Here is a 71217-nt window from a genome sequence, read left to right on the forward strand (position 1 = left end):
AATTGGCCTCAACACAGATTTTTTAAATATAGATACATAGCTCTACACATACAGATTTTATACAAATGTCTCCTTTGGTCAGAGCACAACGATGCCAGGTCCTACTCTTTGAATGTAGAAAACGGGCTTCAGATAACTCCATTTCCTGTGGAGGGCTTAAAAAATAAAAGAACCAAAAGATGCATAATGACTGTAAATGGCACAGGTCCTCCTGCTCCCCTGCAGGAAACGCTTCTTCCCGGAGAGGAGTTTCTTCAAGTTGTTGTCTGATAAAACCGGACCTGGTGGGTGGAGCCGGTCCCGCCACCACGGCGCGAGTGCGCTGCGACCATGGGCACGGGCCTCTCCAGGGACGCTGCGGTCAGCCTGGGGTTGGAAGCCTCGCTGGCCAAGCAGAGTGGCGAAGGGCTTCGGCCTCTGGCAGGACTGGGGTTCAAGGCTTTGAGCTGGGAGTTTTTCAGTGAGATAAACGCAAGTCCACTAGCTGGGCTTGGAGTTGTTCTCTTGTGATCTCGGTATTTGGGAGGCCGAGACAGGAGGATCCTGAGTTCAAGGATTGTGAGCCTCAGCAAGTAGCGGGACTCTCAGCCATCTTGGGAGGCCTGTTTCAAAGTAAAAAAAAAGGGGGGGCGCTGGGGTGTAGCTTGGAGGTAGAACAGACCTGGGCTCAGTCTGCAGTAATCCCCCAATACACACACACACACACACACACACACACACACACACACACACATCAACTTCACACGCAAAGCATGTGGCCAAATTTTGTTACTAAGCTTTATGAAAAAATTTAGGCGGTGAAGCCAAAAAGATGCTAATCAAACTGAATCATAACAGAAACCAGGGTCCATGAGGGTCCCGTGACCTAGGAAGGCCAAAACAGTGTGAAGAGATGCAGAGTCCAGTCCTGCTGAGAGCCTGAGCTAACACGTATCTGTTGTTCTAAGCCCTCAGTTGGTGGTGGTTTGTTACAGCTTCCATGGGAAACCAAGACTACAATGGCTCTGCTTCTCCAGTCAAAACTGAGTGACACTTGTCATTCTCTTGAGCCCCTCAGCATCTCTGTGTGGCGCTTCCCCACTTCACACAACTTGGAGGAAGCAGAGACTATCCTGTTATACAGGCTGGAATTGCCAGAGACCAGCCTTCCTTGAAGCTGGGCACCGGACCTCGGATAAGGCTCCGCCAAATAGAGGCATGTGCTTAATCAACAACACAAAGATCCTGGGCAGTGCAGACACCAGGCTGGGTGGCCGGCAGCAGAGGCACCACATGTCGTTTCTGGAGGCTTCCAGCGCTGGGCAGCAGCGGAGCCCAGTCCTTCCGCTAGTGGGTTGGCAGTGCACCCGAGGGTAGAAGCGTCCACCGGAGGTCCCAGGTCATCTGCCCCGGTCCTGCAAGAGGTTCTGAGCATCACAGAGCTGCAGAGTCTCCAATCCTAGTTGTCAACCCCATGCAGAGATCCTCTGAGCTGCCTGACAGCCCTTAGTACATTTCTGTTTCACTTTAATGAGTAGAATTGGCTTCAGCTGCTTGCAGCAGAGTTCCCTGATGGGCATGCAGTCTAGTGCACACGGCACTTCCCACCTTTGTTGCGGCCCCTCCAGCCTAGGATCCCGAAGGAAGGCTTCGAAGGGGGCCAGGAGCTGAGCTCCGCGCGACATCCCACACTCGAGGCTGGCTCCCCCTTCCTGAACTGCGAGACAACAAAATAAAAAGAGAGTAGTTTTGAGCATCGCTTTGGTCCCACCTGGGTTAGGATCCAGGCACCTCCGTGGCTGTGTGTGCTTGGGTGAGATCTTTAGCCTCTCTGAACCTTTATCTGTAAAATGAGTATGATATTTGTATGTATTTGTAATAGATATCTAGATTGCTTTTCTTCCCAGAAACCCTTTCTCCTTCTCCTGGTGACAGACTGTCTTTCTTGGGGTAAGTTCACTCGTGTCACTGAGGGGTGAGCACGGGTCTCCAGGGACTCATCAAACTTTACCCAGGATTTTCCTGGCTAAAACGGAGCATTTGTTGGAGGATTGCTGTGAAGTTTGAGGTGCCCCCGTTGCAGGCAGCCATCTTGGCCAGGATGTAGACAGCGGGTCTTGTAACGATAAAGAGAAGGACAGAAGACCTGGGACCCAGTCTCTAAGTGCAGCTGGGGAGGTGGGATTCTGAAGATGCTTCAGCTCCTGGGCAGCTGGGCTCGAGGCTCAGCTACTGCTGGACTCTTCAGTCCCATGAGCTAGTGGGTTTTCTGTTCAGGTTAACTGGTTGAAACTGGTGTGTGTGTGTGTGTGTGTGTGTGTGTGTGTGTGTGTGTGTTCATCTCCATTCAGTCTCTGAGTAGGATTAAATGAGAAACCACAGGGGCACGCTGAGCAGGCTCCCAGGACAGCCAGCAGGTTCTCTTTCCAGGACACTCGAGGACACGGGTAGACTCCAGGTGGCTGGCCCCAGCGACCCGCCTGCCGTCCCTGTCACTATTAGACAAAGTTTGGGTTCCATCTGGGACCTGGCCACACATACTTTTGTATTCCACTTAACATTTTGTTCTGAACATTTTCCCGTGGCATCAATGTTCTTTGAAAGCCTGATTTATAATGTGTAGTAATCCAAGATGAGGATTTTCCATAAAAGTGTCTTGCCATCCTCCCATTGTTTGACATTCAAGTTGGTTTCCATTTTCCACTTTGTAAGTTGTGCTGTAAAAGTATGTTTATGCCCCAAACTCCAACTGCATGATAGATCATTCTACTGGGAGGATTTCTGGTCACAGATATTTTAGAGTTCTCCAAACCTGTTGAGATGCTCAGTTTGGTAACACTATCTGTACCCATTTTTTTTTTATTTTTTATTTTGGTGGTACTGGAGTTCCTGGAAACCCTTCTACCTCCGGGCTACACTCCCAGACCCATTTTTTATATTTTTATTTGGAAACAGGGTCTCTTAAGCCAGCGAGGCTGGCTTTGAACCTGCGTGATCCTCCTGTCTCCGCCTCCCAAGCGCAGGGATTACAAGCGTGCGCCACCACGCCCGGCTTGTACCCTCTTTTAATACCCATTCCTCTGTTAACAAATCTCCACAGTATGAGGATATAATTGAATCTTTTCTATCAAAGGAATAGCTTGACTTGGGCTCCATTTTGTAAAACATGTGTGCTTATATTTTTGTAAATATAGCATTTCCTGGAAATTATGAATGCCAACCCCTCCTCTGGCATCCCCCTCAGCCAATGGCTACAGATTATGAGGCTAAATTCCCACCAATAGGAGCACAGCACAGAAGCCCTGCACTGAAAATAAAATGCCCAGCAGTTCTCTACCGTGGTGTTTGTGCATGCCTGACTTACTGGTAGCAGAACCCCTTTTGGCAAAAAGTAAAATTCACTTTGCCGAGCTGCTTTCAAATATGTGTCTTTTCTTACAGCACCATAGATGTTTACTTCTGACAGCAGCCACCATCAGTCTTGTGTTGTGAGCTAAGAGCTGTGGTAAGCATTCCACATGTCCTTTCTTATCAATAACATAGATAGGGTTACTTGGATCATAAACATACTTGTACAGCATAACTTAGGAAGTGGAAAATGGAAAACACCCAATCACACAGATATGGTTATCACCCAGCTTTAGAGATGAAAAAACAAACTAAGGCTCAAAGAAGATTTGCAACTTGCCAAGACAAGACAGCTAGAAAAGGTGGAGGCGAGATATTTTTCTGAGTTAGTGCAACTAAATCCTATGCTGTTTGTTCTTCTGCCATGAAGCCCTTGGTGAGAGGCAGAAGAACAATCACTTCCTACTAGGAATCCTACCTGAAAATAATTCCCCAACTAGCTCAAACACTTCCTGTGTAACATCATGAGACATCCTACTGGAAGCACATTCTAAGTTATTTTGGGTCCTAGGCCATACAGGTTATACTTTTTGCATTGGTCCTGTACGGAGAAAAAAGCAGCTCGTGAGTGGAGCATCTTCTAGTCTGGGGTCTCTGAGATGCAAATTACAACCTTGGTCAAGTTCATCATTGGGTTACTGTTCCCTCCAATGGTACCGACAGGTCAGAGTGACAGGAAAGAGCAGGCACTAAGTAGGCAGGGCTCACCAAGCTCCCCCTAAAGACTGAGGGAGAGGAAAAAGGACCTATGGGGTTTGGGCATCTAAGAGGTGACAGGCAGATGCAGAAACCTCAGACCATACCCGGGCGTGGTAGTGCATGCTTATAATCCCAGCATTTGGGAGGCAGAGACAGGAGGATCACGGTTCGCTGACAGCCTCGGCTACTTAGGCCCTCTGCAACTCAGTGAGACCCTGTTTCAAAAAAATAAAGAATAAAGGATAGGGCTGAGGGTGTAGCTTGGAGGTAGATTGCCCCTGGGTTCCATCCCCAGTACTGAAGAAAGAAAGAAAGAAAGAAAGAAAGAAAGAAAGAAAGAAAGAAAGAAAGAAAGAAAGAAAGAAAACCTCAGACCAGCATAGGGTTCTGGGGATTTAGTTTGGGAATTGGCCTTGTCCTGTGTTTCCAGGGTAGAATCTCTGTGACCTCCCCACACCTCACCTGCATCATCCCTGGCAAGGCCTCGAGGCACCTTGTAGCTGTATCTTTGGCCCAGCCCATAGACAGGTGACCCTGTATTCACTTTGGTCTACCCCTCAACTGTGTACCACCAGTGCTACACCCAGCGGGAGCCAGAAAAAACCTAGAGCCAGGTGTGCCTGGAGTCCCTGCTAGCTGATTCCAGGGGGCTCCAAGAACTGGTGTTCTAGAACAGACGCTTGCTGGAGACACACACGGACAGAATGGCCCAGTACCATGGCCCGGTGATCTTTAGCACATGAACAGATGCCATCCTTGTTCCACAGGCTTCCCACCCCTCAGCCGACCGGCCCCTGCAGGTGGTGACACTGACCCAAGGCCAGTTTCCCTCCTGGTCTCCAAACTGAGTGTCTATAGAGGCGGTTAGCTGGCCTCCTGGGCTCACCTCTAACTTCTTCCGCAGGCACCATTAATAAAGACATCACATTATCACATCCTCTCTCTCCAAATTACAGCGTTGGAGCCTGAGTGAGGTAAGGATGAGGTAAAGGACGGGGTGGGAGGGTGCCATTTCCCTGCAGTCATCGTTGCTTGTTCTGGACAGGAGAAGGACTTGCTGTTGAAGAACCACCCATCTGCCTTCTGCACATGGCTGGAGAAGTCATGCTGCATCTTAAGTCTCCATCCCACGGCTCGTTAAAGTCTTCTCCAGAAGTGGTGGCGCACGCTTGTAATCCCAGAATTTGGGAGGCTGAGACAGGAGGATCACAGTTCGCGGACAGTCTCAGTTACTTAGTGAGGTCCTTTGCAACTCAGTGAGACTCTGTTTCAAAAAAAAATAAAGAATAAAAAATAGGGCTGAGGGTATAGCTCAGAGGTAGAATGCCCCTGGGCTCCATCCCCAGTAACACACACACACACACACACACACACACCTTCCCCAGAGTGTCTGCTAGAGGCAAAGTCCCTTGGGGTCTCAAGGCCTGGAATATACCCTTTCTGCTCCTCTCCCCTTATCCCTTGACCTCTGGATGCTAGGTTTGTGACTTGGGTATAAAGAAACTTTTATTTTAATTCCACTTCAAAGCCCGGTGTGGTGGTAGTACCTGCCTGTATCCCAGTACTTGGGACTGAGACAAGAGGATCACAGGCTTGAGGACAGGGAAACAACCTAGCAAGACCCTGTTTCAAAATTTAAAAAAAATAAAATAAAAGGACTGGGGGTGTAGCTCAGAGGAAGAATGCCACTGGGTTCCCAGTACCCCGAACCCCCAACAAAACCACTTTAAGAGCTGGTGAGTGCCCCAGCCCCCCTCCTGGGCACAGCTTCTGAGAGAGGGAGGTGGTATCTTATCTAGCCCCACCCACCGGGTGGCTCACCAAGGTCCTGCCTGGGTTTTCTTATGCATGTAAACATCCTGGAACAGCCTTGAAGATCTCAGTCCTGGCCTCTATTTGGGATCATGCGGTGGGGCCCAGGGCAGGGGAGGGAGTTCCCCACAGGTGGCTCTCTTCTCTCTTCCCCTTGGGTATCAGGCTTGGCGCAGGGGACCCCTGGCTACTGGCACTGAGTCAAGTCCCAGGGCTCTTTCGGGGACACTTCAGTCTCTGAGGCGACCCATCCTGGGTCCTTTTATCTTTTTTTCCTTCTTTTTTTTTTTTTTTTTTTTTTTTTTTTTGGTGGTACTGGGGATAGAACCCCAGGAGCATTCTACCTCTGGGCTCCACCCCCAGCCCTATTTTGTATTCTTTCTTTTGAAACAGGGTCTCACTGAGTTGCAAAGGGCCCCACTAAGTAGCTGAGGCTGGCCACGAACCACGATCCTCCTGTCTCAGCTTCCTGAATGCTGGGGTGACAAGCGTGCGCAGCCACGCCCAGCTCCTTTTATTTCTGGTCACATCTCTCAGTTTTCTTCCAGCCCGGTGCCCACCCTCTTCTCTTTCCTTCCTCCTGAATCAGCGTGTATTCATGGCAACTGGCTGCAGGTGCAGCAGTAGCCCTGGGAGTGAAATTTAAGGAGATGGAGAAGGGGGGTGGAGAAAAAAGATGGGAGGGGCTCCCACCAGACTGAAATCGAGGTATGGCAGGGCCAGACTCCCTGGAAGCCCTGGGGAGGATCAGCCAGTCCCCGCTCACGGTGGCTGCCGCGTCCCTGGGCTGTGGCTGCACGGTCCAGCCCTCTGCATCTCTGTGTGTCAGGCCTCTCTCTACCTCTCTTTCAGGGACACTTGCATTGGTTTGCATTTAGGGCCCAGACAGATAATCCAGGATCATCTTCCCGGCTCAAGAGCCTTAACCCCACCTACAATACTCTTTTCCTGGGCAAAGTGGCATTGACGGGTTCCAGGGACGAGAACCTACCTGGCATCATTTGGAAACCATTATTCAGCCTGATAGCTAGATGTATACACGGGTATATGTATATGTGTATGTAAGAGTGTATGTGTGTGAGTGATCGTGTGTATATGCGTAGTGTGTGTATGTATGTGTACGTGTGATTTAGTACGGGGACTTGGTGTCCCCTAATTGTGGAAGTTACTTAAGGGGTCCATGGAGCTATTCCTTCTCAGGGCCTGAGGTCCACAGTTGAGAAGATGGCCAGGAAGTGAGAGGTTAGAGAAACCAGGATGAGCGGAGCCTGCAGAGGCTCACAGGACCTACCCTGCCCTCTCGGGCCCCCAGCCTCCAGCTGCAACGGCGGGCGCCCTGCACTGCGGCCCAGGGGCCGGGAGCTGAAGGAGGAGGCCGGCAGGAGCTGGGTGGGCGAGGCCACGTCCACAGGCCGCCACCGAGCACCGCGCCTGGCACCAGCCTCCCAGGCCACGGGAACGTGGCTCCACCCCGATTCCGCCTCAGACTCTCATGAAGACATCTCACTGCAGAGTCCTGCAGAGTTCCAGGAGGAATTGTGATAAGGGGGTGGGGTGGGGACTGACAGCCCGGAAGGAATTATGCCAACACGACATCAAGAACTCTCGCAGAGAGGTGGGATTATGGGTGATTTCTCTGCCTTCCTGTGTATTCTTCTATGTTATTATGTGTTTCGCAATGAGCATAATTACTTTTGTGACTGGCAGGGGGAGCTTTCTTTACTTTTCCTGTGTGTGTGTGTGTGTGTGTGTGTGTGTGTGTGTGTGTGTGTGTGTGTGTGTGGTACTGGGGGTAGAACCCAGGGACCTTCTTCCTCCGGGCTATACCCCCAGCCCTATTATATTTTTTATTTGGACACAAGGTCTTGCCTCACTAAATTGCTGATGCTAACTTCAAACCTATGATCCTCCTGTCCCAGCCCACCAAGTACTGGGATGACAGGCATGCGCCACCACACCAAGCTTAAAAAAAAACATTTTGGATAGAGCCTGTTTCCACTCTTTCATCCGCCTTGTTCTCTGAGGGCAGGTCACTGAGCGGGCAAGGCAGCGGGGCAAGCCTCAGCTGAGCAGAACCCTCGGGCGCTGCTTGTAGGGAATGTTCCAGAGACAAGCCTCTCTTGGCCGTTCTGCTATCAAGGGCAAATCTGGGCCGTGAAACTTCCAAAAGGTTTAGTCATCAGTCTCCAATCTCCCCGAGCTTTGCTGATTGTCAGCAAAGATGTCAGGGCCGGGAGTTGGCCATGGCCATCCTTTATCTTGGCAAAAATTGCCTTTCAGCATCAGAACTAGCCAGTGCTGTGTGCACAGTCCCCACCCCAGCCTTTCCTGGAGTGCAGGCTTTTAGAGGAAGGAGGCTGATGGGGAGCACTTACTGCGAGCCCAGGCCTGCCCACGGGGCCAGCAGAGTCCGCAGGAGCACCCAGGGCTCGATCCAGCTGCCCTCCAGGGCCACAGGCCTCTGGCCCTGCTCAGCCACCTCACTCCAGCTGTGCAGAGTGGCCGGAAGACAGCCAGTGCCTCCAGGGCCTCAGTTCTGGGGACCCGACCATTTCCTGCAGCCGTAAGGGCCAGAGAAACAGCAGGTACCCAAGAAAGCTATTAATTCAGTACCTTCCAGCTGATACTGGTGATCTCGCTGTTCAAACTATTTGTCAACTTCAGCAAAGGAACCAATACCTCCCCCCTGTGTGCAAAGTTAACCATTTATTACACATGATTTGCCAACCCAGTCTGGGGACATGCGCAAAGGCTGGTCATCGCTCCCTGCTCCGTGATGGGGGCTTTGGCAGGGGCGGAGCCAGCTGACACTTTGCCTATTAGGTTTGTTTTCCCTGAATACTGTGCCTGGTGGCTGCCTCCCACCTGGTCCAGCTGCTCCTGAGCCAGGAGAAGAGCCCCCAGCCCACGCCACGCCTCAGGGCCTTTCTTTGGCCGGTTGCACTCCTGCCCAGACTGTGAGGCCCCATGGAACAGGCGCCTTCTGCACTCCTGCGTCGCCCTTGGCTCTTCTTTCTCCTGCTCCTCCTTCAACCCCACTTGAATGAGTCTTTCTATCTCTGTATCCATCATGACCTTGAGCTGTCTCTGGCTTTTCTCAGCCCTCTGGCCCCTGGCACGGTTTTGGCACCGTAAGCACCTTCCAAACTGGTTGAATTTTAAATTGTTCATCAATTTAAAATTTCCGAAATTAATCCGCCACGAGCTTTCTTGGCAGTTGTCTGTAAATTGATTCAAGATGCCCAGCTGGGCAGGGGGCCGACGTGCAGAGGGAATCAAGGAGGCGCCCTCGCGGCTCGCCGCTCGCCGGGAGGACCCTCCACACTCGCCCTCTGCTTTCCCTGCACGCGTGTTTGTTGGGGGAACACGTCTCTGCGTCTGGGTAAATATGCAGCTCCTTGTGAACATCAATGTTGGAAGTGCAATAAATCACCGCAAACAAGAGGCGCCCCTCACAGTGGAGAGCGAGCCCGGCTTTTGCCGGCACTATTGGAAGCAGGCAGTGACATCAATAACACTGTCCGTCAGAGCTGAGGAAGGAAATCAAAGCGCTTCCTGCAGAGGATACTGTTTAATTGATGTGCCGCATTCGTGGGATTATAGACTGATCGATGCAGACTGGGGAGGACCCAGAGACGGCCGAGGCGAGGGTGTGAGGGTTAGATGGAGATCCAGGCCACACGGCCAGCAGTGTAAGAACCAGGCAGGCACTAAAGATAGAGCACAAGCCTGTCTGGGCTATTACATCAATGGGAGCCTCTTAGCAGAGTGTATCAGTCCATTTTCTGTTGCTATAACAAAATACCAGATGCTACAAACTTTATTAAAAAAGGTTTTTTAGTTCACAGTTTTTTAAACTGAGAGTTTAATATCAAGGGTCTCTATCTGTTTGGCCTCTGGCAAGGGTCTTATGGCAGAAGGTATCACAACAGAGGGGGCACATGGAGCAGAGATTCCACGGGGAGAAAACCCAGAGGGATTCAGGGGCCTGACTCGCTCATTTTATAACAATACACTGTGCTGTCTCAGGAACCAATCATGATCCCAAAAGAACTATATTAATTCCTGCCTAGAGCAACACCTCTCAATTACCCAACTACCTCCCTCTAGGCCCCACCTCTTAAAGGTGACACCACCTCACCACCACCACCCTGAGGACCAAGCTTCCAGGACGTGAACCTTTGGGAACAAACTACATCCAAACCACAGCATAGAGCAATAGCATATGTAAGGCTAAAGCAGACCTCCTGGTCTTGGGGGTGCTCTCCAGTGTCTAGCCCAGCACCCCCAGCCTTGCACACAGTAGGTCCTCCATAAAGTCTGCTGACTTGTGGACTCTGAGCTCCCACCACGGCCAGTGGGCAGCATCGAACACATGACCACCACTGTGTGGTCTGACTCATCCCAGGGAAATGAACTGGTCAGTAACTGCCCCTAAAGGAAATCACTCATTACGCAAGGTAGTGGCACTTCTGCTACGAGTGCACTGATCAAACCTGCCTGGTTCAATCGTTGAAACTATGCTCCCAGGGTTTACAGCCTTCACTGCACAACAGAAGCAGCTGGGAAGTGTGTTCACGGAGGCTCCGCCCCAGAGGAGCACGTAGCTGATGTAAAAGTGTCCACAGAGCCGGGCGTGGTGGCCCACGCTCGTAATCCCAGTGCTTGGGAGGCTGAGACAGGAGGGTCGCACAGGTTCGAAGCCAGCCTCAGCTACTTAGTGAGGCTCTCAGCAACTTAATGAGACCCTGTTTCCAAATAAAGTATAAAATAGGTCTGGGAGTATAGCCTGGAGGTAGAAAAGCCCCTGGGTTCCGTCCCCAGTACCACACACAAGTAAAAAGTGCCCACAGGATCCCAGGAGAAAGCAGCTCAGTCTGGCAAAGCCCAAAGACCTTGAGCTGCATCTGCCCCTTACCAGGGTTATGAGGACTCAGAGCAACAGGCCAGGCTGGCCAGAGGGGGCTTGCCGTATGTGTGCTGGGGGCTCGCCTAGGATCGTGGCATGCAGCTAGCCCTGCTGTGCATGGAACGTTCCCAAATCAGGATGGTGTGCCCAGTCAGATCAGCCCTGGTGTTGGCAGTCTGGATGGCCAGGCCAGATCCATCCTGTTTCCCCTCCCCCAAACCTCATCTCCCACCTAGACATCTCTGGGTGTCTAGCCTGGATAGAACCCTGCCTGGCAGTACAGCATTTCCTCCCAGCACCCAATCTTGGTGTGTGTGTGTGTGTGTGTGTGTGTGTGTGTGTGTGTGTGTGTGTGTGTGTTTTAATGCCCTACTCACCAGGGTGTTGTAGACACCCAGAACTAGTACTTCTGGGGTCTCCCTTTTCCTGCAAAGGCTCTGCTGTACATGAAACCAAGGGTCAGCCCGAAGGTCCGCTGTGAGCCACTCACTCCCTTGAGCGCAATCATGAAGCCTCTAACTGCTGCTCCTGGTGTCTCAGTCACAGGAACCCCCCACCCACCCGCTGACATCTGCACAAGCCCCCTCCCACCCAGGGGTTCAGTCTCTGCTGAAGGAAACCCAGCCCCAGCCCCTTTCTCTCCAAGCTCCAGGGCCTCCTCCCTCCCTTGAGCCCACAATCCCTCCCTCTGGAGACTCAAACAGAGACCTTGTCCCTAGGGTAGCCCCAGAAGCCCAGAGGAACCATTACTCCACCCAGGGACAAGGAGGCCAACGCAGGGCTCAGGGTAGGGCCTGGGCTGGCTCCAAGAGGAAGGGCCAAAAGACAGGAAATCGCCTTTCCATTATTTTCAGTCTCCTATATCAGCAAGATCAGGTCTAACTTCACATCTTGGCAACGCCACCAGCTGTATTTGCATCCATACGGACCCAAGAACGCAGATCTGAGCTGAGGGTTGGTCTTTGGCACAGTCTAAACACAGGCAGGAGGTGCAGGTAGTGTGACTTAAGTGGCTGCTTCTGATCACTCAAACGGCTTACACTCTTCTCTCTCTCTCCCTTTCTTCCTCTTCTTCCTCCTCCTCCTCCTCCCCTTCTACTACTACTACTAATAATTATTATTATTATTATTATTACTACTCCTCCTCCTTTTTCTTCTTTCTAGGAAACTGCATACTAGAAGACATGGTGTCCTCTAGGATGACCCCCCAAGGAGCCACCCTGGTATACACCATCCCCTAGGTACAGGTGGAGCCAGCTGTCATGTCCCACTGGTGGATAAATGCATGGGCCGGTCACTCGCATGGCGCCCCTGACAGTGTTACATGATAAGACTCCATCTTAGCAGTCTGAGGCCCTCCATCCCCAGCCTGGAGTGGCCTTCCATATGCCAGTTAACCTACAGGGTCTCAGTTTCCTCTCCTGTGCAATGGGGGTAAAAACAGAGCCTTCCTAGGTGACCTCAAAGATTCTAGTGCTGTACAACTTTCCCATGACAGGGCAAAGAGAGGATGTAAACACACCTGCCAGCAAACAGAGGAAAGGGACCAGGCTGCAGGCAGAGCCGCTGGGTCCCATCGCAGGCTCTCAGGCAGCGGTGGGAAGCCCCGATCCCCACACAGTGCCAGCCCCAGGTGCCCTGTGCCAGCCCCTCCCCCTGTGCCAGCTCCACTCCCAACCAGGCTCCAGGTAGGGCTGACACATCGGCAGTGTTGAAGGGGCCGGTCAGCTGGTCAGACACAGCAGGCTCGCCCAGCGGGCTCACAAGCTAATCCAGCTCTCCTTCCTCCTCTGCAGCCCGTACACCACTAGGGTGCTCCCTGCCTCCTTAGCAGGCCAGTCCCGTCCTGGGAGAACTGAATGGGCCCTTCTGCTCCGAGGACACCCCTCACAGTGCTCCTTTGTAGCCGCAGCCCAGGCAGGCCAGACGGGGGATCAGCTGTTTACTCTCCCTGCAATTTTGACTTCGCCCCTGGCTCCCACCTTCGGAGCCCAGGCAGGCCGGGGTGGGGTCCCAGGGGTGGTGTTTGCCTCTGCAATGGTGGCTGCCCCTGGGCAGGCAGCTATGCCTGCTTTGGCCCCCACAGGCAGGCCTCTGGCTGGCTGGCTGCAGGGCGCATCACCCAAACAAACACGTTCTGGGGATGGATGCACAAACAGCCAGGACCCTTGGGGAGGGGAGCCAGACTACTCCCCAAGGAGCCAGAGCCTCCTCCACCACAAAGGTGGAGCAGCTGGACAAGGAGCTGCTCTCTCCCCAATGCCCACCAAAGCAGACATTCCCCCAGACAGAGAAGCGAGTCCCCTCCTCACCCAGGAGGGACTGACCAAACTCACACAGGAGCCTCTCCAGAGAGCTGCGGGCTGCAGCAGGAGGGAGGGAGTCGCTCCAGCTGGGGCTGGAAGAGGGTGTGGGGGAGCTGGAGTAGGAGCCAACCTTCCCTCCAGCCCCTCCTCTAACATGAGCGCCAGCCTGGCCGCACTTACCAAGCCCGCAGGGGCCGCTCGGCTGGAGGTGTGGTGTCTGTGTCTTGAGCTGAACTCCACAGCACAGATGGGGCATCTGGGTACCAGCCCCATGACAGTGGAGCCCTGCTCCCCACCTTCAAATGCTGGGACAGGCTGGGTGTTCTCCCCGGCCTGGCTGCCCTGAACTATCATTCAGGGCTGCTTGGGACATCACATGAGCTGAGCCTCCATAAAGGAAGCACAGTTGCCACTATTTACTGCTCAAGATGGAGACCCATGGGGAGAGAACCAAGCTCTGCACATGGGACGCAGGATCAGAACCCAAGCCTCCGCCAGGTGAGGCTGGGATGAGGACCCATGCCTCCCTCCGCCAGGTGAGGCTGGGATGAGGACCCAAGCCTCCGCCAGGTGAGGCTGGGATGAGGACCCAAGCCACAAATGTCCTGGGACCAAGCACAGAGCTTTCATAAATGGAACATCAACTCAACCTTCTGCCCAGAGTTCCCTCCAAACCACTACAAGCCCTTATTCTCAACACAGCGCGGCAGAACTGATGGGCCCAACGCCCCACTCCCTGGGACCTGCTTACCCAGTGCTGGGCGCTGGTGGGGTCCAGGGCCAGACCCTGGGAAGTTTCCTGCAAGTGGGACTCCAGATGCCACCCAGAGCCCATGAAGCTGCGTGTGGGAGCAGGGCCGGGACACGTGTGTCTCAAGCCCCAGGTGGCCCTGCAGGGTTCTCTGTTGAACATCTTCAGGGGCAGAGGGAGCCACAGGACAGGGCCCAGGACCCAGTGTCACCCTCTGCCCAGCCTGCCGCTCCATCTCTAAATGAGACATTGAGACCCCAGAGGATGCCTGGCCTGCCAAGGCCACAGAGCTGGTAATAGCCTCCCTGCTGGGAAGCAAGCGTCTAGTCTACCTGTGGTAGGGAGCCGCAGCCGCCCAGCCAAGAAGTCCTGGCTAAGTCTGGGTCTGGCTGAAGGCCCTGGCCCTGCCCTTGCTGGGGATGGGTTTCAGAATGTGTACTTGTGCCCTGAAGCAGCCACGAGCGCTCAAGGCAGGGATGCCCTCCCTGTACCCACAGGAAAGAAGAGTTCTTGTCTTGGAAGGCAGAGGAACCCAGAAGCTCCCAGGCCTTATAAAACTTGCAGTAAATAAGTGTGTGTGCTTTTCTCTTGGGGTGTGTGTGTGTGTGTGTGTGTGTGTGTGTGTGTGTGTGTTTCACTAGAGATGAAACCCAGGGGCATTCTACCTCCCAGCTACACCCCCAGCCCTATTTTATTTTTACTTTTGAAACAGGGTCTCACTAGGTTAAGGAGACACACCTCCCCAGCTCCACCCCGCTTCCCCAGCCCCGCAGCAGCACACCCTCCATCAGCAGGTCCCCAAGCAGCTCTGGCGGGTTCCAGGAGCCCTTCCCAGGGGTATCGCGGAGCAGTTCTCCCTGCCCAGAGGCGCGGGGAAGCCGGCCCTCTGCCTGGAGAGCCAAGAGGGCGCAGCGGTCAGCCCGGCTGGGTGGGTGGGCACCACCCACATCCCCTAGCCAGAAGCCTGTCCTCCAGAGCGAGGCAGGGGGTTATTTCTGCATATTCAAATAGTCTACAAGGATCACACTTCTTCATCACAAGAAGAATCAGCTTTGACAAAAGCGCACTGCTCTGCGCAGCAGGCCGGACAGAGCACGCAGGTGTGGGGCTAAAGGGAGCCCGGGTTCAGGTCCCGTCACCCCGCCCAGGCCCGCGCACGCGCGCCGGCGGCTGCGGCCGAGCCTAGAGCAAAGCTGTGCCCGCAGCGCCCCCTGCCGCCGCCTCGCCGAAACCGCAACCCTGCGCTTGGAGGTGTGAGCGGCCTTGGCTTGGAGTCCTTAAAAGTGAAGGCTGCTCGCCACAGCCCTGCTGTCTCCTAAGAACCCGAAGCTTTTCTCCACAGAAGTGGAACCTCTTTCTCCCGGGAAACTGGCTTTGGGGGAAACTAAGTCACAAGGATATCTTCAGATCCGAAGTGGGGAGTGAATGGAAATGTCATAGAAGGTGGCGGGTGGGCGCTTTCTGGCTGTTTTCATGTGAAACCCGCCGCCGGGGTCTGACTGGCTCTTGTGTGGGTTCACAAGGCCTGTTCAGAGACGGCCTGAGCTGGGAGCCGGCTAACTGGGGGGTTCAGGCTCACGGGGCAGAGACCATGCCTTAAGAAACACTGGCCTAGGACGGGGTGGCCCAGTGGTAGAGCGCCAGCTCAGCCCGCTCGGCTCCTGCCAGGCCCTGGGTTCCATCCACAGCACCAAGAAGAAATCCGTCTACCCAGCCGGGCGTGGTGGCACACGCTTGTAATCCCAGCATTTGGGAGGTTGAGACAGAAGGATCGCCGCCTGCCTCAGCTACTTAGTGAGGCCCTTTGCAACTCAGTGAGACCCTGTTTCTAAATAAAGAATACAAAATAAGGCTGGGGGTGGAGCTCAGAGGTTGAATGCCCCTGGGTTCTATCCTCAGTACCGCAAAAAGAAAAAGAAAAAAAATAAAGATAATCCTGCTCTGTGTTTTCATAGAAAGGAACAGAGAGGCATGGACCTGGCCTGAGGTCACCCAGCTCCTGAGGGACAAGAGTAAAACTCAAGCCGCTCTCCCACCTCCATACTCTTCACCCAGGCCCCTGGCCCACTGCACCCCTTCCCGAGGCTCCCCTGCGTACTCCCCCATGAAACCAGGCAGCGCGCCCCAATGAGGCCAGGGTTCCGCCCAGGCCACCCCAGTGAGCCCCGCAGCCCCCTGTGTAGTTTGCATACAGACCGTGAAACTGTTCCCAGAGGTAATTACTACCAGTGTGGTAACAAGTGAAAGGCCTGGCCCTCGGGAGCCACACTCAGTGACTGGTGGCACCCGCCTGTAATCCCAGTACTTGGGAGGCTGAGCCAGGAGGATCGCCAAGCTCGAGGCCAGCCTCCGCAACTTAGCAAGGCTGTTTCAAATAAAATAGCGCTGAGGGTGTCGCTCAAAGGTAGAATGCTCCTGGGTTCAAGCCCCAGAAGAAGGAGGAGGAGGAGGAGGGGAGGAGGAGGAGGAGGGGAGGAGGAGGAGGAGGGGGTTCTAGCACTGTTCGCTTCCTATCTCCAGGAGGAACAGCCCCCCACTGGCATGGGAGAAAGCCACCAAGATCAGCGGGCCCCAGGCCTTGCAGGGCGCATTCATTTGGCAGCCTCAGCTGCCACACTGAACCCCGGCTACAAGTAAGGTTCTGCTCTTGGGCTCAGAGAACAATTCCCTGAAAAGACGGTGTTTGGAGCATACTCAGCAGTGACCTAAAGGAAAGCGTGTATTACCTGGGTGGATTTCCCTTACCTGCGTCAGGAGCAGACTGCAAGGCTTCCATCCCCCGCCGCCCAAACTCAGTCCCTAGCTCAGAGAAGATGGAGGATGAGCCACACCTGCTCACCCTCCTGGCTCCTTCGGCTTCCAAAGAAAATCTTTATTCCAACTGATTTCTGCCTGAGGGACCATTCCTTCCCCAATAAGCACCCCAAACCTCTCAGAAATGGTGTACGTTTCCCATTCTCCCACTCCATGTGGTCATCTGGACGTGGGGAGGAGGGGGCCACTCTCGTGATCCCCCCGGACCGCGACTTGCCCTTTTCCCATATCATTCCAGCTTCATGTTTTTGTCAGTTTATCCCAAGGGACCCTCAGCGGGTGGGGGGCCCTCCCTCTGCCCCTACAAGGCCCTCCACCCAGGGTCTTTAGTATCATCTGCTCGGTGCTTAAGTCTTGTGATGCAAATTACAAAATTTATATTAGCTCAGATATTTTGCGAACAATTTGAAGGACTGAGCCCATGCAAAGGAGAAAAATCTCATTTGCGAGTTAATCAAAACAGAGGCTAGAGAGTCAATAAACCCTTTGGCAGTTACACAGGCAGAACATGGAGGAGGTCCTGAGATATTGTAAAGAGTTCTTCCTAAATGGACTACGCTGCTTTTGCGTATTTATTATTCATTCCAATGGCTCCCGGTGGTACTCCCCCACGTTAGAAACAAATTGAAATGCTTTTCCACACACGGGGTATGTCTCAGCCATACTCCTGAGACAGAAAAAGAACTGTCTCCCGATCTCCAGTCCTTAAACACCGGAGGCCACCTCCTGGGCCCCTCAGAAGCCTTGTCCTACCCACCCATGGTTCTCAGGCACCACCTACTATTTCTCTTTTGCTGTTATCCTGGGGGTTGAACCCAAGGGGATTCTACCTCTGAGCTACACTCCCAGCCCTATTTTATTTTTTATTTTGAAACAGGATCTCACTGAGTTGCAGAGGGCCTGAGTAGCTGAGGCTATCCGCAAACCGTGATCCTCAGGTCTCTGCCTCCCAAATGCTGGGATTACAAGTTTGCGCCACCACGCCTGGCGGGGGAAAGGCTATTTTAAATATGTTATTTTGACCAGGCATAGTGGTGCACGCTTGTAATCCCAGCACTTGGGAGGCTGAGACAGGAGGGTTGCTCAGGTTTGAAGCCAGCCTCAGCTACTTAGTGAGGCTGTCAGCAAGTTAGTGAGACCCTGTTTCCAAATAAAGTATAAAATAGGTCTGGAAGTATCGCCCGGAGGTAGAAAGTCCCTGGGTTCCACCCTCAGTATCACCAAAAAATAAAAAATAATAAAATAATAAAAATGTTATTTTGGCCAGGTGTGGTGGCGCATGGTTGTAATCCTAGTTATTTGGGAGGCTGACAGGATGATCGCGGTTCACAGACAGCCTCACCTACTTCATGAGGCCCTTTGCAACTCAGTGAGACCTTGATCCAAAATAAGGAATTAAAAATAGGGCTGGAGGATGTAGCTCAGAGGTTGAATGCCCCTGGGTTCCATCCCCAGTACTGAAAAAAAAAAGTTATTTCTTTGAACCACCGCCTATGCTCCGGGCCAGCCAAGTGGTCCTCGTAAACACGTTTTCCCAATAAACGTGCCTACTAAACAGCCCCATGGGATGAGGGGCCGCGTGGCTCATTGAGCAGGGCTCAGTGCCGCCTGTGCCTTGTTTACGCTCAACTCTCGCTCAGTACACAGACGGCACGTTGCAGAGCCCTGAGGAGCCGCCCGTTTCCGGGAGCCGCAGCCCCACTTCCGGAGATCCTGTTGTAATCATTTTGACACTGATGTTTTGCAGGCAAGCAAGCCAGGTGACTCTGCTGTGCAGCCGAGAAGTGCACGTCTAAACCTACAAGTGTCCCCACGGGGAGCGCCACCCCGCAGGGCCCCACCCTCCGTTCCACGTGTATCAATCTGGGTACATCAGTGTTCTGCCCCACCTCCCTTTCAGGTGTGCAATGATTAAATGAGGTGTCCTGGAAAGTCAGAATTAAAAGAACAGGTCATCAATGGATGGGGGGTAGCGAGGTGGTAAAAGTGCGTCTTCCCCTTCCCAGGACACACCGGCCCTGTGTATCTGGGCACCCCGCTCTGTAGATCCTCTCTACTCTGGACCACTCCTCCTTCACGGTACCTCCAGGCCTATCAGCTCTACCCTGTCTCTACCTTATCTAGAAGTCGCCCTCATTAAGAGATTCCTTGCTTGGAAGTCTCCTCAGCCTTCCCAGTTCCAGTTGTGTGTTGGGAAGAAGGTAGCAACTTATTTATAATCTATAGCTCTGTGCCAGGTAGTCTGCCAAGGGCTTTCCCTACATCTCTTTCAGTCGTCCTAATGCTCCAGGAACGTAGGCAGCAAGTACACCACCTCCACCTCGGCCCAGAGGAGGCACTCAACAGCTTAAAGATGTTAAGAACCTGGTAAGACTGTAGCAACAGCACAAGAGGCACTTTAAATAAAAGCTTTATTTTAAATTTAAAGAAATACTGAATATAAAACTTTTTTGCAAATTATAATCTATCACTTAAAACAGAATTTAGGAATGAATTCGTAATCAGAAACAATGACATCTGTAGAATACATTCTGATGTTGGCCAGTAGGAAGTTTACTCGAATCCAGCATTTCACGTGTGCTTACCATCAATCATCCCAACACCCAATGATCGCACTGATTTAACTCGATAAGGTCAAGCAAGTCTTCTGTGGAATATCTCAGAGATAACTTCTTCAAATACAAAAATTTATACCAGTAAGGAAATTATAAAAACGTATACAAATTAGACCAAAAGACTTGATTAGAAGGCTGTCTATATAGATAGACGCCTTCACCTTAGAAAGTACAGACATGGCCAAAAAAAACACTTAGCCAAACAGACGCCACTCATTCTCTGAGTCACAGCTACACAGCCAACTGCAGGTTCAGAAAGGTCCTGCTATTATGTATCAACCAAAAACATATACAGTAAAAAAAAAAAGTCTGTGAAGACACACGGGAGTGGAATGTGCTGGCATTAGGGCAGCTTTCAGAGCTGCGCCAGCCGCCACCAGGGCCACGAGCAGCCCACCTCAGAAGGACAGGATGGTCTTGTTGATGATCTCCACCGACTCCTGGATCTCGTCCTCCTTGATCACCAGCGGGGGCGCGAACCTGATGATGTCGCCATGGGTGGGCTTGGCCAGAAGCCCATTGTCCCGGAGCCGCAGGCACACCTTCCAAGCGTCGTAATCTAGAAGAGGCCACACAGAGGCTCACCAAGGACTCGGGTTCAAACACCTCCTCACCATATCATGGCAAGCGCAGCCTGACCCAGTCCCCACGACCTGCTCCAGAAAGGAAGCTCTGAGACACTGCTACACTGGCTGTGTGTGCTGGGATGGAGCCCAGGGCCTTGCACACGCTGGGAAAGCGCGCTCACACGCGTTAAATGCCAGCCCTGCTCTCAAGTCTTAAAAAGGAAACTACTCTTGACTTCTTGGCAAGCGTCTAACTAGGTTTGAATGACAAGTTTAGACATGTGTCCTGGTTTTTGCTGATGGCTCATGAATGAAAGACCAAGCAAAAACACATGTATGAAGGCTGCTGTGTTATCTGCATATACAAATGTTTATGTATATGTACCTACGAATGAGATGTCTTGAGATGGGCTTCATGGGTAAACATTAAATTCACTTTCCTACCTACCCCTCCCCGCCATAGCCTTAAGGGGATTTGATGCACTATTTTAGTGCACCTGCATTTGACTTGACCTGTCACACAAGATCAAGTGTGAAATTTCCCACCTCTAGCATCATGCTGGTGCCCCAAACTTCCAGATTTTGGAGCATTTTGCATTTTAGGTTAGAAATGCTTATTCAGCCTATAACTATATAACAAACAAGTGCAAAAGAACCTGGGTGTGACAAATTAACTGACACAGAATGAGCAACACCCGAAACCCAGCAAACAGCACACACTCCTGAAGCGGATGTGCTCCCTGGACTTACGGACAAGACCACAACATCTCCCAGGTCATCCCAGCAGCGCGTCCCCTGGCTGCACAGGGGGATCATGGGAGAGTGTGCCCTGCCGTGCCCGCCCCCCGCCCTGCAATCAGAGCCCCGTGAGCCAGGCTCCGATTCCTTCGAAAGCTCCCAGGTGACTCTAAAGTGCAGCCAAGGCAGAAATCACAGCCTCGCAAGGAAGTGGTTTCACAAGAAAATCCAGCAAAAAGCCCCTGAGGGTTACAGCCGATGCACTGACACATCAAGTCCTCCGTCAAGCGATGCCAGCATTATTTTATTATCGACATTATCACTGCCAATACTATTATTCCTACTGCTCCCACAACCTCTGCTGCTGTGCAGAGGATTCAGGGAAGGGAGGAAGACAGCAACAAGGAAGCTCTTGAGGACAGTTCTGTTCCGACCCACAGAAAATAACCACCAAGTGCTGCAGAAAAACTAATGTCTCAGAGGAACAAAACATGTCTCATTAGTTAAACAGGAGTGTGTGCTGTGAGTTAAACAGGAGTGTGTGCTGTGAGTTAAACAGGAGTGTGTGCTGTGAGTTAAACACGAGTGTGTGCTGTGAGTTAAACACGAGTGTGTGCTGTTTGCTGGGTTTGGGGTGTTGCTCCAAAAGACTTAAGTCAGCCGGGCATGGTGGCGCATGCTTGTAATCCCCGCGCTTTGGAGGCTGAGACAGGAGGATCGCACAGGTTCGAAGCCAGCCTCAGCTACTTAGTGAGGCTCTCAGCAACTCAGTGAGACCCTGTTTCCAAATATAATATAAAATAGGACTGGGGGTGTAGCCTGGAGGTAGAAAAGCCCCTGGGTTCCATCCTCAGTACCATAAAAAATAAATAAGTAAATAAATAAAAGATTTAGTCAAAGGCCAGTCAACAATTCAGAGAGGACCCTCCCAACACACCCAAATCAAGTATCAAAGGAACTAGTTCTTCCTTTAAAAGAAGAGCCTCAGGTAAAATGTGCCGTCTCCATACCTTTGGTTTCTCTGATTACAATAGCGTTTAATAGCCCTTTTCCTCTTACAGCAGTTACAATATCAGAAGGCAGCTTCATGAGTTCACTTCTCAAGATCGCGCCCATTTTGTCTGCATTTGCAGCAAGGTTTTCTTCTTCCAAAACCTGTGTGTAAAGAAAAAGTGCATCATGTTAAGAAGGCTCTTCGGGTGGCTCCTTGGAGGCCCATGAGCTGCGAGCAAAGGACACATGCGGCCCAATCAAGGCCAGAGGAACAGGGCTCTCACTTGATTCTCAGGGTCTCTGTTACTTGAATCTCTTTTAATTAAACAGACACCACCTCGGAGACTTGCTTCAGTCATAAATCTATTGTCAATCTGGTTTCATGGCAAAATTAGGATTTGTTTAATAAAACTTTTTGTGTGAGGGGAGCGGTTTCTGGTGATGGAACTCAAAGACATTCTACCTCCGAGCTACACCACCCACCCTATTTTATTCTTACTTTGAAACAAGGTCTAAGTTGATAAGAGCCTCACTACTTGCTGAGGCTGTCCTCAAACCTATGCTCCTCGGTCTCAGCCTCCCAAGTACTAGGATTACAAGCATGCACCACCATGCCCACTCTTAATGCAACTTATGATATGCTGTCATTACATGAACACATTTAAACTGCAATCATTTACTTTTCTTCTCTAAAAAGTTCCTCCTCAGAAATTATATAGTTTTGTCTTATATTTAAAGCACTCAAATTCATATGTGTGTATTTATGTGTGTGTGCGTGTTTTGCTGGGAATTGAATCCATAATCTTAGGGTGTTAAGCACGAATTCTACCACTAAATTAGACCTCTAGCCCTCAAAATCCACATTAAAAAAAAAAAAAAAAAAAAAAAAGCCATGCTTGCTAAGCCAAAGGCCTGAGGGCGAGCCACATGAGCATCCTGCCAGGGACAGTCAGGGCCGGGAGCCCTGAGCCCCAGGTGAGTGTGAGCTCAGGAGTCACGGAGAAACCAGGTCAGGAGGCAAGGGACAGAATATACATAACCTTTTTTTTTTTTTGGTTCTGGGGATTGAAACCTAGAGGCATTCTACCTCCAAGCTATATCCTGTCCTTTTTTTTGGTGGTGGTGGTACTGGGGTTCCTGGAAGCCCTTCTACCTCCAGGCTTCACTCCCAGACCTATTTTTTTATACTTTTTCATTTGGACACAAGGTCTCTTACGCCAGCGCGGCTGGCTTTGAACCTGCGCGATCCTCCTGTCTCCACCTCCCTAGCATGGGGATTACAAGCGTGCACCACCACGCCCAGCCCATCCTGTCCTTTTTTAATGTCTGTTTTAAAACAGAGTCCCAGTAGGTTGCTGAAAGTCTTGCTAATTGCTACGTCTGGTCTTGAACCTGTGATCCTCCTGTCTCCGCCTCCCACTTACTAGGATTACAGTCGGGCACCACCATGCCCAGCTAGGTTAGGTAACTTTTCATGAATGCCTTCCTGTTAAAAATCTTTCCTCTGTATTTCATTTTCTCTAGTACTTGGCAATCTTATTAAATGTCTTAGTACGCCATGGCCCAAATTAATAGCCACTCCACGGTCCCGAGAGCAGCAGCTCCTGTCGGGCTGCACCGTCGTCACCTCGAGGGCTGCGATGGCTACTCGGCAGCCGAGCGGGTTGCCGCCGTAGGTCGACCCGTGCTCCCCCGGCTTGATGGTCAGCATTATCTCGTCGTCACACAGCACCGCGGACACCTGCAGACGGCAGAGCCTCACGTCATTTTTCAGGGACATTCTCACTCTTAGCACACCAGGAAGAGAAATACGTGAATCTGGTTTAAAATTTATATAAACCTTCAAAAGACAAGAGTTTATAGCTGCCATTCTGACCACCAGTAATAACAAAAATAATGCACTGACACGTCACACACACACAGTAGGCACACTTCAGTGGGCAGAACCATACAATTTTGGAGCTAAAAGAGAAGTTGTTTCTGCAATGATATAAATTATAATAGTTTCCAATTTCAAGGCAAAATGCTTTGTCTGGCTGATTAGAAAACAAAGTTGAGGATTCTCTTCAGCAAGACGGCTTAGTCTACTTAGCAGAAACACCTACCCTCCAAGCCCTTTAATCCAGGACTATCATGGGCTCTGGTTAGCCCACCCAAAGAACTACAGCAAACAGTAATATTTCCAATCTCTCTGTCATCAGTTGTGGTTTTAAACAATTGGTAATGTCTTGTTTTTTAACACCAGATAACAGGATAGGCACCTGCAGCAGCGTCCTTGAGGTAAAATGCTTCCACCCAATGGAGGATGTCTACGACATCCTCCATTCTCCAGTCTAAACTAACTAAACAGGTCAAGGACCAGAATCCAAAAACACAATAAAACTGCAGAAATTCCCGATGGCCTCTAACGTGCTTGCTTGAAAAACCAACCCTGAAAGGCATCGCTGTCACAACCAGTCATGTCCAAGTGTTTCAGAGGTGTTTTAGGAGAGCAGACAATGGAAAGAAAGAGGCGACATCCAACTGACCGGGTATAAGCCACCAGAAAGGGCCTTCCCGAGGAGCACCAGGTCAGGCCTGACGTTCTCATGGTCGACAGCCAGCCACCTGCCAGTCCTGGCCAATCCTGTCTGTATTTCATCAGCAATAAACAGGACCTATTGGGAGCCAAAACAATAGCACTAGTTGTCATTTTGTCTGCACAGGGCAAATAGATCATTATTTCACATCCCCCTTCCCACAAATGTGTAATCTTGACATGCCCTCCCATCTGTGGAAATTCTCACTGCCCACACAATTTCAAGCACATCCCACGAAACTCCTCCTGCACTGGGCCACGACTTCCCCGGGGGCCCTCGGCACTGCTCTACACAGGCAGTGCCTACACACACGCCGGGGTCTGCAGGACTGCTCTGGATATAGATAACCCTAGGATCAAGTTAACTCAATTCTCCCATAAATGTTTATCAAATATTTTCTATGTGACAGGAACTATCCATGGCAAACAAAACACACTAACATGAGCGCTGAAAGTAAGAGAAAGAGACCCTAACTTTGGGAGCACAGGGAGGCTGCGCAGGGCTTGGAGGGGCAGGAGGGAGGTGGGAGCTCGCCAGAGGCCCTCAGGTCAGCTTGCCACACAGTTAGCTTCCCAAACCCTACGAAGTTCCTAAAGGCTTGGCTATGGCTCCCTCTAGTGGAAAGGGATTTAATCTCGGCCGTGTCCAAAGCTGGCTGGGGGGCCTCTCAGACAGTCAAAGTGGACCACCTGATGCCTGGTGCAGAGCTCTCGCACTCCCACCAGGTAGCCTGGATCCGGAACAACAACGCCAGCTTCACCTTGAATCGGTTCTACCATGAACGCAGCCACATGTGGATCCTGAAGAGCACGCTACAAAAGGAACAGGAGTAGGTTTTAATGTAATAACTCCCTTTCTACCTAGCACATTTGGAAATCTGAAATCAGATACTCATCATCCCCTCCTGTTAATACTGAGCATCCAAATTAAGATTTTTGCACTAACATATTCTACTTTACAAATATAACATTTCTCTCTGACCTTCAATTTCCAGAAGTTCCTCATACTTTAAGTTTAAATTACACTATCCTACATGTTTCTTTTTTCTTTTCTTTAATGCACTGGGAATTGAACCCAAGGGCAGTCTACCTCCTAGCTACACCCCTAGACCAATTTTATTTTTTATTTTGAAACAGAGTCTTGCTAAGTTGTTGAGGGTCTCACTAAGTTGCTGCGGCTGGACTCAAACTTGCAATTGTCCTGTCTCAGCCTCCAAGTACTGAGAGTAGAGGCTACTTTTTAAAATATATAAATGTATTATAAATGAAACCATGTTAAAGCCATTTAAGGTCCCTTTACAACAGTAGCAGAGCGTATTGTTTAATATGCACAAGGCTACACCCAGCACAACAAAAAATGGAAAGAAAAAAAGTTACCCTATTTTGTGTGTGTGGGGGGGGGGGGTACTTGGGGTGGAACCCAGAGGCTTTCTACCTCTGGACTATACTCTCAGATCTATTTTATACTTTATTTGGAAATAGGGTCTCACTAAGTTTCTGAGAGCCTCATATTAAGTAGCTGAGTCTGGCTTTGAACCTGTGCGATCCTCCTGTCTCAGCCTCCCAAGAGCTAGGATTACAAGCGTGCGCCACCATACCCAGCTGTATTTTATAATTTTTAAATGCCAGGTGAAAACTGAAATTTATCTGGTAATTAAGCAGGTCATAACAAGGTTATCAACAAAAAATACAAACCTCAAGTGGTTGGTTGTTTGGGTCCTAAGGATTAGCTCACAGAACTTAGAGTTTTTCTGTGCTGGAAACTAAATGACCATTACTGAGAATAAATCTAAAATTGCAGCCTAACTTACATAAGACAAATTTTCATCAGTCACATACTTTTTGTTTTGTTTTGTTCTACAGTACTGGAGAAGAAGCCCAGGGCCTCACATATGCAAGACAAACACTCTCCCACGGAGGCACACCCTTCAACCTCATAAAGCATTAATTCACATATTCAACAGGAAATAACTAAAAAAGCCCTATGAACTAAGAGCTAAGAGCCATGCCACTGGAGTACCTATGAACTAAGAGCTAAGCGCCACGCCACTGGAGTACCTATGAACTAAGAGCTAAGCGCCACACCACTGGAGTACCTATGAACTAAGAGCTAAGCGCCACGCCACTGGAGTACCTATGAACTAAGAGCTGAGCGCCACGCCACTGGAGTACCTATGAACTAAGAGCTGAGCGCCACGCCACTGGAGTACCTATGAACTAAGAGCTAAGCGTCACGCCACTGGAGTACCTCAAGTGCAGGCAGGTCGTTATATGGGATGATTTCAAAACCTGGCATAAAGGGCCCAAACCCGTCGTAACTGGTCGGGTCTGTGGAGCTGGAGATGGCGGACATCGTTCTGCCCCAGAAGTTTCCAGCTGAAAAGGAGAAACAAGCCAGGATTATTCCCAAGAAACCCACAACTTTAATGAGCATGATCCCCACAGAACACTTTGGGAAGTCTGACTAAGTAATAAAGCAAGTGTTTGCTTTAGAGAGTCTCCAACGAGCTTTCAATTATTAAGACATGACCTGATGTTAAACACCAGGGATCATCTGACAGGGGGACAGCAGCGCGGGCCTGGCCACTGCTGTTCAGGCACTTCTCTACTGAGCTCCACACGGTCACACACAGCCTCTTAGGGCAGAGCCTTCCTTTACTCAGACTCGCCCCAACCCCAGTACCCAGCCCTACCAACTGAGGCCTTCAGTGCGCGTTTTCTGCAGAAGGTGCATTTGGGAGGATGATAGGAAAAAGATTATATCTTCCATAGAGAATTAGCAGTTTCATTTTAAAAACCCAGTGCGACAGGCTAACTGCTCTGCAGAATGCATTTGCCATTTCATTTAGAGAAACTCTTTCCCTTTGCCTCCCTTGAGTCCACAATCCTTTATCATGCCGACTCGCAGACAGCTGCCACTCTTCAGGACCATGTTTTACCCATTAGTAAATGTGACTGGGGCCTAGGAGATTCCAGGCTCTATCCTACGAGCAGAGGACACTGGTGATCGCACTGGCAAGCCCTGCCCACAGCGAGCTGCCTTTCTAGTAGGGGACAAACACCGAAACGCAAACCAGCAAAGCAAATGACCAAGGTAATTTTGCATGGGGTTAAATTCGAGAAGGAAAGAAACAATGTAGATCATGGAGAGGCTGGGTTCACCTGCATCCCCACCACCTCTGCCAGCGGTGACTGATGGCCTCGGTACCAGCTCACTGGATTCTAGCTTCTCCGCATCTTAGCACTACCCATACTCCTCTCCTCCACGGGCATTTCTCACCCAAGAGGAACCCCGTCCGTACACATCCACACAGTGCACTGATGCGGACCGGGCTGGCTGAAGGGAAAGGCACTGAGGCCGCGCACCTCCTGCCCCGCCTCGCCTCAGCTGCCCGGTCCTCTGCGGCTCACCCTGCGGGCAGGAGGGACTTACAGATGGGGACAGTCTTCCGCTGCCTCCACCCGACTCACTAGCTGCTTTCAATACTCGAGTGAAAACATCTTTGCACCCTTTGCTAATATGAAAGAGACTGGACACAGTCTGTAGAATGAAAATCACCAGAAACACCATTTTTGTTTGCAAGAGACAGTTATGTTGTCCTACAACTATGGCACGAGATTTTGAAATGGCAAGTTTTGGAGTTGTATAAAGAGTTCTTCTTTGGAAATACTAATCTGTCACCCCAAATCTCTACTGCCTCCGGCCATCAAGTAAACTCTGGCTTCGAGTATATTATGAAGTTTATATTAACTGCAAATGTTCACAAGGCAAAATACTTATTTTAATGATCACAAGAAAAGTTTTGACTACATATAGTGACAAATCAATATATATCTCTTTTTTTTCCAGTTTTAGAGATTGAACCCAGTGGTCTTCTACCTCCAAGATACACCCCCAGTACTATTCTTTTCTATTTTTTTTTTTTTTCAGTACCAGGGACGGAACTCAGAGTCATTCTACCTCCGAGCTACACCCCCAACCCTACACTTTAGGCTTTTTTATTTTTAAAACAGGGTCTCACTGAGTTGTGAAGGACCTAAGTAGCTGAGGCTGTCTGCAAACCGCAATCCTCCAGTCTCTGACTCCTGAATGCTGGGATTACAAGCGTATGTCACCACGCCGGCCCTATTTTTTGTTTTGAAACAGGTTCTCACTAAGTTGCTTAGAGTCTTGCTAAGTTGCTAAGCTACACCTCCAGCCCTTTTAATTTTTTTAATTTTGAATGTGTCTCATAAAGTTGCTGAGGCTGGCCTCGAACCTATGATCCTCCTGTCTCAGTCTCTCAAGTACTGGGATTACAAGCATGCACCACCATGCCCAGCAGTACATACTTTTTTAAAATTAAAAACAGAGTTTAAAAGTCAGAATCTAGCTAGGTGTGGTGGCACATGCTTGTAATCCCAATACTTGGGAGGTTAAGACAGGAGGATCACAGGTTCAAAGCCAGCCTCAGCAACTTAGCAAGTCTCAGCAACCTAGTGAGACCCTGTTTCCAAACAAGAAATAAAATTGGGCTGTGGGTATAGCTTGGAGGTAGAATGCCTCTGGATTCCATCTCCAGTAACAAAACAATGTCAGTATCTATCATTTGAAAATCATATAAAGATTCCTGAAGTCAGATTATATCATCCCGATTAACCGTTAGTCTTTCTGATCAGAATTCAAGTTATTCCTCTACACCATTCCCAGAAATATAATAGAGTCAACCCCACGCCTGTTTTTCCAATGTCTTCTAGAAGAATAAGGCACAATAGTATGTCCAATATTAAGAATCAAATATGGCATCATACGTAGGATGCTCCCCTCTAATCTGCCCCCATTCCAATACATGACAAAACCTTCTGCCACAGACATCTAGTTAACCAGAAAACTACTATGGGAAAAATCTGGTACTCAGATAAGAAATTAAGTCATGCAATCACTCATCTCAAGGAGGGAGGGACAGGAAGTGAAGGAGGAAAAATGTCATGGATGAAGAAATAACTTAGAAAATTAGCCAAGAAGAGAAAACCTCTCATCAATTTTTATGAAATAACATGTCATGTACCACCAAACACATTAGAAATATTTCATCAGTAAACTGACACAGACGATGCAGGAGGAAATGAGCTTCACATACCTGCAAACACAATCTTGGCCTTGTACTTCTGAATGCCCTTCACCGTGTAGCCCCATCGCCGAGCGAGTTTGCAGGCAGTCTCTCCAGCCTCCACTCCTAGGGGGATGCTCAGATGTAAGTAATGCTTTAAACTACCAGAAAATAAGATTCTTTCCTTGGTATTTTTTTTAAAAAAAGGAAATGTTCTACCTGTGTTCATCGGAAGAACTTTCTGATAGTTGAAAAGCTTAGTGACGTACTCCTCATATTCACCAAGCACATTGTTATAGAAAGCCCGCGACGTGAGGGTCAGCTTGTCCGCCTGGCTCTTCAGGGCATCCACAATCTTTGGGTGACAATGCCCCTGGTTAACGGCGCTGTAAGCACTCAGGAAGTCAAAATATTTTCTGCCTTCTACATCCCATACATAAATACCTAAAGTGTACAGGGAAGGAAACAATTTTAGAAAATGACTACATGAAATAAAGTCCAAGCTTTGATTTACAAGAAATTACCAAAGGTATATTTATCTGACCAGCTTCAAAAAATATATACTTAAGAACAGCATGAAAAGAGCAGGGCGTGGTGGCACAAGCCTATAACCCTAGTACTTGGGAGCATGAGATGGGAGAATCACGGGTTCGAGACCAGGCTCTACAAGTGAGCACGACTTTCAACAACCTAATGAGAGCTTGATTTTAAATAAAAAACAAATAGTTCTATGGGAGTAACTCAGAGGTAAAATGCCCCTGGGTTCAATCCCTGGTACCAACAAGAAGAAAAAAAGGAAGAAAAAAAAAGCATGACAAGGCTGAAGTGATATCTGTGGAGTGATATCTTTACCCAACTTTAATATTTAGGAGCCCAAATTAGGATATAAAAACAGAGAAATTACACATAACAGAAAAATCATGAAAAGCACACTATAACAACCCACAGAACAAGGATTTTTGCAAATCATGTGCCTGACAATGATTCAGTATCCAGAACTCTTGTAATTCAACAACAAAAACTCATTAGAAGTAGGCAGTCAAGCATGGTGGTGCACATTGTAATCCCAGTACTCAGGAGGCTGAGACGAGAGGATCACAGGTTTGAAGCCAGTCTCAGCAACGTAGTGAGGCCCTCTGCACCCTAGCAAGACCCCATTTCAAAATAAAAATAAAATAGGGCTGGGGGTATAGCTTGGAGGTAGAAAGCCTCTCCTTTCAATCCCCAGTAACACACACACACACACACACACACACACACACACACACACACCAGGCAAAAAACTTGGTTATTTCTCCAAATGGCTAACAAACACATAAAAAGATATTCAGCATCACTAGCCATTAGGGAAATGCGATTCAAAACCATTTCATACTCACTAGAACATTTATGATTTTTAAAAAGAGAATCAGGTTTGGTCAAAGACGTGAGAATTTGGAAGTATCATATACTACTAGTAGAATATGAAATGGCGCAGCCTCTATGGAAAAGTTTGGCAGCTCCTCAACAAGCTAAATATACAATTATCATACAACCCAGCAATTTGACTCCTAGCATACCTGGAAGAACTGGAAGACAAGTGTTAAAACAAAAGCCTGCACGGTATTCATAGCAGCCATACTTACATAGCCTAAATGTAGAAACAACCCACAAGTCACCAACTTGTGGGTGATGAATAGTAAACAAAATGTAGTCTGCCTGCACAATCAATTACCAGCCAGCCGTTAAAAAAAAAAAACAAAATTCTGAGCTGAGTGTGGTGGTGCACGCTGGTAATCCCAGCATTTAGGAGGCTTAGACAAGAGGATTGTGGTTCGCAGACAGCCTTCGCTACTTAGTGAAGCCCTTTGCAACTCAACAAGACCCTGTTTTAAAATAAAGAATAAAACTATAGGGCTTGGAGTGTGGCTCAAAGGTAGAATGCCCCTGGGTTCCATTTCTAGTACAGTAAAAAAAAAAAAAAAAAAAAAAATGAAATTCTAAAATATGCTACACAAGCCGAGTGTGGTGGTGCACACTTGTAATCCCAGTGCTTGGGAGGCTGAGCCAAGAGGATCCAGGTTCATGGCCAGCCTCAGCTACTTAGTGAGGCCCTTTGCAACTTAGTGAGACCCTGTTTCAAAATAAAGAATAAAAAATCAGGCTGGGGGTATAGCTCAGTGGGTTCCATCCCCAGCACCACAAATAAAACATGCTACACACGAGAAGAAATCAAACTTGCAAACAGTGGGCTAAGTGAAAGAAGCCAGACACAAATGGCCACAGAGTATAGATTGCATTACACAAAGTACACACAATGGGCAAACCTAGAGACAGAAAAGAGCCTAGTATCGCCATCAGCTGCGGGAAGCAGAAATAGGAGCGAACGCTTCTGGGTATCGGGTTTCCTTTTTTTTTTTTTTGGTACTGGGGGTGGAATCCAGGGGCATTGTACCTCTGAGCTGCACCCCCAGCCATATTTTTTAGTCTTCATTTTGAAACAGGGTCTCACTGAGTTTCAAAGGGCCTCACTAAGTAGCTGAGGCTGTCCTTGAACCAGATCCTCCTGTCTCAGCCTCCCAAATTCTGGGATTATAAGTGTGCGCCACCATGCCTGGCTTGAGTTTCCTTTTGAGTAATGAAAAAGTTCTGGAACTAGACAAAGATGGTGGCTGCAAGACGCATGGGTGTACTGATTTAATATCACAAAACTAAATGCTACATAAAATAGTAAATTGTGCTACATGTATTTTATAGCATTTTTAAGTATTTAATACAGATATTAAGATGCACTGGGGGATTGCTGACACCTGCCTTTTACCATGTACCACACTGCACTACTTGCTTTCATACCTTATCTTCTAAGAGTTGCAGGTGCTCTTGTGCAAAGCCACGGAAGTGGAGGCTCACTCAGCCCTGAGCCTGGGCTGGCACACAGAGAGCAAGGGCTTTACCTACACTCCCTGCTAATGCAGGTAAAGAATATTTTCATAAAACAATGATAGCCAGGCAAGGTGGCATATGCCTGTAATCCCAGTATTAGGAGGCTGAGACAGGAGGATTGCAAGTTCGAGGACAGCCTCAGTAACTCAAAGAGGGTTTCAGCAATCCAGCGAGACCTTATTTCAAAACTAAAAAGGGCTGAGGTGTAGCTCTTACCACACACACATATTTATTTCCAAATATGTAACATATAAATCTAGGACTTCATTTGTTTAAAAGATGCCTGCATTATAGGACTAGTCCCAAATGATACAGGCAATAACAAAACTGTTTAATAATGTGTTTATATGGTCATCTTCTGGCACAAAGCCAAGTAATAAACTTTGGTTTAATTTGTTAAAGCTGTTATCTCAAAATGCAGATTAAATCACCATTTGGCAACTCTAACTGTAATCATTTACTGAGCAATAATCACAGATGCTAAAATTATGAGTAATAGTTCCATGAGTTACAGGGCATTTTCAGAGTTTCAATACAAAATTAAAATGTAACTTTGCAGTGGAGAAGCCTGGCAGCCATCTTAGCAACTGACGGAAGTTCACACCGGCAGCAATGGACAAATGGCCATACCTCCTGCTGTGCCGCTGAACAGGGCACGCCACTGGACACAACAGTACACAAGGGCCTAACTCCAGTGACCATGGCAGTGACCACGGCAGGCACCAGCCCAAACTGAAGCGCATTACAAAAGTACTGGCCAGGATACTTCAAAGGTATCAAGGTCAAGAACTAAATAGAGACTGGAGGTGGGCGCGGTGGTGCAAGCTTGTAATCCCAGTACTTGGGAAGCTGACCCAGGAAGATCGCAGGTTCAAGGACAGCCTCAGCAAGAAGTGAGACTCTCATCAACCTAGGGAGACCCTGTTTCAAAATAAAAATGAAATAGGACTAGGGGTATAGCTAGGAGGTAGAATGCTCCTGGGTTCAATACCCAATACCACACACACACACACACACACACACACACACACACACACACACAAAGACAACTACATCTGACAATGGGATGTGCCCATGATCTGGAGTTTTCTTTTGCTATAAAGGGCAACGAATGAAATCTCGATCAGTGCATACACTAATAACAGCGCTCCATTGGCGCTCATTTCCTGGTTTTGATAATTACACATGCTTATAAAATCCTGTGTTTTAGGAAAGGCACACTAAGTACTTAGGGATGAAGAGGTACCATGTCTGCAACTTCTTTTTTAACAGCTTAGAAAAAATATACAGTATGTAAGTGTGGAGAGAAGAGAAAGAACATTACAAAATAAATGTTAAAATGTCAAAACAGGAAATCTTGGTGAAGAGTTAAGGGAAATTTTTGGTATTACTGTTGTCCTCTATGTCTAAAATTATCCCAGGAAAGACATGGTGGTACACACTTGTAATCCCAGTACTTGGGAGGCTGAGACAGGAGGATCGCAGGTCCAAGACCAGCCTCAGTAACTTAGTGAGGCCCTCTGCAACTTAGTGAGACTCTATTTCAAAATTTTAAAAAAGGGTTATGGATATAGCTCAGAGGTAGAATGACCCTGGGGTCAAGTCCCAGTAACACAAAAAAATAAATAAAATTATGCCAAAATAAAAGCTAAAAGAAAAAAACGACAGCAGCATTAAAGCACTCTCCATATTTCTCCTGCATTCTCTCTGGGTGAGGGCCAGCACGGTGGAGGCTAGCTGACCATCCGCATGGACCCACAGTACCTGCCAAGCAACGCTAGGCCCTTAGCAAAGGCTGACTGAGCCCTATCTGCAACACAGGCTTTCAGTGCAGCTGGGGAAATGGCAAGAAAACATGAAATCAATTCATTTTTATAAAGTTTCAAGGAAAGTGGATTAACTCAAAACATACCTTTTCCTTTCTCCAGGGCCACAGGTAAAGGGTGGTAATTGTGTGCACCATATTTTAATTCCCGTTCAAAAATGTAATCGGAGGACGGAGGGCCTTGGACTGTCTTTTTAGTTGCAACGGACGTGGCAAAAGCCAGGGAGGAATGCACTCCACGGCGAAGCGTAGCAACGGCCTGCAAACGTGCTAGCTTGGAAAACATTGTGTCTTCAAGTAGGAAATCCACAGACCTGTCCAAAGAGAAGCCTAAGTCAGAACTTTTCAAGGGTCAATGTATATCTGTTCACCAAGTATTTGCAGAGTGCCTACCACGGTCAGCGATACTGCCAAGGTGCCCGGCACCGGGCAGGCAGAGACCAACCCAAGAAGGATGCAGGACAGGAGATGTGGGCAGGAGGCAGGACTGAGAAGTTTTTTTTTTTTTGTTTGTTTTTTTTTTTTTTTTTTTTGCGGTACTGGGGATGGAACGCAGGGGCATTCTACCTTTGAGCTACAGCCCCAGCCCTATTTTTTACTCTTATTTTGAAACAGGGTCTCACTAAGTTGCAAAGGGCCTTGCTAACTACCGGAAACTGTCTTCAACCCATGATCCTCCTTTTTCAGCCTCCCAAATGCTGGGATTACAAGAATGCAACACCAGGCCCAGCTAGGTCTTTTTTTTTTGGAGGCTGGTATTACAGGCCAGGAATCCTCCCACTTCAGCCAAGACTACAGGCCTGCCACCACCCCTTGCTGTCTTCTACCTTGCATTTTGACTCTACCCTTCTTTGTGGGGAGTGAAGCAATTCAGGAATTTGGTTTCTACAAAGATAACAAGCATCAACCTAAAGGAAAAAAGAATAGATGTGAAAAGGAAAACATAACTTTGGAGAGCTGGGATAAACTTAATACTATGATAAGAACTTTGTTACAAAAGTCCATCACTTAGTCACAAATATCTAAAACTTCTGTAGGACAATTTTTTTTTAAATTGGTGCACTGTATTCATACATCATAATGGGATAAAAAAAATATTTTTGTAAACATACATGCACACATCGCCCAATTAGTCCCTACCTGATCCCCACCCCGTTCCCTCCCCATCCCTCCTTCCCATGCTTGGCTTAGTGGTTGACATCTAGTATTACAGCAATTTATCCAAAATTAACAATGATAATCTCACATAACAGTTTCATTTGTCTGATACCAAGCTTTTGATGACTTAAAGGTAACATTTCAATATTTCTCTTTGCTTTTTTTCTTACCAGAGAATATTTTTTTCTTTTTTTTTTTTTTTTTTTGGTGAAACTATCATACATTTATTTATTTATTTTTCAGAAAAAAATCTATTCTAGTGTGGAATATGGACTCTAGATACCCAAAAAAAAATCTCAAAAAAGAACAAAGCTAGAAGATGTCTATTTTCTGATTTCAAACCATATAAAGCTACAATAATTGAAACAGTGTAGTACTGTCATAGAGGCAGATATATAAACCATTGGAGTTAAATAAAAGCCTAGAGATAAAATTCTTCCATATATTGTCAAGGTTTTTTTGACAAGGTTTCCACGAACATTTGGTGGAGGAAATAATAATCTTTTAACTAAATATTGTTGAAAAATAATAATTACATGAAAAAGAATGAAATTGGAGCCTTACCTAACACCATATACAAATATTAACTCAAAATAGATAAAAGACCTAATATAAATCTTAAGACTATAAACTTTTAGAAGAAAATCTGGGTCATTAAACCTCACAACATTGAAATTGGCAGTGATTTCTTGGATATGATTTCAATGGCACAGGCAACAGAAGGGTAAACAAACTCCCTAAAAATTAAAAAAATATTGTATATCCAAAGACAATGTAAACAGAGTTAAAAGTTACTGATAGAATGGGATAAAATATTTCCAAATGCTATATCTGAAGGTATATTAATGTTCCAACTAGAAATCCTAAAAATTAGCAACAATAAAAGCAAATAATACAATTTAGAGATAGGTAAAAGACTAACATAAATAATGAATCTCCACAGATAACCAATCTTAGTTGTCTGTTGGATGGAAAATCTTGTTTCTCTGGTTCTGGTGTGTGTTACCTATTTCTTCTTTGTAGTTAATCTCTTTGAGTATTTTCTCTAATGCTGGTTTTGAAGACATAAATTCCTTCAGTTTCTGTTTGTCATGGAAGCTTCTTATTTCCCCATCTAATTTGATAGAAAGTTTTGCTGGGTAGGAAATTTTTGGCTGGAAGTTGTTTTCTTTCAGAGTTTGGAATATGTTACTCCAAGCCCTTCTGGCTTTCATGACTTGGTTTGGGAAGTCTGGAGTGATTCTAATTGGTTTGCCTCTGAATGTCAGTTGGCCATTTGTTTTTGTTGCCTTTAAGATTCTCTGCTTGGCTTCCACATTGGTCATTTTGACAATTATGTGGCGTGGGGATCCTCTTCTCCGATCCTGTCTAAAGGGGGTTCTATAGGTTTCCTGGACCTTTGTATCAACCTCTTGCTCTATGTTTGGAAAATTTTCTGCTATTACTTCCTTGAAGAGATTGTTGATCCCTTTGGTTTCACTTTCTTTTCCTTCCTCTATTCCAATTATTCTTAGGTTAGCTCTCTTAAAATGGGCCCATATTTCTTCAATGTCAGATTCCTGCTGTCGGATTTTTTTTTCTAATTTAGAAAGTATGCGTTCATTTTTGGAGTGATCATCTTCTAAGAGCGAGACTATTCTCCATGTGGTCTAATTAGTTGTTTGTACTTTGAATTGAGGACTTTACTTCATTAATTGCATCCTTTATCTCTTTTTGGCTCTCTCTGAATTCTATTTGAAACACCTCTATTATTTCTACAGTTATTTTCCTAATTTGATCTTCTAGAAATCTCTGAATTTCTGTTTTATCGGGTTCTGATGTTGTGGGGTTGTGGGCATTCATTGCTCCATTGTTATTCCTCTTTCCCATGATTTCGGGAGTTTGTGCCTTCTCTGGGTTCTTCCCTTGGGTCACTAAGACTTCACTTAAGGTGCTCTGGATCTCAAGTCTGTGGTATCTCAGACCCCACTACTCCTTTACTGGGTTGTATCGCAGAGTCTCATACCCTGAGAGTCAATCGAGGCTGCTTTAGACCATGGGGGGTGCCAGGTTGGGCATTCTCCTATGGTGCGATATCTCTGCCACCGCCACTCCTGCACTGGGTCAAGTCCCTGGGAGTACAGTACTGGGATTTCTTCTCTAGGGGCCGCAATTTGACTCACTGTTGTTTAGTGCGCCGATGGAGCTGTAGTGGACTTGGTGAATTTGCTGCTGCTACCGCCAGTGACAATATGGCGCCGCTGCCACACCCTCGGCCGTGAGGCTGGCGTATTTCTTCTCTGGTTTTGAGCTCCGCTCTGAGTCCCTGCAGGGTGTGCTGAGCCCAGCCACTGGGAGCTTTAGATGCTCCCTGCGCCGAAAAATCTGTCGAATCTCGCCCAGCTGTTCCGCAGCATCGCACCTTGGCTCGCTGTCCGCCGCTCCTCTCTGGAGCCTGGTGGGCTGTTGAGTGCGTTGGTCTGGTGCCATCCGGTGAGCTCTCTGCTGCCGCCAGCAGTGAGGCACTGCTGCCGCATCCTCGGGCGTGAGGCCGGCGTATCTCCTCTGTGGCTCTGAGCTCCGTTCTGAGTCCGCCTCCTCTTTGGGGCCTGGTGCTGCAAGGAAAGATGGCGCCCACCGCTCTACGCCGAGGCTCCGGCCACAGCACTGCGATCTGGTTTCTTTCTGTGTCTTGTTTTTCCAGCCCTCTTTTTCTCTGTCCCTTGTAACTACATTTTTTGTTTCTCTGCTGATGGTGTTTTTTGGCTATGAAAGGCGCTGATTTTGTAGTAATAGAGACTGGTTGTTAGTGGGGCTTGTAAGCCCCGCTTTTCTCCGTCGCCATCTTCCCGGAAGTCTACAGTCAAATTTTACATAAAGGTGAAAGGCAAAAGACTAGGGAAAAACATTTTATAATTTAATTTGTAAAAGCCTTAAGGATCTTTTACAATAAGTTGACCAGACAAAAACATTATTATATTTTATATACAAATATAAAAAATGAGCCAGGTATGGTGGCACACGTCTGTAATTCCAGTACTTGGGAGGCTGAGACAGGAGGATCGCAGGTTCGAGGAGAGCCTCCCTAAGTGGTGAGACTCTCATCAACCTAGCAAGACCCTATTTCCAAATAAAAAACAGAGAATCAGGCTGCAGGTGTAGTTCAGAGGTAGAATGCCTCTGGATTCAATTTCCCAGTATCAAAAGAAAAAAAAGAAAAGAAATTAAAAGAAAATGAAAACAGGCAATTCCCAAGGAAACAATCCATTCTGCTAGCATTTTTTTTTTCTATAAAACTTTCCACTCAAAAAAAAAAAGTTGGCCGGGTATGGTGGCGCACGCTTATAATCCCCGCACTTGGGAGGCGGAGACAGGAGGATCTCGCTGGCTTAAGAGACCCTGTTTCCACATTAAAAAGTTAAAAGTTAAAAAACAGGTCTGGGAGTGGAGCCCGTGGGAGTGTATCCTGGAGGTAGAAGGGCTTCCAGGAACCCCAGTACCACAAAAAAAAAAAAAAAAAAAAGTTGTACCAGGAAAGCAAGTGTTTGAAAGGAAATTGAGACCTAGAGAACATCAAACTACAGCTAAGTTAGTTGCATCAATTTCTATTTAAAACCTGACCAGAAGCCAGGCACAATGGCACATGCCTCTAACACCTGTACTTGGGAGGCTGAGACAAGAGGGTCCTGAGCTTGAGATCAGCCAAAGCAACTTAGCAAGGCCCTCAGCAACTTAGTGAGGCCCTTAGTAGCTTAATAAGACCCTGCTTTGAAATTTAAAAAAAATAGGAATGGGGTAGGTGTAACTTGGAGGTAGAATGCTCCTGAGTTCAATGCCCAGTAGAAAAAAAATTTTTGAGCAGAGCTGGACATAAAGGCATATGCTTATTGTTCCAGCTACTTGGGAGGCTGAGGGAGGAGGATTGTGAGTGTGAGGCTAGTGTGGGTAACATAGCAAGACTCTGTCAAAAATAAACACAACCTGAGCAGGGGCTGGGGATACAGCCAGTGGTAGAGTACTGACCTAGCATGTGTAAGACCCATGTTCAATCCCAACACTGCAAAAAATAAAAAACAAAATCCTGAGCATCTCTGGGCACACACTAATCACAAATCTTACATATTTGGGGGAGGAGTACTGGGTATTGAATCCAGGGGCATCTACTTCCAAGCTACAGACCCAGCCCTATTTTTTTTATTCTTTATTTTGACACAGGGTCTCACTAAGTTGCCGAGGGCCTCACTAAGTAGCTGAGGCTGGCCGTCAACCTGCAGTCCTCCTGTCTCAGCCTCCCAAGTACTAGGATTACAAGGTGCACCTCCACACCCAGCTTATCTTGCACACTCTAGAGCCCTGCAATTCTCTCCAGTCCCCACCAGTGTTTGATCCAGCTCTCCATGTCCAGCTTACCGTTCAAGGGCATGACAAGCTATGAAGAAAGACTGTGCTGTGGAAGAAACTAAAGAACAAGATGGAAACTCAAGACTATGCCTAAGAATCATGTCTGGGGAGAAAGTTTTTAGTATAAATTCAAGGTCAGGAGAGAGCTGCCGAAGACTTGGCATACTGAGTATGTCTATACATTCTGATTTCTTAAAACACAATTAACTCAAGTTTCAACAGAACACTATCAATGACAAGTCAATGCATGCATAATCTTACAGCATTCTTGATCTGAGCTGCCAAATTAGCAAACACAGTACTTGGAGCTTGGCTTCCTTCCCTTTCAACTTGGCACTACCCAGTAAATCCAGCATGCTTAGGGATTTACAATTATTAAGCAAACCCCAACACTGCTGCTTGCCAAAGGCTCACCAACGATTCTCTCTTCCCACGGTTCAGACCAGAATACAGATGCTTAGCCCCAAATCCAGAGATGGTCTTCAGAGAGTCCAGTAACTCCTAAAACAAAACGCAGCATCGTATGCAGAGGTGCTTTTAGTTTGTGGGGGTGGTAGTGCGGGGGACTGACCCAGAGGCATTCTACCTCTAAGCTATAGCTGTCCTCAAACCCCTGCATCATCCTCCCATGTATGAGGTATAGTTTCCCAAGCAGAAGGTCCATAACTTTCACTGAGCTTTATCCCAAAAGCTTATGTATTAATAACCAAATAAGTGATGGATAGAAGTAGCTGCTATGTCTACCTGGACCCAACAGAACTTCCCCCAAAATACCACTGCTAAGACTAAATGCTATTTTATAATTCTTTCTTTAATATAAATTAACTGTTTCACCTACTAAAAAATTAAAACAATCTTTGCCTATCAGATTAGGAATAAAATACATCAATGTATCCTCTCAGCAATACTTACTGCTATCCTAAAGTTAAACAACTCTGAGAAGTTATAGCCATAATAAAAGCCTTAGATGTGTTTGGACTCAAACCAATAATTTGACTCCCAAGATTTAACTGTAAAGAAATACTCAAGAGGCGCGTAGCACGCCAGACCTCTGGAGAAACCGGGTCCAGTAAGACGCTGGGTTCTGGGCGGGGGTCGCACGCGGGGCACGCCAGATGGGGCCCGGGTCGCGGGACCCTGGGCCCTGGGCCGAATTGCGTGTAGCACGCCAGACCCCTGGAGAAACCAGGCCCAGTAAGACGCTGGGTTCTGGGCGGGGGTCGCGCGCGGGGCACGCCAGATGGGGCCGGGTGGCAGGACTCTGGGCCCCGGCCAAACTGCGAGTAGCACGCCAGACCCCTGGAGAAACCGGGCCCAGAACAGAAAAAGATAAAGAAAAATATCGGAGAGGAGGTAAGAAAGCCGTTATGGATGCCAGGACACTGGAGATGCAGACAAAACTTATCTAAATCCACTGGAATTTATGGAAAAATTTGCCGTGAAAGAGGACTGCTATTTCTCTATATTGTTAAGAATCTCAGACATCACATGTAAGGAGAGAGTTTAGCGGAGACCAAGGAGAAATGCGGTGTTGAAAGAGTTCACCACGATGGTGGTGGAGACTTGTATTCAGGAGAAGCAGAAACCGGATCTTACCAACTTTATTTTTTTGGAGAAATTACACCAAATGTCGAATGCTACCATCACGCATGCTTAGGAACACTGGACAACATTCAGAGTGGAAAAAAGAGCCTGGGAAGGATTTGAAACGGTGGAGGCAGTGGCAATGCCAGTGGCCAATACTCAGGGGAGGCAGAGATCTGATACATTACACCTGGAACCTTTGAAATAATAACCACAGAGACAGTGATCGGAACCTGCTGAGGGGTTAGGCGGGCGCCGGGGCCAGTGGCCGACATCGGAGCTTGCTGTGAGGCAAGGCCACTACTGAGGCCTCCATGGCCGGGATTGGAACCTGCAGAGGGGTTAGACCGATGCTGGGGCCAGCGAGGCCGGCATTGGAGCCTGCCATGAGGCAAGGCTTGTGCTGGGGCCTCCGAGGTCAGGTCCGGAACTTGCTGAGGGGTTAGGCCGGTGCTGGGGCCAGCGAGGCTGGCATCGGAGCCTGCCGTGAGGCAAGGCCAGTGCTGGGGCCTCCAAGGACGGGACCGGAGCCTGCTGAGAGGTTAGGCCGGTGCTGGGGCCAGCGAGGCCGGCATCAGAGCCTGCCATGAGGCAAGGCCGGTACTGGGGCCTCCGAGGCCGGGATAAGAGCCAGCCGAGGGTTAGGCCGGTGCTGGGGCCAGCGAGGCCGGCATCGGAGCCTGCCGTGAGGCAAGGGAGTGCTGGGGCCTCCGAGGCCGGGATAAGAGCCTGCCGAGGGGTTAGGTCGGTGCTGGGGCCAGCGTGGCCGGCATCGGAGCCTGCCGTGAGGCAAGGCCAGTACTGGGGCCTCCGAGGCCGGGATAAGAGCCTGCCGAGGGGTTAGGCCGGTGCTGGGGCCAGCGAGGCCGGCATCGGAGCCTGCCATGAGGCAAGGACGGTGCTGGGGCCTCCGAGGCCGGGATTGGAGCCTGCCTTGAGGCAAGGCCGGTACTGGGGCCTCCAAGGCCAGGATAAGAGCCTGCCGAGGGGTTAGGCCGGTGCTGGGGCCAGCGAGGCCGGCATCGGAGCCTGCCATGAGGCATGACCAGTGCTGGGGCCTCCAAGGCCAGGATCGGAGCCTGCCGAGGGGTTAGGCCGGTGTTGGGGCCAGCGAGGCCAGCATTGGAGCCTGCCTTGAGGCAAGTCCTGTACTGGGACCTCTGAGGCCAGGATAAGAGCCTGCTGAGGGGTTAGGCCGGTGCTGGGGCCAGCGAGGCCGGCATCGGAGCCTGCTGTAAGGCAAGGCCGGTGCTGGGGCCTCCGAGGCCGGCATCAGCCTGCCTTGAGGCAAGGCCGGTACTGGGGCATCCGAGGCCGGGATAAGAGCCTGCCGAGGGGTTAGGCCGGTGCTGGGGCCAGCGAGGCCGGCATTGGAGCCTGCCGTGAGGCATGGCCGGTGCTGGGGCCTCCGAGGCCAGGATAAGAGTCTGCCGAGGGGTTAGGCCAGTGCTGGGGCCAGCAAGGCCGGCATCGGAGCCTGCTGTGAGGCAAGGCCGATACTGGGGCCTCCAAGGCCAGGATAAGAGCCTGCCGAGGGGTTAGGCCAGTGCTGGGGCCAGCAAGGCCGGCATCGGAGCCTGCCTTGAGGCAAGGCCAGTACTGAGGCCTCGAGGCCAGGATAAGAGCCTGCCGAGGGGTTAGGCCGGTGCTGGGGCCAGTGAGGCCGGCACAGGAGCCTGCCGTGAGGCAAGGCTGATACTGGGGCCTCCGAGCCCAGGATAAGAGCCTGCTGAGGGGTTAGGCCGGTGCTGGAGCCAGTGAGGCTGGCATCGCAGCCTGCCGTGAGGCGTGGCCGGTGCTGGGACCTCCGAGGCCAGTATCAGAGCCGGCCAAGGGGTTAGGCCGTTGCTGGGGCCAGCGAGGCTGGCACCGGAGCCTGCCATGAGGCAAGGCCGGTACTGGGGCCTCTGAGGCTGGGATTGGAGCCTGCCGAGGGGTGAGGCCGATGTTGGGGCCAGCGAGGCCGGCATTGGAGCCTGCCGTGAGGCAAGGCCGGTGCTGAGGCCTCCGAGGCCGGGATTGAAGCCTGCCTTGAGGCAAGGCCGGTACTGGGGCCTCCGAGGCCAGGATAAGAGCCTGCTGAGGGGTTAGGCTGGTGCTGGGGCCAGTGAGGCCGGCATCGGAGCCTGCTGTGAGGCAAGGCTGGTACTGGGACCTCCGAGGCTGGGATAAGAGCCTGTCGAGGGGTTAGGCCGGTGGTGGGGCCAGCGAGGCCGGCATCGGAGCCTGCCATGAGGCAAGGCCAGTACTGGGGCCTCCGAGGCCAGGATAACAACCTGCCGAAGGGCTAGAACGGTGCTGGGGCCAGCAAGGCCGGCATCGGAGCCTGCCGTGAGGCGAGAACAGCATCAGAGCCTGCCGTGAGACATGGCCAGTGCTGGGGCCTCCTAACCCGGGAATGGAACCTGCCGAGGGGTTAGGCCGGTGCTGGGGCCAACGAGGCCAGCATTGGAGCCTGCCGTGAGGCTAGGCCGGTACTGGGGCCTCCGAGGCCGGGACTGGAATCCTGCCAAGGGGTTAGGCCAGTGCAGGGGCCAATGGCCAGCATCTGAGCCTGGCGTGAGGCAAGTTCACTCCTGCGGCCTCCAAGGCTGGGACCAAAGCCAGCTTAGGGGTTAGACCGGTGCAGGGGCCAGCGAGACCAGAACTGGGGCCTCCCATGAGGCAAGGCCGCTGCTTGAGCCAGCGAGGTCTGGATCAGTCCACTGAGTAGCCAGGCCACTACTGGGACCATCAAGAGTGGGGTCGGTACTTGCAACGCAGCATGCACAGAGAAATATCGCAGAAAATATCAATCAGACGCTTCCCTTAATCAGCAATAACTAGGAGGAAAAGGGCAACAGGAAGAGGTTGAGCTATAGAAAGGGCCCTATAGTGAAGCAACTAATGTGACCAATCAGAGGGTATGTAATACTGGAGGACGGAGCCTCTTTAAAACGCAGGAGGTACATAAACAAATGTATCAAAGTAAATCACCAAAGAGGTGTGGGATGGAGGGAGGGGGAGGGAATGGGATGGGGGCTGGAGGAGGGCTAATTGGATGATGTGTGCTTGTATATCCTCTCAAGTCTTGTACTCCAATGTGATTGATATATGACTACAATGCACCAATTTAAAAAATAAATTAATAAAAAAAAGAAATACTCAAGAATGTGAAGAAAACACTTACATATAAAAGACCTTCAATAATATGAGAATGATTCAGCATTACCATATACATAAGAACGTGTAAACACTTAAAATTAGATTTTTTGCTGGGCATGGTGGTACACACTTGTAATCCCAGCATTTGGGAGGCGGAGACAAGAGGATCACAGTTCATAGACAGCCTCAGCTACTTAATGAGACCCTTTGCAACTCAGTGAGATCCTATTTCAAAATAAAGAGTAAAAAATAGGGCTGAGGTTGTAGATTGGAGGTAGAATGCCCCTGGGTTCCATCCCCAGTACCACAAAGTAAATAAAATAAAATCAGATTTTTTGTTTTTATTATACTGGGGATTTAAGCCAGGGGCATTCTACCTGAGCAACACCCCCTCCCTTATTTTTTATCTGAAACAGGGGCTCACCAAGTTTTGGGCCTCATGCTAAGTTGCTGAGGCTGACTTTGAACCAACAATCCTCCTGTCAGCGAGTGCCATCATGCACGTCCAAAATCAGTTTGTATTTTGGGTTTTTGTTTTTGGGGGTTTTGTTGTTGTTGTTATTGTTATTGTTTTGTTTTGATTTTTGCAGTACTGATGACAGAACCCAGGGGCATTCTACCTCCAAGCTACACCCTCAGCCCTATTTTTTTTAATTATTATTCTTTATTTTGAAACAGGGTCTCACGTAGTTACAGAGGGCTTCACTAAGTAGCTGAGGCTGGCCTTGGGTGGAACTCACAATCCTCCTGTCTCACTCTCCCAGGTACTGGGATTACAAGTGTATACCGCCAAGCCCCACCCCAAATCAGTTTTTAATGACAAGATATATCTTATCATCTAAGAAAATAAAACCCTATATGCGGGATACTCAATTATACAAAAAAAAAATGGTAAGGAAAAACTGTAAGGAACGGTACAAAAAGATCACTGTGGCTAACTTTATGCTATTCTGTACTTTTCATATGTTCTACCATGAGCATGAATTACATTTTTAATGAGAAAGTACATCTTTGAGAATGATACTGGATATCTGCCTGAGTGGTTACATTAGAGGGAGTAAACGCTGAAACAACAAACAAAATGTTTGATAACACTTTGAAAAAACAGAGTATTGCTAAAAGGAAAAGAGACCAAGGTCCCTAGGCAGTGTACAATTAGGTCCAAAGGTTCATCTGTTCCTAGGGGACAGGGTCAAATTCTAAAAAATTATGCTATAAGATAATTTTGCTATCAAGGTCTGCAGCTCTGTGACTAACAGGCAGAGAAGTGCTCAAAAAACAAAAAATGGGTATTAGAAAAATACTGAAAACACTCTGACCAGTACCTTTTTAAATTAACAGGATGATAAAAACCTGCAAGTAAAAAAAAAAATCTTTAAGAATATCTAAACTCAACATTCTTTTTTATACAAGTTATTTGCTCAGCCAGTTCCCAACAGAAATGGGATTTTAAAAAATCCATTTATATGCCAAGTTTAGGACATTTTATTAAAGAACACCCATAACTTAAGAGACAAAACAGTACCATTTGAAACCTTACTAATCCTCATTCCTCAAATTCCTAAAGAAAAACTCTGGATTTTAATTCAACTGGGAAAGGTCACACATTGCCTGAACCGTGATGTACCAGAATCCTCTAAACACACTTCTGTTAAAGAACCTTCTGTGTTCAGGTTACTGTGGTTAGCTCTACATGAGAAATATTAAAACAGAATTAAGATAGGCTTAAAAATAGCCAACATCAATAATTTTCTATTCCAAATACGTCTGAATATCCAGAAGAGTAGCGTGGAAAGTCCAGTTTGGTGACCAAGATTTAAATTCTGTTTGTGGTTCTTAAAAATATCTCTGGGCTGAGGATTATGTGCAAGCTCTGAGCCTAGTACAAAGTTATCATTCATTTAGTTTCCTTCTGCCCTAAATTCACAAAAATCAACAGTGCCATAGTTTCTTTCTTAAACTCAGGTGTGTTTTTGTTCCTTAAAAAAAAAAACTAACCTAAGCCAGGCGCAGTGGCACATGCTTATAATCCTAGCATTTGGAAAGCTGAGACAAGTAAATCATGGTTTGCAGAAAGCCTCAGCTACTTTGTGAGGCTCTCTGCAACTCAATGAAACCCTGTTTCAAAATAAAGAATAAAAAAATAGTGCCAGGTGCCAGGCGTGGTGGCGCAGCTTGTAATGCCCCAGAGACAGGTGGATCAGGTTCGAAGCCAGGCACGCTGGCTTAAGAGACCCTGTTTTCCAAACAAAAAAGTATAAAAATAAATAGGTTTGGGAGTGTAGCCCAGAGGTAGAAGGGTTTCCAGGAACCCCAGAACCACCAAAAAAAAAAAGAAGAAGAAAAAAAATAGGGCTGGAGGTGTAGCTCAGAGGTAGACATGCCCCTAAGTTCCATTCCCAATACCACAAAAAAAAGAAAAAAAAACTAATCTAAAAATTCAGAAGACACACACAAGAAAATTATCTGCAATTGCATACAGAAGATAGCCATTAACTTCTGAGAGGTTTTTCTATGAACAAATACTAACACTTTTTTCCCGCCTTTCCCAGTAGATTTTACCTGAGAATATACATAAGTCTCTCCTAAAAACTTCCAGAGTTTTGCACACTTTTGTCACAAGTCTTAACACTTCAGGACACTTGTTTTTATACCAAGCAGTCCTGCCAGATAGAGTCTGAGCTTCTTAAAAAGGAAAGTGTCTTTGTTGGTATTTTCAGTCTGTCAAATATAGGCTCAACCTAACACTCCTGAAAAAATCAGGAGTCAAGGTAGCCACAGAAAGCAACTAAGACTATGAAAATTGAAAATCAACTATCCCTAAAAAGACAGTTAACTCTGAGGAGGCCAGCACTCTCTTCCTGCATCTGGACAGACTAATCTTTTCACCAGAGTTCACTTCATTAGCTCTACAGTCTTCAAAGGCCAAAATAATATGCTCAAAGCTGTTGTCAGGCCTTTAACCCGGTCCTGGAAATGAGAACAAATTGCTATTGACAAGCTAAACACTTTTGACACTTAATGTTTTAAGCATTCCACCTAATTAACACAGCCCTTCAGGCTATCATTACTCCCTCCCCCTATCAACGCACCAGATCTACACTGAAACCTTCCTACAATATAATCCCATAAAAGGCTACATTCTGAAGTTAATTTAGCCTGCACTATTAAACACAATTTTCTTAAATTATTCTAAAACAAAAATCAGTATCAAGTCATCAGAAAGCCCACATATAGATCCTAGTATCGGGAGGCTGCACAGGTTCAAGGCCAACGTGCAGTAACTCCACACAACCCTGCTTCAAAATAAAAAATAAAATGGGCTGGGGGTGTAGCTCAGAAGTAGAATGCCCCTGGATTTAATCCTCAGTACCACAAAAAAAAAAAAAAGAAAAAAAGTCATTGAAAATATTCAACTTGAAGAGCATTGCTATTATTGTCAAATATTTACTTTTTTTTGAGGTAACCACTGGCAAATACAGGACTTCTTTTTAAGTCCTGCCAACAAAAGTGTTTTTTTTTTTTTTTTGGTAATCAATATTCTGGCTACAATTCAACTCAAGTGCATCACAGGCAAACAATTAAAGCATTACTACTGAAAAAGGATTGAGTCACCAACACTGAACCCTCCACACACCTCCAAAATTCCAGGTGGCACAGGTGCGGAGTTAGGAGGATCGTGAGTTTACGGCCAGGCTCAGCTAAGAACTTGGTGAGGCCCTCCACAACTTAGTGAGACCCTGTTTCGAAATAAAGAATAAGCCGAGCGTGGTGGTGCACCCCTGTAATCCCAGCATTTGGGAGCCTGAGACAGGAGGATGATCCCAGTTCACAGCCTCAGCTACTTAGTGAGGCCCTTTGTGACTCGAGACTCGGTTTCAAAATAAAGAATAAAAAATAGGGCTGAAAGTGTAGCTCAGAGGTAGAATGCCCCTAGGTTCCATCCCCAGTACCGCAAAAAAAAATAAAAATAAAAATAAAAAATAAAGAAAGAATAAAGAATAAAAAATAGGGCTGGGCCAGGCGTGGTGGCACACGCTTGTAATCCCCACGCTTGGGAGGCTGAGACAGGAGGATCGCACGGGTTTGAAGCCAACCTCAGCTACTTAGTGAGGCTCTCAGCAACTTAGTGAGACCCTGTTTCCAAATAAAATATATTTTTTTAAAAAAGGGTCTGGGAGTATAGCCTGGAGGTAGAAAGCCTCTGGGTTCCACCCCCAGTACCACTTAAAAATAGGGCTGGGGGGTGTAGCTCGGAGGCAGAATGCCCCTGGGTTCAATCCTCAGTACCACAAAAAAGAAAAAAAAGAAAAAGGTTTACTATTTAAACTTATACTGGGTCTCTTTTTTCGTGGAGGAGGGGTGCAAATGAAAAACTGCAAACCCCAGAGCAAAATGTCTGTAATTTGAATGTTGTTTTTTATTAACAGATTCTACTTTCATCTTCATAGTCAAGAACTAGAATTTCTAAAGACAGGATATTCTCATGAAAGGAATCTACTGTTTATTTCAGGGGAATAAGCTAAAGACTTTGGCTTACAATCTAACGATCAGTCCCAAGTTCAAGAACAAGTTTACCTAGAGAAACTCTTACTTGCCCAAAAGGAGAAATTTAGCATGGAGAAACTGGAGATTTGCGATGAGGGTAAAGCCACTTCATTCCAAAGTCACTTTTTCCCCCGTAATTTGTCACCTTAATCTACGAGGTAAAGTTGAACACCAAGAAGGCAGAATGTGGCAAGACTGGGAAGGCGACCGCAGTTCACCAGGCGTGAGCGTGGTGCGGGCTCCGGCCAGAGTTTCCTGATGCTCGGCAATGTCTGCAAAGAACTCTAAGGCTGAGGTCTTCGTGATTAAAGTCCTGTTGGCCCCAATCCCGTGACACCATCCCGTTAACGTGCAAGTTACCGTACGAAAACGTCTACTTCCGTAATTCTTTAACTTGGACAAAGGCTTTGGGGGGAAAATGCTGAGTGGGTTGGTATTAGCCTGATTAGCCGCGGGGCCCCGGAGGGTGCGGACGCTTCGCCGCCCGGGCCCCGACCAAAGTCCCCCCGCACCGCGCGGCCCCCGGTGTCCAAAACGCTCCCTCCGCGCCGACCCGGGCGGCGAGAAGGCCCGCGGAGCCGGCGCCCCGGCGTCTCCTTCCAGGAATCCCGAGGCCCGAGAGCCCCGGGCACTCGGGGACGGGGAGGGCCGAGGCGCGGCCCCGCGGGCGGCGAGCCAAGGGCCGGCTCCGCCCGCTCTGCAGGCGGCGGTGCCACATCCACAGCTCCGGCCTCCCGCCGCCCAAGGATGCGCCGGCGGGGACCCGGGCCGCCGGGTGCCGGCCGCCAGCGACGCCCCCGGGCCGCGGAGGCCGAGCCTGCCGCCGGCGGGGCCCAGCGCGCCCGGCGGACCCCGAGCCGCTCCCGCCCAGCCCCGGCCAGCGGCCGCCGCGCGGTACCTGACGGTGCGGGAGGAGCCGGCGGAGAGCGGCGACGGCGACCGAGCGGGCTACGCCGCGCCGCGTCACCCACTCTTAAGGCGCGGCCTCGGCCCCGCCCCCGGCACGCCCGCCGCCCATTGGCTGAGCCGGAGGGCTGGGACCCAATCGCGTGGACCTCGCCCTCGCCCCGCCCCCCCGGCCGCGCGCCGCCCGGGGTCAGCACCGCGCACGTTCGAGCCTTACCCGCGCCTCTTGACTGGCAGCACTCCGGACCAGAAGAGTCGCTTCCTTCCCTTTGCTGGCGGGAAGATCGAGGCCCGAAGACATTGAAAGGCTGTTGGCCTCCACCAGCCCACTGCGTTTCCGCCGCCGAGGGACGTGTTTGGGTCCATTTCCTGCCCTGCGATCTCAGCCCTCCTCCAGTTTCTTACCCGAGCACCAACACCAACTGCGCCCCAGATGCTGGGTCCCTGCGCTTGAACCGGCGGGGCTACACGGCTGAGCTGTGCTCCTGAGCCCACCTCCTGCGTCATCCCTGCAGCGGGGAAATACAAGGCCCACCTGTTGGTGGCTGCCAGATACTTAAACGAGGGAGCACATCTAAGAGTGAAAATTAGCTTGTGGCGCCCTTCACATCCGGTGTAAAACTCCGAACTCAGAATGGACAGCCCTGAGATGATCTCATCTTAGAATCAGAAGGAATTGGGACCATAGATTTGTTCACGAGCCTGCAGTCCTCCTGTCTCAGCCTCCCAAGTACTGGGATAACAAGTATGCGCCACCACACCGGGTTTATGAAGAGTTTTGAACCCTCAAAACAGTTAATAGATTCAAGCAATTCACTCCACAGGAACCACAATTCCTTAGTCTCCAACCTTTGTTGTATATTGGAAAACAGTCCCAAAGAGGGGGGTACAACTTGCCCAGAGTTATCCAGCAGGCCATGGGCAGCCCAGGTCCAGGTTTCACCCATGCTGAGAGCTGCAGAACCTTCCTCAACTGTGCCAGGCAAGTCCAGGAGCAGGGCTGAGTGTAGCAGCCAAAGATGTTGCAATGCCTTTGGACTCCCAGATAAGGCGCCACCTTCAACAAAAAAGGTTTTCATATTCAAGATCTGCTGTCTGGGTTTTATCACTTCTCTCTTATCAGAAAAAGGCCATGGGTACAAAGAACATGTTTTATGGTTTCTCTGCTAGCAGTTCTTTTTTTTTACTATCTTTTAATGTAGCCTAGACAGAACAATCTGAAAGTTGCTTTATTCAATCAAGAAACAGAGTTGTTCTGTCTTTATGTGTTGTGTTTGTACCGTCCAGAAACGTAACAACAGGACATATATTATGGAGAGAGAGAGAGAGAGAGAGAGAGAGAGAGAGAGAGAGAGAGAGAAGAGGAGAAGAGAAGAGAAGAGAAGAGAAGAGAAGAGAAGAGAAGAGAATAATGTTACTACAGATGAAACCCAGGGGCATTCTACCTCTGAGCTATACCCCCAGCCTTATTTTATTTTATTTTTTTAACAGGACCTCATTAAGTTGCTAAGGCTGCCCACAAACCTGCAATCCTCCTGTCTCAGCCTCCCAAGTACTGGCATTACAAGCCTGGACCACCAGCTGCAAATTTTAATCATTTGGAAAATCCATGGTGACAACCAAGAAAATCTGATAATGAGCCTCAGAAATTAAGTCTGAGTGCTTTTTTCCCCAAAATTGTTTGTTTGTTTTGTCTTGCAAATTGGAGTCACCCTATCTTCTCAACCGCACCCACCCAGAGCATCAAGCTTAGCTCCTCCCACCTGCGACGGCTGAGCCCCAAAGAGGCAGGCATCTGTGTCAGGCGCCCAGAGTCCCCTTGACTCCACAAAGGCAAGAATCCAGCAGGAGCAGGTTTAGCAAAGCAGTGAGCAGAGCTGCAGAGGGGCCACTGGGGAGAGTTCTGAACTTAAGTCTCAACTAGGAACTACAGGAAGACTCAGAAATTGTGTAGTTAAAATACAGGGCATAACTCAAGAACTTTAGAAGTATCTATTTTCTCTCTCCCATGGCTGAACTTCACTTTAGAAGTTTAACTACAACTGTGGATCTTCCTGATAAAGACCCTCCCTGACTCCAGGAGGCTGCAGTGATCTCCTCCTGCGCCGCCACCTCCTATTTCTCCTTCTCCTCTCTTCTGCCCACTCTCATCTCCTGCTGCAGTCACTATCCACCTCCTGGATCTCTCTAGCTCTTGTCTTTTCTTCCCAACCAGAGTCTATACTCTGTCTTACAAGATTTTTATAGCCTGCCGACACCTGTCTCTCTGTTGCTTTTCATAGCAGTTAGTTTACTCCTTTTGGTACTGAAGACTGAACCCAGAAACACTCCACCTCCAAGCTATAACCCCAGCCCGGTTTTACTTTTTTTTTTTTTTTTTTGGTACTGGGGTTCCTGGAAGCCCTTCTACCTCCGGGCTACACTCCCAGACCTATTTGTTTATATATTTTTATTTTGAAACAGGGTCTCTTAAGCCAGTGCGGCTGGCTTCAAACCTGCACGATCCTCCTGTCTCCACCTCCCAAGCGTGGGGATTACAAGCGTGCGCTACCACGCCTGGCCCTTTTTTACTTTTTAATTTGAAGCAGGGCCTTGCTAAGTTGCTGATGGCCGTAAGTTGCTGGGGCTGATCTGGAACCTGTGACCTTCCTGTCTCAGCCTCCCAAGTACTAGGATTACAAGTGTGCACCACCACACCTGGCTATTACTTTCCGCTTATCAGTATTCATCTTTATTTTTCTGAACAGGTTTTAGCGGCAAAACAGGTAGCCACGAGGGGTATATGGGTCCTGAAATTCCAAAAGCCCAGGGGGCCCAAAGCCCTCCCCACCCTAAAAGAGAAACAACCATTCAGATCAAAGCCCTAAAAGCTTGGAATCTCTGCCATCTCCCTGGGTGTCCTTGCTGAAGGAATGTCACAGGGGCTGATCAGTGCTAGAGCTCTGTGCTAGAGTGGACAAGTTCTGAGCATGGGACACGGGATCAGGAAGGGAGCCTCTGAGAGGATCCTGGGAGCCAAGCAGCTATGCCTGGAGGACCCCACGTGCAGGAAGACTGGGTAAGAGAAAGAGAAAATTCCAGAAGAGGAATGGAGGGGACCAGGTAAATGCATGTCATCAAGCTAGAGGTGAAGCCTGTTTATCAGTTCAATAACAAACAATGAAAAGGAGACTCAGGCCCAGAGCAGTGGTCCATGCCTGTAATCCTAGCTACTCTGGAGGCTGAGGCATGAGGATCCCAAGTCTGAGGCTAGTCTGAGCAATTTAGTGAGACCCTGTCTCTAAATAAATAATGGCTGAGGATGTTGTCCAGTGATAAAGCATCCCTGGGTTCAATCACCAGGGCCAGAAAATAAATAAGAGACTCAGTTTGTGCAGCTGAAAAAGTCAGCTAATTCTACATATTGAAAAATAATAAATTGGAGCCGGGCATGGTGGCACACACTTGGAATCCCAGTACTTGGGAGACTGAGACAAGAGGATCACAGGTTCGAAGCCAGCCTCAGCTACTTAGTGAGGCCCTCCACAACTTAGTGAGACCCTATTTCCAAATAAAATATAAATAGGTCTGGGAATATAGCCCAGAGATAGAAAACCCCTGGGTTCCATCCCCATACCACAAAAAATTAAATAAAAATAAAAATAAAAAATATATTATCTCAAACATGTGAATTAGAAATGTAAATGCACAATAGGTTTTAGAGCTGAAAAGAACCTTTAAAGCTTTTCCCCCTTCTCAGTACTGGGAATCAAGCCCAGGAACTCACGTCTGCTAGGCAAGCACTCTACCACTGAATTATAGTTTAAGGACTATATTGCCACACACCTTTTTGGTTTGTTTGTTTGTCTGTTTGTGTAACTGAACCTCAATAAACTAAACACATACTCTACCAGCGAGCTACACCCCCATCTGCAGTCTAACACTTTTAAAGACAGAGAAAGCCAAGATTCTAAGATAAAGCGCCAAGAAGACAGATATTCGGCCTAGTCATGTTCCATGTCTGAGACAATCAGAAGCAAGAATTTAGGCTAAGAACAAAAATTTTAAAGATGTTTGACAAAAGCCGGGCGTGGTGGCGCACGCTTGTAATCCCCGCGCTTGGGAGGCGGAGACAGGAGGATCGCGCAGGTTCGAAGCCAGCCGTGCTGGCTTAAGAGACCCTGTTTCAAAATAAAAATATAAAAAAAATAGGTGTCTGGGAGTGTAGCCCGGAGGTAGAAGGGTTTCCAGGAACCCCAGTACCACAAAAAAAAAAAAAAAAAAAAGATGTTTGACAAACATTTAAGTAGTGCAGTAGCAGCAATGTTTATTTGGAAAAGATTACATTGTTTATGAATTTAAAAATCAGATAAGCCTCAAACTAGTTAAATATTTACATTCTTATCCATGTTGGTACTAAGAAGCTCGGAGTATTTGGCAATACTTTTTTATGGATTCCATAAAAGCTAATTGTGAATGCTGAAGCTTGGAGAACTTTTATTACTTTTCTTCTGGGAACTTTAATTTTGACTCTTTTTTACTTGGGACTATAATAAAAATAAATTTTATAATGCCAGTATTTATGAATTAAAAATAACTCAAACCAGTTGTGGTGGCATACACTTGTAATCCCAGTACGTGGAGGCTGAAACAGGAGGATCCCAGGTTCGTGGTCAACCTGAACAACTTAGGGAGACCCTCCACAACTTAATGAGACCCTGTTTCAAACGAAAAATAAAATAGGCTGGGAGTGTAGCTCAAAGGTAGAATGCCCCTGGGTTCAGTCTTCAGTAGCACACACACACAAAAAAAAAAAAAAAAACAAAAACCTTGGAGCCAGGCGTGGTGGCTCACGCTTGTAATACCCGCGCTTGGGAGGCGGAGACAGGAGGATCGCGCAGGTTCGAAGCCAGCCTCAGCTACTTAGTGAGGCTCTCAGCGACCTAGTGAGACCCTGTTTCCAAATAAAATATAAAATAGGTCTGGGAGTATAGCCCGGAGGTAGAAAGCCTCTGGGTTCCGTCCCCAGTACCACCACCAAAAAAAAAAAAAAGAAAACCATTAAATTAGAGATGAGAAATTATATCCTTCCCTACCACCTCATCTAGCTTATTTTATTGATTAAACAAACTACCTTTTGTTTTCTGACTTCTGTGCTAATTTAATTTCAACATATAGCACCAGAGGGTCCTGGGTACTTCCTTTTTTTTTTCCTTTATGGTACTAGAGAGTGAACCCAAGGGGCATTTTACCCCTGAGCTATAAACCCAACCCCAACCTTTTTTTTTTTTTTTTTTTTGCAGTACTCAGGATGGAACCCAGGGGCATTCAACCTCTGAGCTACACCCCCAGCCCTATTTTTTTATTCTTTATTTTGAAACCAGGTCTCACTGAATTGCAAAGGGCCTCACTAAGTAGCTGAGGCTGTCCTCAAACGGCGATCCTCCTGTCTCAGCCTCCCGAATGCTGGGATTACAGTGTGGGCCACCACGCCCGGCTCTCCCAACCCCTTTTCTAATTATTTCTACTTTGAAATAGGGTCCCACTAAGTTGTTGAGATCTCCTTAGTTGTTGAGGTTGGTCTCAACCCTGCAGTCCTCCTGTGTCAGCCTCCCAAGTACTGGGATAACACGTGTGCACCACCATGCCCCGCTTTGCGCCCCACCTTTTCAATTCGGTGTTAACCATGTATGCACCCCCTCCTAACTCACGAAGCATTGTGCAGAGCAGAGAAATCAAAGGAGCTGAACACATTCTAGCTTTTGCCTTTTGAGCTGAATGTCTAGACTGGTGCGAGTGTGACTACGCCTGTAATCCCAGAACTTGGGAGGCTGACGCAGGAGGACTGCAGTTCAAGACCAGCCTCAGCCACTTACTGAGAGCAACTTGGCAAGGGTGTGGCTTAACGTCAGGACATCCTGGATTCAACCCCCAGCTTATGTACAATTGAGAGTAAATTTATTTTCCAAGTCTTTGTGAGCACCCCCTATCTTCGAACCTTTCTTTTTCTAAAGATTTCTATTAAAATCTCAATCAAGCCAGGCCTGGTGGCGCACACTTGTAATCCCAGCATTTGGGAGGCTGAGACTAGAGGATCATGGTTCATGGACAGCCTCAGCTACTTAGTGAGGTCCTCCGCAACTTAGCGAGACCCTGTTTCAAAATAAAGAATTTTTAAAAAGGACAGTGGGTATAGCTCAGAGGTCAAATTCCTCTGGGTTCCATCCTCAGACCCACAAAATAAATAAACAAACAAATAAATAAATAAAATCTCAATCAACCATATATGAGAAGGCTAAAATGTAGCAGAAGTGGGTGTGTTGGCCTGTAATCCCAGCATTTGGGAGGCTGAGACAGGAGGATCACAGGTTTGAGGGCAGTGCATGGTAACTTAGTGAGGCCCTGCTTCAAAATAAAAAATAAAATAAGGGCTTGGGTGGGTGGGTAGCTCAGAGGTAGAATGCTCCTGTGTTCAATAATAAATTTAAAAAAAAAAAAAGCAAGAGAATAAGTCGGGCACAAGGGCACACAACTGTAATCCCAGTTCTTGGGAGGCTACGCAGGAAGATGGGGAAGCCAGCCTCAGCAACTGAGCGAGACCCTGTTTCAAAATAAAAACCAAAAACAACTGGGGGTGTAGCTCAGAGGTAGAATGCTCCTGGGTTCAATCCCTATACCACAAAATAAAAAGCAAGAATAAGTCAGGCGCGAGTTGGCGCACACCTGTAATCCCAGTACTTGGGGGTTGCTCCCTCTGAGCGTTGAGGTTTCCTGGGCTACTCCCTGGAGTTCAGGAAGTACACACGGTCAGCTTTGTCCTGAGGGGCCTTCTTCCACCACTCGCCAGACTTTACCAACAGGGCCTGACTGTTGCTTCCCAGAGGAAGTCCCAGACACATCCAGGAAGGTATCCCAGGCCCCACTGGGCAGATCATCAAAAGATAGTTTCATGCCTGCCATGGTGGTGCCTGTAATCCCAGCACTTGCAGGCTGTGACAGGAGGATGCAGGGCCAGCCTCAGCAACTTCTGGAGGACCAGCAACTTCGTGAGACTATTTCAAAACAACTGGGAGTGTAGCTTAGAGGCAGAAGAATGCCCTGGGTTCAACCCCAGTACTACAGAAAAAGAAGGGAAAAAAAAAACCATTTTTAAAAATAAAGGTAGTTTTGAGGGGGTTGGGGGTGGGAAGAAAAATTTAAAATTTTTAAAAAAGATAGTTTCAATCTCTTCTCAATTTCCAAAGATTGATGCTAGAAGGAACTTTGGAACCTTCAAGGTTTGTAAACTAAAGTGACTAGCCTGGTTCTTTTTTTTAGAACCACTTTGCTCTACACATTTTCTCTCCCAGCCACTTCTTCCTTTAGGAAGTCAGGCAAATTGGGACGCACACCTTCCTTCCTGCTCCAGCCCTTCTCACGGACAACCCTGTATGTTACTTTCTTCTAGAACCTTCCAGTGCTTCTTCATGCAGAGAAACAACCGCGTGCTCTTATTTTCTTCGGTTTGGAAGACCTGAGATAGCAGGCTATAGGTGCTCTTTGTCCCTTGCCTTGTACAGATGCCTTTTCTTTTCCTCTTTGGCGGTCTTGGGGTTGAATCCAGGGCCTCGCACGCACGAGCTGAGCACGCACTCTGCCACCGCGCTCCCTCCCCAGCCCTCGGCCCTTGACTCTCAGTACCCTCCGTGTGAAAAGATCTCCTGACTCTTTTGTTAAGCTGTGTCAATAACCACGGATTGCTGGACACTTGGATAATTTCCACCCCGGCTGTGATAAGCAGTGTCATAACAGATAACCTTGTCTCTGACATTTCCTACAGCTCTATCTGGAGGATAAAGTCCTAGACGTGGGAGTGTTAGGTCACAGGACTGACCTACCCTTTCAAAGCAGAGACACCTCAGCGTAGGGCTAGGGAGGGAAAGGCACTGCTCAGTGTGTGGTCTGGGGACTGGTGCCCGCCTCTCAGCGAGGTGGCAGAGAATTGATAGGGGTTACAACATTTAGAACCATTTTGGGCCGGGCGTGGTGGCGCACGCTTGTAATCCCCGCGCTTGGGAGGCAGAGACAGGAGGATCGCGCAGGTTCAAAGCCAGCCTTGCTGGTTTAAGAGACCCTGTTCCCAAATAAAAAATATAAAATAGGTCTGGGAGTGTACCCTGAAGGTAGAAGGGCTTCCAGGAACCCCAGTACCACCAAAAAAAAAAAAAAAAAAAGGAACCTTTTTGCTTTGTTTTGATGATTATTGTTCTAAATAGTTCATTTTTTTATTGATTTTAGTCTGTGGTGACTAAAAAGAGAAAAGTACTTCTTATGGCCATGCCAAATACATTAAAATTACTAATATAAAGCTGGGCGTGGTGGCGCATGCTCGTCATCCCAGCATTCGGGAGGCTAGACAGGAGGAACGCGATTCGCGGTCAGCCTCAGCTAAATAGCGAGGCCCTCCTCAACTCATCGAGACCCTGTTTCAAAATAAAGAATTAAAAATAGAGCTGAGGGTGTAGCTCAGAGCTAGAATGCCCTGGGTTCCATCCCCAGTTCTGCAAATAAATAAATAAAATTACTAATATAAAAATGTTTTCAGAGATGTGAACAGCTTTTTTAGTAATGTGAGCTCTCCTTTGAAATTATTTTTAATTAAGAAAGGTTTAGTATCCAGACTTCTGAAAAAATTGTAGGAAAATAGAACAATCTGTCAACATCAAAGAATAAAACAGAATTAGACTAACCAAAGAGTTAGAGCTGTATGTGTATGTGGTGCTGGGGATTGAACCCAGAGGCATTCTACCTCCAAGCTATGTCTCCAGCCCTACTTTATTTTTGTTTTTTGAAACAGTCTCACTAAGTTGATGAGAGTCTCACTACTTGCTGAGGCTGTCCTCACACCTGTGATCTTCTTGACTTAGTGTCACAAGTAATGGGATTACAGGCACGTGCCACCACGCCCAGCAAATGCATATTTTTAATTATTTAAGAGCAGTGTGTATGTGTGTATGTGTGTGTGTGCACACGTGCGCTTTACTGGGTGTTGAACCCAGGGGCATTTGACCTGTGAGATCCACCCCCAGCCCTATTTTATTCTTTATTTTGAAACAGGGTCTCACTAAGTTGCAGAGGGCCTCACTAAGTAGCTGAGGCTGTCCTTGAACCTGTAATCCTCCGCTCTCAGCCTCCCAAGTACCGAGATAGCCTGGCTTAAGAGCAATTTAAATTCCAGCATATTAGGGTGTCAGGAGATAGGCCTGCCAACCCCAGGGCTGAATTGGCAGGCCTGGGGAGGGCCTCTCCCATGGATCAAGGAGACACAATAGGAATCACAGGAGGTGCCAAAATGAGAGCTTACCTGCCAAGGCCTCAGGCTCCCAGCAGACAGAAGCATCAGGAATGGCCTGTCTGCCAGACTCCAAGAGGGGGAGGGGGAGGGGGAGGGGGAGGGGGAAGAAGATGTTAGAAATTCCATTCTTGCTATAAAGTCTTACTTTTAATGAACATTTTCATTTTGCAATGTAGATCTTCTCTTAGCACTGTAGTATGTGTATACAATTTAAATAAATACATATGTTGGGGATACCGATTCACTATTTTTTTTATTCTGAAAGATATGAGATCAAAAAACCTAAAAGATAAGCCAGGCATGGTGGTGCACGCTTATAATCCCAGTACTTCGGAGGCTGAGACAGGAGGATCGCAGGTTTGCGGCCAGCCTCAGCTACTTAGGCTCCTACAACTTAGTGAGACCCTGTTTCGAAATAAAGAATAAAAAATAGGGCTGGAGGTGTAGCTCGGAGGTAGAATGCCCTGGGGTTCAATCCCCAACACCGCAAAATAATAATAATAATAATAATAATAATAATAATAATGTAAGCTTCTAAAGAGAGGGACAGGACAAAATACCCTACATCTACCTTGACGTGGAGTTCTTATTCCAACATATTATTTTCATCTTCTGAAGTTGAAAGAGAAATTTGAAACCAGCTGTGAATCCAACTATATGGGTTTATATTCAATAAACACATGGACTCTTGCTACCAGAAAGGCAGAGATTGCTCTAAACTGCTGAAGGTGCTTCCACTTTTTTCACTTTGAAACAGGGTCTCACTAGGTTGCCGAGAGTCTCACTATACTGCCAAGACCGTCCTTGAACCTGTGATTCTCCCATCTCAGCCTCCCAAGTACTGGGGTCGCAGGTGTGCGCCACCCTGTCCGGATTACTTGGACTCATTTTAGAGAGCCATGATGGGAGCTCATGACCTGAGGAAGGCAGGTCTCGTCTTGGGAAAGCAGGAAGCCCTGGTGTATCTTGGAAATCTCCCGAGCTTCCTCATCAGTCCCGTGTCTCTGTGCTCTGGGCATTTTAAATAAGGGCATGACCTTTCTAGACACAAACCAGATCTTTACAGAACAAGCCTGGCACAGGCGGAATTAATAGCATATGTATTTCCCTCCCAAATGGCTAAGCACAATGTGGCTTTGTACAGAAATAGCCGGCAAGAGAGCTGCGGCAGGGACCGCACGCCATGACACCTGCCGGGCTCCTGTCTGCGACCTTACTGATGTCGCCTCATGGCTGAGAGCACCTGGATGCGGTTGGTGCCCAGAAAACACTTATGTAAGGGAAGGGGGTGGGGTCTTTGGATCATGTTTTTGTTTCACTGTGCAAAAGAAATGGGGTGAGGATATAAGTGTTTTGAATATATAAAGAACTCTTAAAACTCAAAAACAAGAAGACAAACTATCTAACTAAAAGATAACCCAAGGCAAGCCGAGCGCAGTGGCGCACGCTTGTAACCCCAGCATTTGGGAGGATGAGACGGGGGATCCGGGTTTGAGGCCAGCCTCAGCTACTTAGTGAAGCCCTTCGCAACTCAGTGAGACCCTGTTTCAAAATAAAGACTCAAAAATAAAGCTGGGGGTATAGCTCAGAGGTAGAATGCCCCTGGGTTCCATCCCCAGCACCACACATACAAAAATAATAATAATAACTAAAGTCCTGGGGTGGACATTTCTCCACAGAAGGTAGACAAATGGCCAACAAGCCTGAGGGAAGGTCTCGAAGTTCTCAGTCTTCAGGGGTGGTGTTCAGCCTTCCGTGATGGCAGCACATACCTGAGCTAACAGACTCAGTAAGGGAAGGAGTTGAGTGCAGCGCAGTTTCAGGGCCCTCGGGCCGTGGTCACCCTACGCCATGGCTCTAGGGCCTGAGGCAGTGTTAGGTGGCTGTCTAGACATTAGCAGCAGGGTCGGGACAGACAGGAAGTTGACCAGCAGAGCCTTGTCACCTGGAGCCTCCCCCTGTGGGAGGGGGGCGGGTGCCATGCGCAAAGGGCCATCGATCCCCCCAAATGTAACACACACAAAGGCACCCAGAGGGACTGACTATAAGACCACCCCATGGAGCATCCCGGGCCACCTTCCTTTCCCGGAAACAGGCCTTGGGGCCTGGAGTGTAACCCCGCTGCCCCAGGCGCCTTTCCAGTCCCGGGAAGAGCCTGGTCCGGACGCCTTCCTGGAAGTGGGAGCCCGCGCCTGTCCTCGTGACCTTTGTCATCTGGTGCCTCCACTCTCTGAATAAACCTCCTGCCTTCCCCACGTGCTGTGGCGAAGGACTTCCAAGCAGATCAGCAAGGACGGAGGCTGTGCGGAGGAATCATAAGAGCAGGACGTCATGGCGCAAGTGTGTGGCAGAGGGAGCCTGTTCACCTTGTCGTGGCCAAAAGAGAGAGGGGTCCAGGATCCCAGTGCCCACCTCGAGGACACACGCCCTCCGGCCCAACTTCCTTCCATGAGGCTCCACCTCCTGAAGGTTCCGCACTTTCCAGTAGTGCCCGGGGCTGCTGACCAAGCCGTGAACACGCTGCCCTTTTGGATGGAGGACATCCTGGATCCCAACTCCAGCGTTAGGGAAATGCCAATCAAAACACTTCCCACCTTCAGTGTGTGTGTGTGTGTGTGTGTGTGTGTGTGTGTGTGTGTGTGTGTTTCTAGAGACTGAACTACTCAGGGGCATCCTACCTCTGAGCTACACCCCCAGTCCTATTTTATTTTTATTTGGGCAGCCTGTGGAGAAATGGGGACCTTCACCCACGGCCAGCGGAAACGTTACGTGGTGTAGTTTGTGATACCCTTTCACTCCACCCGAGCCACAAAATGTCCAAACAGCTTTCAAGTTATTGTAAAATATTTAACCAAGCTAAGTGTTCTGGTGCATGCCTGTAATCTCAGTACTTGGGAGATACCAACAGGAGGACCACAGGTTCAAGGCCAGCCTTAACCACTAAGTGAGACCCTCGGCATCGTAGAGGGACAAAACGGGCAGGTGGCGCAGCTCAGAGGTATTTTTTACTGGTTAATTTATTGCTGTTTAGGTTAGTATTTATTACTGGTTAAGATATTTATTTGGTTAAGTTTATACACTTACCCAAACATTTTACATAATTGGTGGCCGCATGCATTATTTATTTTTGGTGGAGCTGAAGGGAACGGATTAGTGTCCCCAACACAAGAGTTCTGTCCCCCTTGTCACCTGCAGAGTTTTCCTCCAGCTCTGAGGCACTTTCTGGTTTTCTTTCCCTGAATCTGTGCAACTGATCATACGATAAAACTACACTTATAAATGTATTTGGCACTTAGTGGAGAATTTCTTCTTTCACCCTACTTATAATTTTCAAAGGTAGTTAAATCAATTCTGAAGCTTGCTTGCTTTCTTTCTTTTTTTCCTTTCTTTCCTTCTTTCCTTCTTTCTTTCTTTCTTTCTTTCTCTCCTTTCTTTCTTTCTTTCCTTCTTTTTTATGCGTGGGTGGTAATGGGGATTGGACCCAAGGGCATTCTACCTCCGAGTTACATCCCCAACCCTTTGTATTTTTTGTTTTGAAACAGTCTTACTAGATTTCTGAGAGTCAAGCTGGGCGTGATGACACACGCTTGTAATCCCAGTGCTTGGGAGGCGGAGACAGGAGGATCGCGCAGGTTCGAAACCAGCCTCAGTTACTCACTGAGGCTTTCAGCAATTTAGTGAGACCCTGTTTCCAAATAAAGTATAAAATAGGACTGGGAGTATAGCCCAGAGGTAGAACACTCCTGGGTTCGATCTCCAGTACCACAAAAACAAACAAACAAAAAAATTTATAAAATAAGGCTAATGTCTAATAGCTAGATGTTGGCTTAATTAGCCATTAATTAAAATTCTGTGATTTTGCTTTACTTTTTCTACAAAAATAGCCCTATACATTTGTATATATAAACTGCCTGCAAATGTGGCTGTTCCGTGTATATCTAGCGCTGGCTGGTCTAAAAAGATGGTTTAAACCAGGCATGGTGGTGCATGAGGATTGCAGGTTTGTGGCCAGCCTCAGCTACTTAGTGAGACCCTCCACAACTTAGGGAGACCCTGTTTCAAATAAAGAGTAAAAAATAGGGATGGGGGTGTAGCTGGAAGGTAGAATGTTCCTGGGCTTAATACCCAGTACCAAAAAAAGTGGTTTAAGAAAGTAGTACTAGGTTTAAGTGCAAAGAGACTTTTATGAGTACTAGCTAGTGAGGGGAGGGGGATATATATATATATATATATATATATATATATATATATATATATATATATATATATCCTTTCGATAATTAAAATTAAAAAGCTTTACTAATAGTGCCAGGCATGGTGGCACATGCCTGGAATCCCAGTGCCTAGGGAAGCTAAGGCAAGAATATCACAAGTTTAAGGCCAGTCTGAGCAATTCAGTGAGACCCTGTCTCCAAAAAGATAATTTTTAAAAGGGTTAGGGATGTATCTCAGTGGTAGAGTGTCCCTGGGTTCAATCCAGTTCTAGGGAGAGAAAGAAAAATGAAAAAAAAAAGCTTCACTAATAGATAGTCTGGAATAATTAAACAAGAAATCATTACAAAAAGAATTTATTAGGCAACACACCAATAGAATGAGTCTAAGGATTTGGTTGAAAATCTACCAGACCTTTTGAAGCAGCAAAAGTCCAAAGTCACACACTTCCAGCGCCACTCTGGCAATGCGAGGAAGGGAGAAGGGTCAGCAATGGCAGGGCCTGCTGGTCCACACAGAGAAGGGTCAGCAATGGCAGGCCTGCTGGTCCACAGAGAAGGGTCAGCAATGGCAGGCCTGCTGGTCCACACAGAGAAGGGTCAGCAATGGCAGGCCTGCTGGTCCACAGAGAAGGGTCAGCAATGGCAGGCCTGCTGGTCCACACAGAGAAGGGTCAGCAATGGCAGGCCTGCTGGTCCACACAGAGAAGGGTCAGCAATGGCAGGCCTGCTGGTCCACACAGAGAAGGGTCAGCAATGGCAGGCCTGCTGGTCCACAGAGAAGGGTCAGCAGTGGCAGGGCCTGCTGGTCCACACACAGAGAAGGGTCAGCAGTGGCAGGGCCTGCTGGTCCACACACAGAGAAGGGTCAGCAGTGGCAGGGCCTGCTGGTCCACACAGAGAAGGGTCAGCAGTGGCAGGGCCTGCTGGTCCACAGAGAAGGGTCAGCAGTGGCAGGGCCTGCTGGTCCACACAGAGAAGGGTCAGCAGTGGCAGGCCTGCTGGTCCACACAGAGAAGGGTCAGCAATGGCAGGCCTGCTGGTCCACAGAGAAGGGTCAGCAGTGGCAGGGCCTGCTGGTCCACACACAGAGAAGGGTCAGCAGTGGCAGGGCCTGCTGGTCCACACACAGAGAAGGGTCAGCAGTGGCAGGGCCTGCTGGTCCACACAGAGAAGGGTCAGCAGTGGCAGGGCCTGCTGGTCCACAGAGAAGGGTCAGCAGTGGCAGGGCCTGCTGGTCCACACAGAGAAGGGTCAGCAATGGCAGGCCTGCTGGTCCACACACAGAGAAGGGTCAGCAGTGGCAGGGCCTGCTGGTCCACACACAGAGAAGCCTTGCTTCACTCCTGTCTGCTTCAGCCCAGGCTGTGGGCCTGGCACCTGAGAGAACCGGGATGAAATGCTTCCCACTGAGGACAGAAACTCAGCCTCTTTGCTCTGGCTCTGGCCTCTGTGTATGTGATCAGCCTGTTCCTAGGGGAGGCTGCTTTGGAGAAACCAACAGACAGCACTGGGAGAGTGTTTGCCAATGTGCAAAGTGAATAAAATTGTATTCTCAGTTACTGCATTTTAATCTCACCCGGCACCGAGGGCCTTTTAGAAAGCTATGTTTGGAGATATTCATTAGAATAGAAGGAAAAGAGCCAGGTGTGGTGGCACAGGCGTGTAAACCCAGCATTCAGGAGGCTGAGACTGGAGGATCGAAGTTCGTGGACAGTCTCAGCTACTTAGTGGGGCCCTATGCAACTCATTGAGACTTTTTTGTTTGTTTTATTTATTTTGTGTGTGTGTGTGTGTGTGTGTGTGTGTGTGTGTGTGTGTGTGTGTGTTGTACTGGGGGTGGAACCCAGGGGCTTTTCTACCTCCAAGCTATACTCCCAGACCTATTTTATACTTTATTTGGAAACAGGGTCTCATAAAGTTGCTGAGAGCCTCATTAAGTAGCTGAGGCTGGCTTTGAATCTGTGCAGTTCTCCTGTCTCAGCCTCCCAGGCGCTGGGATTACAAGCGTGCGCCACCACACCCAGCTCAGTGAGACCCTGATTCAAAATAAAGAATAAAAAATAGGGCAGGGGGTGTAGCTTGGAGGTCGAATGCCCCTGGGTTCCACCCTCAGTACCGAAAAAAACCCACAAAGAATATGCTCATGAATTCCCAGTTTTGAGAGGCCGAGACAAAGGATCACAGGTTCAAGGCCAGCCTCCGCAATTTAGCAAGGCCTTCAGCAATTTAGTGAGATCCTGTTTCAAAATAAAAAATATTCTCAAATCTTTTTATTTATTTATTTATTTATTTTTGCAGTACTGGGATAGAACCCAGAAGTATTTTACCTCTGAGTTACACTCCCGACCCTCTTTTATTCTTTTATTTTGAAACAGGGTCTCACTAAGTTGCAGAGGGCCTCACAAGTTAATGAAGCTGTCTGCAAACCTCCTATCCTCCTGTCTCGGCTTCCCAAAACTGGGATTACAAGCCTGAGCCACCACACCCAGCTCATATTACGTGTGAATCACACAAATATAAAGCCTTCCTGTAAATTAGGAGAAAGAAGGGATATTTTCTTTCATGATAATAACAACGTATGTTCAGATATAATAATAATAATGTAGTGTGTTCAAAATACCAGTGTATTCTTACTTTGAACCTAACGATCATTAAATGTAGTTATTAATGGTACAGGCTAGTAAGAAATGGCAAGGAAAATAGAATCCGTATGGATAAAGTGGCCAGAAGAAATTGAAACAAATTAAGCATGCCTGGCACACTGCTGGGGTCATCTGGGTTTCTGAGATATTGGAACAAGACCGTATTACACAAAAACTAATGGAATAAAGCAGACTGGCAAGGGAATTTTTCGGAACTAGTTTTTCAAGGGAGACCGTCAAAGCAGCAGTTAGGGGTGTACTCAGTCCTCGGTTGAGTCCACTACAAACAGGGGCCGGCGTCCAGAGCGGCCCTTTGCATTCAGTAAGCATTCGTTTTCCATCCTCTGACAACCTTTCGCTCCTTCACTACGGTGGACAATCTACTTGGAACAGGGATTGCATTCAAGTTAGAATCCTAACTGAAAATTTAAAATGCTGAGTTTGTGTTTGTAAAAACTGGACCAGTACTGACTGCGGGGTGCACTGGAGGGGCTCGCGTTCCAATCTGGTTCACTGGGAGTGAGGAATTGCTGGCACGGGCAGATTGGTCAGAAGAGGCGGCCTCAGCACAGACCTCTGGGGTTCACTGGGCCGTCGCTCTTCTCCTTATCATTCTTACGAAGTTGTCCAAATCGTTGTCACCACCTGCCAGGTGGTGTCTTCCTCAGCAGGTAATTCTAGCTACTACAATGCATTCAAGTTAGAATCTTAACTGAAAATTTAAAATGCTGAGTTTGTGTGCTGCACAACCCTGCCTCGTTTGCCTAGTACAAACTTCTGGTCTGCTCACAAAATAAGGTACCCACTCGCTGTCAAGAATAATCTTTGCAGTCTGTTCGGAACAGCACGGCGCTCGAGTCTGAATCTTAAATGAAGGTCTAGAGATGCTGAGTCCTCTGCGTTAAAACAGTCCATTTAAAAATAGTCCGCTTCCTGGCGCAGTGTGTGCGCCCTGGGCCTCGCTCTCCCCAGCTTAGTTTAGGACTTGGGAGGAGCCGCTGGGTTGGAGCCAATAATCAGTATCCAGAGGGAAACACTCAGCTCAAGGAAAAGCTCCTCCCTCTGGGCCGGCTGGAGTCTTGAAGATTCTGTTGGGTGTAAAGATTCCGTTGGGTGTGGGCAGCTAGGGCGCACAGGCGCCTAGGCGCCTACCGTCTGCCTCCTGGCATCTTGCTAGCCCAGCACCCAATAACCCGACTCTTTAAAAAAACAAAAAGAGCCCTTGAACTGAATCAAACCTGCCGGAAATCGAAGAGCAAGGTCCAGAGGGGAAAGATATTAGGACGGCCTCTGCCCCTGGACACTTCCTCCACTCAGTGGCCGCGGGGTCTGGGGATGGGGCCGCCGGAGGGCGCAGCCGCAGGAGGCAGGCCGCTGGGAGGTCTCCTCGCCCTCTGGTGGCGTCTCGGGCCGCGGGGAGAAGGGGCGCGCAGACCTCCGCGCACCGGGAGGGGGCGTCGGCGCCCGAGGCCGCCACTTTGAAGGGAGGACCCCGACGATGCCGGTCACTGGCGAATCCCCACCAAGCTCAAAGGTGCGGGGCGTAGAAGGGGGCCAAGTAGGAGGGCCCGAGGAAGGGCGCAAAGGGGCTCCCCGCGGCGGCCGTCAGCGGGAAGGAGGCGGCGGCCGGGAAGAGGACGTTGGCGGCGGAGTAGGAGGGGAAAGTCTGCAAGGGCAGCGAGCCGGGGCCCGGCGGGCCGGGGCTGCCCCCAGCGCCGCCGCAGGGTCCGGCCATGGCGCCCGCGGGCTGGGGCGCGCCGCTCCCCGCCTGCGCCGCGCCGCCGTCGGCGCCCGGGTTCTGCTTCTTCCACTTGGTCCTGCGGTTCTGGAACCAGATTTTGACTTGCGTCTCCGTGAGGCTGAGCGACAGCGCTAGGTTCAGGCGCTCGCACACCGACAGGTAGCGCGTGGCCCGGAACTTGTTCTCCAAGGCCACCAGCTGCTCGTAGGTGAAGGCGGTGCGCGCGCGCCGCGGCTTGGCACAGCTGGGCTCGGCGCGCCGGCGCCGGGGCCGCGGGGAGCCCGGCGAGCCCGGGGCGCTGCCCAGGCCGGCCTCGCCGTCCACGCCGCGCGCCCCGGCCGCCTGCACGCGCTCGGGCCGGCCCGCCCGCCCCAGGTCCTCCGCGTCGTCCTCCTCCTCCTCGGCCTCGGAGCCCTCCAGGGGGGAAGCGGGGCCTGCGCCGCCGCCCGCAGCATCTAGGGGGAAGGGAGAAGGGAGAGGTGACCGTAAGTCCGGCGCGCCCCGGCCCGTCCGCATCCCCAAAGCACGCAGCTGTCTCCCTAACGCAACACTCCGCCACCGACCGCACATCCCCGAAAGTAGACTTAAGAGGCACGGCGGCCTCCGCCACCAACATGGCCTCCAAGAAGTTTATGTGGGACAGATGACACCCCGACTCGAGGAGAAACGGGGTCTTATTGAGGAACCGTATTGGGGTGGGGCATTGTACAGTAAGACGTCAAGACGCCGGGCACTTTAAGCGCTGCGCCTCTCCAGTCCCTAGAAGACTATTTTGATGTGCGACCCCTGGCAATTAAAGAAGATATTAAGCTCTCCGGCCCCCCACCCCTTTAAAGTGAAATTCCCCTTTCCCATCTTCTCTCTCCTGCTGTGTTAATAGAGTTTCAGATTTGTGCGGGGCCGGATCGATAGATGTCATCTATTAAAGGTAAGTTTTAATCGAACAATATTAGGATCAGACAGGGAAAGGGGGTTTGAAGTCAGTACCTGCAAGCTGCGGGCCGGAGATATGCAGGCGCCAGTAATAGAATATCGATCACCCGGGCGGGGGTGGGGGGAGCGCGGCCCCTCGGAGAGACGATCCGAACAATTACCAGGCCCTCAGCTCGGGTCTAGCGTGGCCGCCAGAGGCGCCCGGTGCCCCAGACAATCAGAGCCAAACTTGGAGAGGAGGAACAGTGGGGTCCTGCGGGACCCGAGCCCCCGACCCTCGGCGTCCCTCCAGAAAATCTCATACCCACAGCCCACCCAGTTCTGCTGTCTTATGCATTCTTTCCGTTCACAAACTTTCCTGGACCTTCCCTGGGTGTTCACCAGCGCTAGGGGCAAGTGAAAAAGGGCTTCCAAGAGAAAGTCCCCAAAGCTTCCCGTTAGCCCCGCCCCAGCCCCCGCCCGATTTCAAGTGCTTAGGAATTGTCATCTTACCCAGCGAGTCACCAAGACCCCGGGCGCAGGGGTCTTGGCTCCCAGCTCCCTCATCCAGAAGAGGGGGACGCGAATGATTCTAGTTCGAAGTTTTCAGGGAACCCGCCCCTCGCCCGGGTTCTAGCACGTGGCGAGCGCGTTAAACGCGGTTACTTGCGTGCGCCTGGCTAGGGCGCGCTGGCTCCCACACGAGGCTGGTGCGCAACCTCGGCCCGGGAGTCCCGGGAGCCCCCTCGGCCTGGATCCGATTCGGAGGTGGAGGACACACTTCGCACCTGCTCCTGCGAGCCTTTGCGCTTTGGAGACGCCGCTAGGGGCCAGTCGCCAGGCTGGGGCTGTCCCCTCCAACGCGCGCGCGCGCGCACACACACACACACACACACACACACACACACACACACACAGCACCCCCGGGCCGGGCCAGCCTCGCATTCTTACCAGGGGTCTCTGGCTGTCGGACCGGGTCCCCGGGGCCGGCGTCCTTCCCTGCTTCGACCTCCGCCAAACTTTTCTTGGCTTCCCGGGGAGCGAGGCGCGGGGCCGGGAGCGCAGCGCGGGTGAATTTCTGCGGATCCAGGATGTCCAGGACCGAGAAGGAGATCTTGTGGTGGGAGGGAGCCGCCTTGGCCCCGCCATCCTGCCATGCCAGCATGCCCACCGCCCGCGGACCGGAGGCCGGCGGCGCTGGTCCGGGGTGGCGGTGCCGGGGCTCGCCTTCGCCGGTGGCTCGGCCGCAGCTCTCTAGCTGCGACCCCGGCTCGCGCGGCCGAGTAAAGCTGGGGTGGGGGCGGGAGGCGGGGCGGGCCGGAGCCGCGGGGGGCTGCGCGCCGATTGGCACTTGCCGGGCCCGGGTCCGCGCCACGTGCGGGGGCGCGCTCCTGCAGCCTCAGGACTCGCCCCAGCCGCGCGGGCTGCAGGCTTGGCTAGGGGGAGCCGGTGCGCGCTCCCGGACCCGCCAGCCCAGCCCGCAGAGGCGCGGGAGTGCACCAGGGAGGCTTTCACCCCGCCGATCGCCCTACACACGCACCCTGGACTTGAATTCGCGCCCTTCCCCCGGCGAACCTGCCTTTGACTTGGGGATGCCCCTGAGACCAGGGCTGGTGGCTTTGGGGCAATGCTCGGCGCATCTCCCATCTCACCCGTGTACCACAGCAGTAACTTCAGACCCATTTGCCTCGGGTTTTAAAGCCTTCGTGTTCAAACAGTCTACAAAGCTCTTGATCTTTCTCCGTCTCTGAGCATCCCCGGGAGGTGGGCGTGGCCTGGCAAGACTATCCTTCCCCTTTGAAATACGAGGAAATTGAGACTCAGAGTTGTGCAGTCATCTGCCCGAGGCCACCTGGACCGGTAGTGGGTTGGACCAGTGCGTTCTTTCAGTGCGTCCCGCTGGTTCAGAAATGGGGGAGGAAAATCCTGCACTTCGTTGTGGTTGCATTCCACCTGGAACCCAGCAAGGCCAGAGAGCAGCCAGGGCTCCGCGGGGGGACCTCAGCCCCCCCACTCCAGCCATCCAGTCGGGAGCGGGCTCAGGGCCAGGTGAGAAGGCCAAGGGTGACCGACTGCCCCAGTTTGCTCTGACCCAAAGCGCCGCCCTCTGCCTATCACACCTTCTTCACAGTCACAGATCCCCTCGTTTGCATCAGAATTTGGGTCTCTGGGAACAGGCTGCACCTCTCCCAGCCCCAAGAAGCAAAAGGTTAAAGGATGGCTGTTTGGTTTGAATTTAAGATCAGAAAGGAGAGACGATTGAAGTGCCCCCCTGCCCTGCAGCCCCTCCCCCTCCATCCCCCAGCTGGCATCGGGGTTTGGGGCATCACCCTAACATCCCCGCTAACATTCCTTTCTTTGTCTGCTGCAGTCTGGGAGCACTAAGCATTTATTTCAGCTGCAAATTCTGAGGTTTCCCCAACCCTCCACCCCGAGCCTCCGCCAACTGGGCTGTGCCTTTCTTCCCAGCCCCATGCAGTTCCCAAACAATGACTTGGCAATTAATATTGTCTGAGCAGGTAAGAAGAAGGAAGAGGAGGAGAAGCCTTCTCATTAAAGTGCTGGGGACTGCTAATCCCATCTGTCATTGAAGAGGCGTCCTCCCAGGCCCGCTCCATGTAGCTTTTCTCATTCAAACCTTCCAGCCCCTCCCAGAGGTGGCCGCTGTAT

The 71217-nt window shown here is 49.1% G+C and overlaps 2 protein-coding genes across 3 annotated transcripts; both read right to left on the minus strand.

The window, feature by feature from the left end:
- Positions 1 to 19691: 19691 nt before the first annotated feature.
- OAT (ornithine aminotransferase) lies at positions 19692 to 34316 on the minus strand (the record flags this gene model as incomplete). 2 transcript variants are annotated; one of them, XM_080694975.1, is made up of 9 exons in its annotated part: positions 34093 to 34316; positions 29478 to 29702; positions 29289 to 29384; positions 26417 to 26544; positions 24859 to 24981; positions 24119 to 24247; positions 23218 to 23331; positions 21608 to 21752; positions 19692 to 19852 (listed from the first exon to the last, which is right to left on the minus strand). In XM_080694975.1, exons 1-9 carry the CDS (start codon positions 34289 to 34291, stop codon positions 19692 to 19694), a joined length of 1320 nt encoding a protein of 439 aa, XP_080551101.1. In that variant the 5' UTR covers positions 34292 to 34316. The 2 variants fall into 2 exon arrangements, with proteins under 2 accessions (XP_080551101.1, XP_080551102.1); XM_080694976.1 differs by lacking the exons at positions 29289 to 29384; positions 29478 to 29702.
- Positions 34317 to 67422: 33106 nt separating this feature from the next.
- On the minus strand, positions 67423 to 69712 carry NKX1-2 (NK1 homeobox 2; the record flags this gene model as incomplete). The annotated part of the gene is made up of 2 exons (XM_080693719.1): positions 67423 to 68090; positions 69499 to 69712. The coding sequence occupies 2 exons, from the start codon at positions 69710 to 69712 to the stop codon at positions 67423 to 67425; spliced, it is 882 nt and encodes a 293-aa protein (XP_080549845.1).
- Positions 69713 to 71217: the final 1505 nt, after the last annotated feature.

This window comes from Muscardinus avellanarius (assembly GCF_963383645.1).
Source record: "Muscardinus avellanarius genome assembly, chromosome: 4".
NCBI lineage: Eukaryota > Metazoa > Chordata > Mammalia > Rodentia > Gliridae > Muscardinus > Muscardinus avellanarius.